Source organism: Leiobunum rupestre, chromosome 3, assembly GCF_980474605.1.
Source record: "Leiobunum rupestre chromosome 3, qqLeiRupe1.1.hap1, whole genome shotgun sequence".
NCBI classification, from domain to species: domain Eukaryota; kingdom Metazoa; phylum Arthropoda; class Arachnida; order Opiliones; family Sclerosomatidae; genus Leiobunum; species Leiobunum rupestre.
The window spans coordinates 10331915-10404003 of NC_143386.1; the positions used below are offsets into that span (position 1 = coordinate 10331915).

The 72089-nt window shown below is 39.7% G+C and overlaps 3 protein-coding genes across 4 annotated transcripts; 1 reads left to right on the forward strand and 2 right to left on the reverse strand.

Annotated features, from left to right (window-relative positions):
• Positions 1-24299: 24299 nt before the first annotated feature.
• On the reverse strand, positions 24300-28675 carry LOC149949449 (organic cation transporter protein-like). Of its 2 annotated transcripts, none has more exons than XM_090169226.1 (5): positions 28491-28675; positions 28325-28425; positions 27150-27364; positions 26631-26812; positions 24300-24828 (listed from the first exon to the last, which is right to left on the reverse strand). In XM_090169226.1, the coding sequence occupies exons 1-5, from the start codon at positions 28494-28496 to the stop codon at positions 24667-24669; spliced, it is 666 nt and encodes a 221-aa protein (XP_090025352.1). In that variant the 5' UTR covers positions 28497-28675; the 3' UTR covers positions 24300-24666. The 2 variants fall into 2 exon arrangements, 1 of the variants encoding a protein (XP_090025352.1); XR_016479939.1 differs by having other exon boundaries at positions 24796-24828; positions 25229-26812.
• A 121-nt stretch (positions 28676-28796) lies between these two features.
• LOC149949450 (steroid transmembrane transporter SLC22A24-like) lies at positions 28797-46879 on the reverse strand. Its single transcript, XM_090169227.1, has 7 exons — positions 46807-46879; positions 40714-40793; positions 39235-39542; positions 37476-37579; positions 31280-31434; positions 29517-29688; positions 28797-29185 (listed from the first exon to the last, which is right to left on the reverse strand). Exons 2-7 carry the CDS (start codon positions 40748-40750, stop codon positions 29011-29013), a joined length of 951 nt encoding a protein of 316 aa, XP_090025353.1. The 5' UTR covers positions 40751-40793; positions 46807-46879; the 3' UTR covers positions 28797-29010.
• A 7014-nt stretch (positions 46880-53893) lies between these two features.
• LOC149949451 (uncharacterized) lies at positions 53894-55390 on the forward strand. Its single transcript, XM_090169228.1, has 3 exons — positions 53894-54187; positions 54639-54707; positions 55234-55390. The coding sequence occupies exons 1-3, from the start codon at positions 53915-53917 to the stop codon at positions 55288-55290; spliced, it is 399 nt and encodes a 132-aa protein (XP_090025354.1). The 5' UTR covers positions 53894-53914; the 3' UTR covers positions 55291-55390.
• The last annotated feature ends 16699 nt before the right edge of the window (positions 55391-72089 follow it).

Here is a 72089-nt window from a genome sequence, read left to right on the forward strand (position 1 = left end):
GGAATCATAAGAGAGGGTTGTTGAATTCGTTTAGCGTGTCTGTCTTCCGGCGTTCACTCGCGCTTCGTGAGGGGGCGATAGAGAAAGGGAGAATGCGACTCTCAATCTTTTCATCTGCGGGAATCATAAGAGAGGGTTGTTGAGTTCGTTTGGCGTGTCTGTCTTCCGGCGTTCACTCGCGCTTCATGGGAGGGCAGTAGAGAAAGGGAGAACGCGACTCTCAATCTTTTCATCTGCGGGAATCATAAGAGAGGGTTGTTGAATTCGTTTGGCGTGTCTGTCTTCCGGCGTTCACTCGCGCTTCGTGAGGGGGCGATAGAGAAAGGGAGAACGCCACTCTCAATCTTTTCATCTGCGGGAATCATAAGAGAGGGTTGTTGAATTCGTTTGGCGTGTCTGTCTTCCGGCGTTCACTCGCGCTTCGTGAGGGGGCGATAAAGAAAGGGAGAACGCGACTCTCAATCTTTTCATCTGCGGGAATCATAAGAGAGGGTTGTTGAATTCGTTTAGCGTGTCTGTCTTCCGGCGTTCACTCGCGCTTCGTGAGGGGGCGATAGAGAAAGGGAGAATGCGACTCTCAATCTTTTCATCTGCGGGAATCATAAGAGAGGGTTGTTGAGTTCGTTTGGCGTGTCTGTCTTCCGGCGTTCACTCGCGCTTCGTGAGGGGGCGATAAAGAAAGGGAGAACGCGACTCTCAATCTTTTCATCTGCGGGAGTCATAAGAGAGGGTTGTTGAGTTCGTTTGGCGTGTCTGTCTTCCGGCGTTCACTCGCGCTTCGTGAGGGGGCGATAAAGAAAGGGAGAACGCGACTCTCAATCTTTTCATCTGCGGGAATCATAAGAGAGGGTTGTTGAATTCGTTTAGCGTGTCTGTCTTCCGGCGTTCACTCGCGCTTCGTGAGGGGGCGATAAAGAAAGGGAGAACGCGACTCTCAATCTTTTCATCTGCGGGAGTCATAAGAGAGGGTTGTTGAGTTCGTTTGGCGTGTCTGTCTTCCGGCGTTCACTCGCGCTTCGTGAAGGGGCGATAGAGAAAGGGAGAACGCGACTCTCAATCTTTTCATCTGCGGGAATCATAAGAGAGGGTTGTTGAGTTCGTTTGGCGTGTCTGTCTTCCGGCGTTCACTCGCGCTTCGTGAGGGGGCGATAGAGAAAGGGAGAACGCGACTCTCAATCTTTTCATCTGCGGGAGTCATAAGAGAGGGTTGTTGAGTTCGTTTGGCGTGTCTGTCTTCCGGCGTTCACTCGCGCTTCGTGAAGGGGCGATAGAGAAAGGGAGAACGCGACTCTCAATCTTTTCATCTGCGGGAGTCATAAGAGAGGGTTGTTGAGTTCGTTTGGCGTGTCTGTCTTCCGGCGTTCACTCGCGCTTCGTGAAGGGGCGATAGAGAAAGGGAGAACGCGACTCTCAATCTTTTCATCTGCGGGAGTCATAAGAGAGGGTTGTTGAATTCGTTTGGCGTGTCTGTCTTCCGGCGTTCACTCGCGCTTCGTGAGGGGGCGATAGAGAAAGGGAGAACGCGACTCTCAATCTTTTCATCTGCGGGAGTCATAAGAGAGGGTTGTTGAGTTCGTTTGGCGTGTCTGTCTTCCGGCGTTCACTCGCGCTTCGTGAAGGGGCGATAGAGAAAGGGAGAACGCGACTCTCAATCTTTTCATCTGCGGGAGTCATAAGAGAGGGTTGTTGAGTTCGTTTGGCGTGTCTGTCTTCCGGCGTTCACTCGCGCTTCGTGAGGGGGCGATAAAGAAAGGGAGAACGCGACTCTCAATCTTTTCATCTGCGGGAGTCATAAGAGAGGGTTGTTGAGTTCGTTTGGCGTGTCTGTCTTCCGGCGTTCACTCGCGCTTCGTGAGGGGGCGATAAAGAAAGGGAGAACGCGACTCTCAATCTTTTCATCTGCGGGAGTCATAAGAGAGGGTTGTTGAGTTCGTTTGGCGTGTCTGTCTTCCGGCGTTTACTCGCGCTTCGTGAGGGGGCGATAAAGAAAGGGAGAACGCGACTCTCAATCTTTTCATCTGCGGGAGTCATAAGAGAGGGTTGTTGAGTTCGTTTGGCGTGTCTGTCTTCCGGCGTTCACTCGCGCTTCGTGAAGGGGCGATAGAGAAAGGGAGAACGCGACTCTCAATCTTTTCATCTGCGGGAATCATAAGAGAGGGTTGTTGAGTTCGTTTGGCGTGTCTGTCTTCCGGCGTTCACTCGCGCTTCGTGAGGGGGCGATAGAGAAAGGGAGAACGCGACTCTCAATCTTTTCATCTGCGGGAGTCATAAGAGAGGGTTGTTGAGTTCGTTTGGCGTGTCTGTCTTCCGGCGTTCACTCGCACTTCGTGAAGGGGCGATAGAGAAAGGGAGAACGCGACTCTCAATCTTTTCATCTGCGGGAGTCATAAGAGAGGGTTGTTGAATTCGTTTGGCGTGTCTGTCTTCCGGCGTTCACTCGCGCTTCGTGAGGGGGCGATAGAGAAAGGGAGAACGCGACTCTCAATCTTTTCATCTGCGGGAGTCATAAGAGAGGGTTGTTGAGTTCGTTTGGCGTGTCTGTCTTCCGGCGTTCACTCGCGCTTCGTGAAGGGGCGATAGAGAAAGGGAGAACGCGACTCTCAATCTTTTCATCTGCGGGAGTCATAAGAGAGGGTTGTTGAGTTCGTTTGGCGTGTCTGTCTTCCGGCGTTCACTCGCGCTTCGTGAGGGGGCGATAGAGAAAGGGAGAACGCGACTCTCAATCTTTTCATCTGCGGGAGTCATAAGAGAGGGTTGTTGAGTTCGTTTGGCGTGTCTGTCTTCCGGCGTTCACTCGCGCTTCGTGAAGGGGCGATAGAGAAAGGGAGAACGCGACTCTCAATCTTTTCATCTGCGGGAGTCATAAGAGAGGGTTGTTGAATTCGTTTGGCGTGTCTGTCTTCCGGCGTTCACTCGCGCTTCGTGAGGGGGCGATAGAGAAAGGGAGAACGCGACTCTCAATCTTTTCATCTGCGGGAGTCATAAGAGAGGGTTGTTGAGTTCGTTTGGCGTGTCTGTCTTCCGGCGTTCACTCGCGCTTCGTGAAGGGGCGATAGAGAAAGGGAGAACGCGACTCTCAATCTTTTCATCTGCGGGAGTCATAAGAGAGGGTTGTTGAGTTCGTTTGGCGTGTCTGTCTTCCGGCGTTCACTCGCGCTTCGTGAGGGGGCGATAAAGAAAGGGAGAACGCGACTCTCAATCTTTTCATCTGCGGGAGTCATAAGAGAGGGTTGTTGAGTTCGTTTGGCGTGTCTGTCTTCCGGCGTTCACTCGCGCTTCGTGAGGGGGCGATAAAGAAAGGGAGAACGCGACTCTCAATCTTTTCATCTGCGGGAGTCATAAGAGAGGGTTGTTGAGTTCGTTTGGCGTGTCTGTCTTCCGGCGTTCACTCGCGCTTCGTGAGGGGGCGATAAAGAAAGGGAGAACGCGACTCTCAATCTTTTCATCTGCGGGAATCATAAGAGAGGGTTGTTGAATTCGTTTAGCGTGTCTGTCTTCCGGCGTTCACTCGCGCTTCGTGAGGGGGCGATAGAGAAAGGGAGAATGCGACTCTCAATCTTTTCATCTGCGGGAATCATAAGAGAGGGTTGTTGAATTCGTTTGGCGTGTCTGTCTTCCGGCGTTCACTCGCGCTTCGTGAGGGGGCGATAGAGAAAGGGAGAACGCCACTCTCAATCTTTTCATCTGCGGGAATCATAAGAGAGGGTTGTTGAATTCGTTTGGCGTGTCTGTCTTCCGGCGTTCACTCGCGCTTCGTGAGGGGGCGATAAAGAAAGGGAGAACGCGACTCTCAATCTTTTCATCTGCGGGAATCATAAGAGAGGGTTGTTGAATTCATTTAGCGTGTCTGTCTTCCGGCGTTCACTCGCGCTTCGTGAGGGGGCGATAGAGAAAGGGAGAATGCGACTCTCAATCTTTTCATCTGCGGGAATCATAAGAGAGGGTTGTTGAGTTCGTTTGGCGTGTCTGTCTTCCGGCGTTCACTCGCGCTTCGTGAGGGGGCGATAAAGAAAGGGAGAACGCGACTCTCAATCTTTTCATCTGCGGGAGTCATAAGAGAGGGTTGTTGAGTTCGTTTGGCGTGTCTGTCTTCCGGCGTTCACTCGCGCTTCGTGAGGGGGCGATAAAGAAAGGGAGAACGCGACTCTCAATCTTTTCATCTGCGGGAATCATAAGAGAGGGTTGTTGAATTCGTTTAGCGTGTCTGTCTTCCGGCGTTCACTCGCGCTTCGTGAGGGGGCGATAGAGAAAGGGAGAATGCGACTCTCAATCTTTTCATCTGCGGGAATCATAAGAGAGGGTTGTTGAGTTCGTTTGGCGTGTCTGTCTTCCGGCGTTCACTCGCGCTTCGTGAGGGGGCGATAGAGAAAGGGAGAATGCGACTCTCAATCTTTTCATCTGCGGGAATCATAAGAGAGGGTTGTTGAGTTCGTTTGGCGTGTCTGTCTTCCGGCGTTCACTCGCGCTTCATGGGAGGGCAGTAGAGAAAGGGAGAACGCGACTCTCAATCTTTTCATCTGCGGGAATCATAAGAGAGGGTTGTTGAATTCGTTTGGCGTGTCTGTCTTCCGGCGTTCACTCGCGCTTCGTGAGGGGGCGATAGAGAAAGGGAGAACGCCACTCTCAATCTTTTCATCTGCGGGAATCATAAGAGAGGGTTGTTGAATTCGTTTGGCGTGTCTGTCTTCCGGCGTTCACTCGCGCTTCGTGAGGGGGCGATAAAGAAAGGGAGAACGCGACTCTCAATCTTTTCATCTGCGGGAATCATAAGAGAGGGTTGTTGAATTCGTTTAGCGTGTCTGTCTTCCGGCGTTCACTCGCGCTTCGTGAGGGGGCGATAAAGAAAGGGAGAACGCGACTCTCAATCTTTTCATCTGCGGGAGTCATAAGAGAGGGTTGTTGAGTTCGTTTGGCGTGTCTGTCTTCCGGCGTTCACTCGCGCTTCGTGAGGGGGCGATAAAGAAAGGGAGAACGCGACTCTCAATCTTTTCATCTGCGGGAGTCATAAGAGAGGGTTGTTGAGTTCGTTTGGCGTGTCTGTCTTCCGGCGTTCACTCGCGCTTCGTGAGGGGGCGATAAAGAAAGGGAGAACGCGACTCTCAATCTTTTCATCTGCGGGAATCATAAGAGAGGGTTGTTGAATTCGTTTAGCGTGTCTGTCTTCCGGCGTTCACTCGCGCTTCGTGAGGGGGCGATAGAGAAAGGGAGAATGCGACTCTCAATCTTTTCATCTGCGGGAATCATAAGAGAGGGTTGTTGAGTTCGTTTGGCGTGTCTGTCTTCCGGCGTTCACTCGCGCTTCATGGGAGGGCAGTAGAGAAAGGGAGAACGCGACTCTCAATCTTTTCATCTGCGGGAATCATAAGAGAGGGTTGTTGAATTCGTTTGGCGTGTCTGTCTTCCGGCGTTCACTCGCGCTTCGTGAGGGGGCGATAGAGAAAGGGAGAACGCCACTCTCAATCTTTTCATCTGCGGGAATCATAAGAGAGGGTTGTTGAATTCGTTTGGCGTGTCTGTCTTCCGGCGTTCACTCGCGCTTCGTGAGGGGGCGATAAAGAAAGGGAGAACGCGACTCTCAATCTTTTCATCTGCAGGAATCATAAGAGAGGGTTGTTGAATTCGTTTATCGTGTCTGTCTTCCGGCGTTCACTCGCGCTTCGTGAGGGGGCGATAGAGAAAGGGAGAATGCGACTCTCAATCTTTTCATCTGCGGGAATCATAAGAGAGGGTTGTTGAGTTCGTTTGGCGTGTCTGTCTTCCGGCGTTCACTCGCGCTTCGTGAGGGGGCGATAAAGAAAGGGAGAACGCGACTCTCAATCTTTTCATCTGCGGGAGTCATAAGAGAGGGTTGTTGAGTTCGTTTGGCGTGTCTGTCTTCCGGCGTTCACTCGCGCTTCGTGAGGGGGCGATAAAGAAAGGGAGAACGCGACTCTCAATCTTTTCATCTGCGGGAATCATAAGAGAGGGTTGTTGAATTCGTTTAGCGTGTCTGTCTTCCGGCGTTCACTCGCGCTTCGTGAGGGGGCGATAGAGAAAGGGAGAATGCGACTCTCAATCTTTTCATCTGCGGGAATCATAAGAGAGGGTTGTTGAGTTCGTTTGGCGTGTCTGTCTTCCGGCGTTCACTCGCGCTTCATGGGAGGGCAGTAGAGAAAGGGAGAACGCGACTCTCAATCTTTTCATCTGCGGGAATCATAAGAGAGGGTTGTTGAATTCGTTTGGCGTGTCTGTCTTCCGGCGTTCACTCGCGCTTCGTGAGGGGGCGATAGAGAAAGGGAGAACGCCACTCTCAATCTTTTCATCTGCGGGAATCATAAGAGAGGGTTGTTGAATTCGTTTGGCGTGTCTGTCTTCCGGCGTTCACTCGCGCTTCGTGAGGGGGCGATAAAGAAAGGGAGAACGCGACTCTCAATCTTTTCATCTGCGGGAATCATAAGAGAGGGTTGTTGAATTCGTTTAGCGTGTCTGTCTTCCGGCGTTCACTCGCGCTTCGTGAGGGGGCGATAGAGAAAGGGAGAACGCCACTCTCAATCTTTTCATCTGCGGGAATCATAAGAGAGGGTTGTTGAATTCGTTTGGCGTGTCTGTCTTCCGGCGTTCACTCGCGCTTCGTGAGGGGGCGATAGAGAAAGGGAGAACGCCACTCTCAATCTTTTCATCTGCGGGAATCATAAGAGAGGGTTGTTGAATTCGTTTGGCGTGTCTGTCTTCCGGCGTTCACTCGCGCTTCGTGAGGGGGCGATAGAGAAAGGGAGAACGCCACTCTCAATCTTTTCATCTGCGGGAATCATAAGAGAGGGTTGTTGAATTCGTTTGGCGTGTCTGTCTTCCGGCGTTCACTCGCGCTTCGTGAGGGGGCGATAGAGAAAGGGAGAACGCGACTCTCAATCTTTTCATCTGCGGGAATCATAAGAGAGGGTTGTTGAATTCGTTTGGCGTGTCTGTCTTCCGGCGTTCACTCGCGCTTCGTGAAGGGGCGATAGAGAAAGGGAGAACGCGACTCTCAATCTTTTCATCTGCGGGAGTCATAAGAGAGGGTTGTTGAGTTTGTTTGGCGTGTCTGTCTTCCGGCGTTCACTCGCGCTTCGTGAGGGGGCGATAAAGAAAGGGAGAACGCGACTCTCAATCTTTTCATCTGCGGGAATCATAAGAGAGGGTTGTTGAATTCGTTTGGCGTGTCTGTCTTCCGGCGTTCACTCGCGCTTCGTGAGGGGGCGATAGAGAAAGGGAGAACGCCACTCTCAATCTTTTCATCTGCGGGAATCATAAGAGAGGGTTGTTGAATTCGTTTGGCGTGTCTGTCTTCCGGCGTTCACTCGCGCTTCGTGAGGGGGCGATAAAGAAAGGGAGAACGCGACTCTCAATCTTTTCATCTGCGGGAATCATAAGAGAGGGTTGTTGAATTCGTTTAGCGTGTCTGTCTTCCGGCGTTCACTCGCGCTTCGTGAGGGGGCGATAGAGAAAGGGAGAATGCGACTCTCAATCTTTTCATCTGCGGGAATCATAAGAGAGGGTTGTTGAGTTCGTTTGGCGTGTCTGTCTTCCGGCGTTCACTCGCGCTTCATGGGAGGGCAGTAGAGAAAGGGAGAACGCCACTCTCAATCTTTTCATCTGCGGGAATCATAAGAGAGGGTTGTTGAATTCGTTTGGCGTGTCTGTCTTCCGGCGTTCACTCGCGCTTCGTGAGGGGGCGATAGAGAAAGGGAGAACGCCACTCTCAATCTTTTCATCTGCGGGAATCATAAGAGAGGGTTGTTGAATTCGTTTGGCGTGTCTGTCTTCCGGCGTTCACTCGCGCTTCGTGAGGGGGCGATAGAGAAAGGGAGAACGCGACTCTCAATCTTTTCATCTGCGGGAATCATAAGAGAGGGTTGTTGAATTCGTTTGGCGTGTCTGTCTTCCGGCGTTCACTCGCGCTTCGTGAAGGGGCGATAGAGAAAGGGAGAACGCGACTCTCAATCTTTTCATCTGCGGGAGTCATAAGAGAGGGTTGTTGAGTTTGTTTGGCGTGTCTGTCTTCCGGCGTTCACTCGCGCTTCGTGAGGGGGCGATAAAGAAAGGGAGAACGCGACTCTCAATCTTTTCATCTGCGGGAATCATAAGAGAGGGTTGTTGAATTCGTTTGGCGTGTCTGTCTTCCGGCGTTCACTCGCGCTTCGTGAGGGGGCGATAGAGAAAGGGAGAACGCCACTCTCAATCTTTTCATCTGCGGGAATCATAAGAGAGGGTTGTTGAATTCGTTTGGCGTGTCTGTCTTCCGGCGTTCACTCGCGCTTCGTGAGATGGCGATAAAGAAAGGGAGAACGCGACTCTCAATCTTTTCATCTGCGGGAGTCATAAGAGAGGGTTGTTGAGTTCGTTTGGCGTGTCTGTCTTCCGGCGTTCACTCGCGCTTCGTGAGGGGGCGATAGAGAAAGGGAGAACGCCACTCTCAATCTTTTCATCTGCGGGAATCATAAGAGAGGGTTGTTGAATTCGTTTGGCGTGTCTGTCTTCCGGCGTTCACTCGCGCTTCGTGAGGGGGCGATAGAGAAAGGGAGAATGCGACTCTCAATCTTTTAATCTGCGGGAATCATAAGAGAGGGTTGTTGAGTTCGTTTGGCGTGTCTGTCTTCCGGCGTTCACTCGCGCTTCGTGAGGGGGCGATAGAGAAAGGGAGAACGCGACTCTCAATCTTTTCATCTGCGGGAATCATAAGAGAGGGTTGTTGAATTCGTTTGGCGTGTCTGTCTTCCGGCGTTCACTCGCGCTTCGTGAGGGGGCGATAAAGAAAGGGAGAACGCGACTCTCAATCTTTTCATCTGCGGGAATCATAAGAGAGGGTTGTTGAGTTCGTTTGGCGTGTCTGTCTTCCGGCGTTCACTCGCGCTTCGTGAGGGGGCGATAGAGAAAGGGAGAACGCCACTCTCAATCTTTTCATCTGCGGGATTCATAAGAGAGGGTTGTTGAGTTCGTTTGGCGTGTCTGTCTTCCGGCGTTCACTCGCGCTTCGTGAGGGGGCGATAGAGAAAGGGAGAACGCGACTCTCAATCTTTTCATCTGCGGGAATCATAAGAGAGGGTTGTTGAGTTCGTTTGGCGTGTCTGTCTTCCGGCGTTCACTCGCGCTTCGTGGGAGGGCAGTAGAGAAAGGGAGAACGCGACTCTCAAGCTTTTCATCTGCGGGAATCATAAGAGAGGGTTGTTGAATTCGTTTGGCGTGTCTGTCTTCCGGCGTTCACTCGCGCTTCGTGAGATGGCGATAAAGAAAGGGAGAACGCGACTCTCAATCTTTTCATCTGCGGGAGTCATAAGAGAGGGTTGTTGAGTTCGTTTGGCGTGTCTGTCTTCCGGCGTTCACTCGCGCTTCGTGAGGGGGCGATAGAGAAAGGGAGAACGCCACTCTCAATCTTTTCATCTGCGGGAATCATAAGAGAGGGTTGTTGAATTCGTTTGGCGTGTCTGTCTTCCGGCGTTCACTCGCGCTTCGTGAGGGGGCGATAGAGAAAGGGAGAACGCGACTCTCAATCTTTTCATCTGCAGGAATCATAAGAGAGGGTTGTTGAGTTCGTTTGGCGTGTCTGTCTTCCGGCGTTCACTCGCGCTTCGTGAGGGGGCGATAGAGAAAGGGAGAATGCGACTCTCAATCTTTTCATCTGCGGGAATCATAAGAGAGGGTTGTTGAGTTCGTTTGGCGTGTCTGTCTTCCGGCGTTCACTCGCGCTTCGTGGGAGGGCAGTAGAGAAAGGGAGAACGCGACTCTCAATCTTTTCATCTGCGGGAATCATAAGAGAGGGTTGTTGAATTCGTTTGGCGTGTCTGTCTTCCGGCGTTCACTCGCGCTTCGTGAGGGGGCGATAGAGAAAGGGAGAATGCGACTCTCAATCTTTTCATCTGCGGGAATCATAAGAGAGGGTTGTTGAGTTCGTTTGGCGTGTCTGTCTTCCGGCGTTCACTCGCGCTTCGTGAGGGGGCGATAGAGAAAGGGAGAACGCGACTCTCAATCTTTTCATCTGCGGGATTCATAAGAGAGGCTGGTTGAGTTTGTTTTGCTTGTCTGTCTGCGACCTTTCATTTGCACTTTGAAAAAATAATGCAGGGTGACCACAGTTCCTATATTCCCTATTTTTTCTTATAATATAACGTCTTTAATTTTTTCTCCTATAATTTCATTAAATTTCCTATAATAGCCTATATTTTAACTCAAACGTCTGAAGAAATTAAAATAGTTGATATTTTACCCTAGAAGTCTTCCTATTGTCCTAGTTTTTAAAGATGCTGAATTTCCAACATTGTTTGCCGATAGTTTTCGACTATTTCTATCGCTTATCAACTTTATTTTGAAGATTTTACCCCTTTAAACAATTTTGACAACCGTTTTCTGTTATTGTATAATTAATTTCCTCCTATTTCTTCCTTTTTTTCCTAATTTTCTTCCTATATTTTCCTTTTCCCCCTGAATTTTCTTCCTATATATTTTCCTATATCTCACTGATAAATTTCCTATAATTCCTTTAAAGGAATTAGAAATATTCCTGGTATTTCGCACCTTTCCCCCAGACTTTCTGGGGTTTTGTTTTTCACAATTTCACAAAGCATTTTGGCCACGAAATAAGTAAATTTATTTGTTTGCGTTAACCATTGGAGCCTCAGGTTTTTCAGTATTATTCCTTTGGTTTGATAATTTAAGCGCGTGGTATGTTTAGATATTACGTATTTCATTGATAATAGTGGTATTTCCCTAATAATAGCGCTCTTAATCAAATAGAGTGTTTTTTTGAACCGTTGGGAATTTAAGTGTTATGACGTCTTTATTGTCGAGTAGCTTTCTTCAGAAAAACGTTGCGAATAACTTTCTATTTGTCTCAGTATTTATGTAATTTGGCCGCTTGGATAATTTTGAGCTTTAAATATATTTCGGGCATTATTGTTCTTTAAGAAAATGTTTTCCGAGTTCAATAAAACTGGGGGAACAGGATGAAGTAATAAGGTCGCTTTTAGCGGCTTTGATACGCGTTTTCTTTTCAGCGTTGGTAACTTTTTGTTTAGCTATAACATTTTACTCTCTTTTTCGCTCGCTTTTACGCGTACCTTTACAGGACAAATTCAATGGGTCTGACATTCATACAAATCCCGTACACTCTAGAGGAAAATGATTTTAGTTATCTTGAAATCCACTACATAATCCTGAAATCTGGGCGAAAGTTAGTTCCATGTGCATACGAACCCGACCGGTTGCCGACTGAAAAATAACCGGGAGTTTGCGGACGGAAGAATTAAACAAAATTTAATTGGGCTGTACGCGACTACTAAAATCTAGATAAAAAACATGACGACGCTAAATTTAAACAATAACACTAGATTTATTCGAGAGGAACTACTACGATATTTCGCGCTAACGGGTAGTAGTTAAAACTGGAGCATTAACCAAAAGGGACCATTACGGTATGAATAACGTTCTTGAACTAGTGGAAAAGAATTTATCAACTCTTTCGAGATTACAAAATCCGAAGATGGGCCACTAATTCCATCTACGTCATGGAAATTTCAAGGAGTTGCTTGGAATCTTGCAACCTGCGTTCAGGATATGGGTCCTGTAACGATATTATTGGATAAATAATTAATATGTATAATAATGTAAATAGTAAATTATAGGCCTATATCATATAGTTTCAAAACATCTGGGAAAGAATATAATTTGTGAAGGTCACTTTTTTCCGCTCTTGGTCAGCGGGTTTTTACCCGAGAATATCCCCTCATTTCTTAACAAAAGAAAGAACGCCAAGGGTTATGAGTTATCGTCCGGGATTTCACTGCTTTTGCCGGCGCACTAATTTAACACATTCGCGACTGTGTTGCGTAGACTTCTGGTCGTTGGAGTAATTCTTGGGATCGAAGTCGAAGACGAGTTTCTTATAGGATGTCCAAACTTTAACTGACTTTTTGCGTCCTTCGATTCTTTCGCTTTTCCCCTTCACTATTGCACCACCACACGACACACTCTTATCCGTTGCTTTCTAGAACTTTCCATATCTACGTCACTACCGTCCCAGGGAAATCCGCGAAATTTAATATAATGGACGGAACCAACTTTCCCGATACATTTCAAAATAGTCACACACAAAAATGTTAATACCTTGGCGTCCTTTCTTTTGTTAAGAAATGAGGGGATATTTTCGGGTAAAAACCCGCTGACCAAGAGCGGAAACAAGTGACCTCCACAAATTATATTCTTTCCCAGATGTTTTGAAACTATATGATATAGGCCTATAATTTACTATTTACATTATTATACATATTAATTATTTATCCCAGTAATATCTTTACAGTCCCCCATCATCCGTACATTTGGGAAACTAAGAAGGGTGTGAAAGGGGCCATTGAACGCAGGCGCTTTTCCTTAAATACCTTTCTAATGAGATAAAAAAAAATGGAAAATACTCAATTCAAGATATTAAATAGAACTTAGAAGAATACGTAACAAATTTATAAGTAAACTCAAAACATTACAAAATAAAATAAACAATACAACAAAATGAAGTACAATAAGAAATTAATTAGATTCAAAATATTATGAATATTTTACATTCCAAAACCCGCCTTAAAAACTAGAAATCAGCACGAAAATCGTGCTCTGAAATCTCAAATCATTTTCTGATTTCTGAAATCATTATGAGGTTTAAAATCCCGTTCAAATGTTTCTGAAACCCGTCTTACTTAAAACTCATTTTCGTTAAAATATAGACCTATAATGAGTGAACTTTCAAAGAAAGGGGATAATTCGTAAATTGTCTTCCCCCTTTCCGTAAGACGTTTGGTGAAAAGGCTCGGCCAATGAAAGTTGTACACAATACTGCGGTTAAAGGCTGGCTGCGTTCTCCTTGTGTTTGTCACTCCTAGCTGCTGTAACGCTTTTCTACTACTACTATAGACCTATAGGTGCCTAGCGTTGACATATACTACCACTATGCTACTAGATTAAAATGGTTCGTAAGGACGCTAATGAATTATTAAATAAGGACAAGTTGTTTTGCCATACCCAGATTCTGATTTAATGATCAACTTCTAAAATTACTATTGACAAACATTTCGAATCGAACTACTAAATAAAAACCAAACAATACCACTAACAAATAAAATACTACTAGATTAATTTACATGACCCCCAAAATAACTACATGCAGCATGCACTCGACCAATGCCCGACTACTAAAAATTCGCGGTTTACTATATACACTAATTGCGCCATATAAAAAGTACTCATCACTATTCTTGATTATCGTTGGTCTCGAGACTTGAAAATAAAATGAAAAAGGTAAATGCGAGGAGAGAGTTCGTAGAGTTGAAGAGACGAGTTGAAGGCTTGAGACGTTGGAGATAAGGTGAGGCTACTACTATCGTCTACGATGTCGTGGTGGTGATCGGCAGAGGAAAACCATGGTCCGGCGATAACTGATCAATTGGCTGGAGACATTCATAGATTGCGACCAGCGCGAAAAACTATGTTCCTTTTATTAAGGTCATCCGGAGCGGGGTGTTTAAAATCATCCTTTCCTTTCGGTCCGGAGATACGGGTCCTCTTCTTCATTTCTTCTTCTTGTCTTCCAGTTTTGTTGATAGGCCACGTGACTTTTGGGGTCCATCCTGGTTTTTTCGTTACCCAATCGAATTACTATGACGGGCTGTCACGTGGAGGGACACTATGATTTGACCAATCACCAAATTTCAACGTAGGGCTTTATTTCAAGCGCACATGTGTTTCACATGTGTTTCACTTTCTTGAGATCACAAGACGCGCACACATTCGGTGACAATTACACCAAACAATAATATCGAGGCGCACTACTATAATTGTAAGCATTGGTCGAGAAAATCTGGCAAAGGTTCGAGTTCAATAATAAATACACGTGGCATGCACACTATACGCTATTCACCGTCTAAAACTATAAATCAGTGGCTGGGTTGACAGGAGGGCAATTTCGGCCATCTATAGAGATTCCTTTTAGCAGAGTAGTAACAATGGAAACACGTTGGATCCCTCTTTTGGCCTTTCGCTAACTACTTCCCATTCCTACAAACTATTTAACGCGACCATATGGGGATGCCGAAGGACGTAAATAATTGTTTCCCTAACAAAATCTAAAAGAGGGGTAGCGTATCGAAAAATATTCGTTACACTGCCAGTTATTAAAAATAGACCAGGAGGTAAACGAAATTATATTATCGCCTTAGCGAACTTGGATGAAGAATTGAAGATGGAAAACATTCAGTTGAGATCGGAGTGCCCATTATATTATCGATGGAAGTTCTTGACGCAGCTGCTCTGTTAGTGGTTGATCTTGAACTAGAAGGTTCCCATGGGGAATTCATTAAAGTTAGCCCAGTAATGGCCTGCTCATATTGAAATGGTTGTATAAGAAAATTACTCGATTGCAATTTAGTGTTAGAGAATCGAAACTCTCAATGGTTCCCTTTCCCCTTGGCCTCACAATTCGCTTTTTTAATTGTCGACTTGTGCGTAAGCTGTGTAACGTTAAGACATCCAATTTTTGATATATTTCTGTTTTTAATATGGGGTTACACCTTTTTCATCTGTCAGAAATGTTTCTTATTCCTACTTTAAGTGATAAAAACTAAGAAAATCAAATGAAAAAAGATACAATCTTTCACGGTAATATTAACATGAATTTTGTTAAATATGGCTAACCACTGTCAGATGGTCTGTACACCGATTACGCATACTCAACACTGATAAAGGTACAGTCTCTAAAGATAACGCGTAATCTCGTTAGTGCAGTCAAAGGTATGGGCTTGTACACCGACTAGCCCCTCGTCTCGAACTTAAAAAGGTGATCTTGACATTCAAATTGGCGATTTTAAAAATTGTAAATTTGTGCACCACTGTTCTATGAATGATCGTTAGTTCACTTAATAGGAGACTTTTACCATGTCAGCTGAAGTACCGAAGTAAACGGTGGTTCTCGTCTTTCTAAAAAGCCTTTTTGTTATATACGTTTAACGAAAATTCTAATTGTAACTATTAATTATATTTGGTCATTAACTCAATACGAGCCAAAAGGAACATTCGGGTGGCGGAGTAGTTAGCATTTTCGCCTAGCAGAAAATAGTCGGGTTCAATCCCAGCTTCTGGCACTAGCTAAAATAATCTCGAAACTACTCTTGCGTAGATTTTGCAAGTTCTCTTTCCACAGGTTAGAGAGGTTTACTCCATAGCTCTTCCGATGTCTTCGGTTTCCCCCTTCCATAAAAACTGATATAGGTTAACGGTAAAAGTGAATGTAGGGAGCTGTTGACTCGCGTGGCACGAAGGGCTTGTTACCACCCTCCTTCGCATTGTAAACCAGCCACCTGATTTAAAAGGCATTATAAGTCGCTAGATGACTTGGCCTAGATGATTATTCATTTAATTTATTTATTTTGTAAATTGTATTTACAGATTGAATTTCCAAAATGACGATCTTTCCGAGTTTGGTTCTGATGATTTATTTCTTAACGTCATTTATTGAAGTAGAATCGGATCCTTCTTGCGGTAAATACAAATCTGACCAAAAACCTTATGGTTAAAATTCGCAAAGTGCTGATCACTAAAACCAAAATTGTTTTTATATTTCCGCGTTTAAACGTTGTGAATGAAATAAAACTAGACTTTAAAATTCGTTAAAATCTTCTGCCGTGCAAGGTCTAACATATTTGATAGCAGTTGACTGATGTGTGGGCACAATCTTATTCCATAACGTTTACCGACAGAGACATATAGACCTTTCCATAATTCTGATTTTACAAAGTTAACGCGTGGAAATATTAAGACCTTGCCTATAATTTGATCTCACGACGTTTATGGGTTGAAACGTGAATACTTTTTTGGTGGGGGGACCTCACATTTTGGTTTTAGTGCGGAGGACCTTGCAAATTTTAACCATTAATGTTTGGTCAGATTTCATATCTTTTGGTATTTCTTAAATATTTGCTAAGTATCGGCCATTAATATTATGGTCCAAAGCTATTTTTTATCTTGTTATCTAATTTCCGATTAGCTTATGAAAGTATGGAAACTGAATTGGCACGTATAGGAATCGTGCGTAGATGAATTTGCACATTCTTTTGTAAAGGTTTTCAATTTGAAAATATCGTTGTTACTATGAACAGGAATCCATAACGCTACTTGGAATGAATATCTCCCCATATCCCCTATGGTATTTTGTGGCGGAACATTCTGGGTGGGGCCAAAAACGCTTATACCGCCTTAAACGACGTAAAATTCGGTGACGTGAAATGCGTTGCGGCATATAAACTCCGCCTGTTATGTTCCGTCACAACGGCGGGGAATCAAATCCGTTATTCATTCCAAGTAGCGTTATGGATTCCTGCTATGAACGACCGTTTTTGCAGAAGAATATCACTAAGTCACTTAGAAACACAAATCGTAGGTTGTGAAACTAACCCCCAAATTTTAAACTGCGTGTAAATACGCATAAGAATAGTATTCGAGGTGTTAATAAGAAACATCTAATAAATACGTATAACTTTTGGCCTTATGTTATCAAGCAATAAAATATATTTTTTTAATTTAATTTTCTAGCAATGTTTTTAAAAATGGAGACGACGCGAACATCTGAGGGGTAGTAACGTTTATAATAAATTCTGCCGAACCAATAGCTACCTCTGTGACACTTTTCAGTTATTTATTATAACTATTTGCTGTTATAAATTTGAATTTTCTAACGTCAAAAGCATTGTGGGGGCAAATATTTTGTATTTTGGCCACTAGGAGCGCTGTTGATTGAATTATTAGGTCAAATGTTTGTAGAAACCCCTATTCCTAGTGCCTTAGGCAAAATTCTAACGTGCTGAGTGGAGTGCCTTTTAAAGTATTTTTCAAAACTATACAAACTTAACCAAAATTATTATAGGATTGGCAATTATGGCACTTTTTCAAAATTTCAGTTGTCAAAACCAATTTTACCACTACCCAAAATGTGTATACTAGAGTTTAAATTTGTATTAAATAAGTGAATTGCAAAAAACTATTACCAGTCAATTTCATACTTTTTACAGAAAACTTTTTTTCTTGCGAAAGAGACACCATGGATGTAGAGGTAAAACCTTTCGTATACAATTTAATGCATTTTTAACCATTTTATTCATTCCTAAACTGTGTTCGTTAACTTATCATATTTTTATATTGAACATTAAGCTATTTTTTTTTCACTTATAAAACTTTAAGAGAAAATACTGTATACAATTATTGGGGAATACAACCAGTAAATTGTGATACTTCAAAAAACAAATACCAAAAGCACCGCCTTAGACACGAGTCATCTAACGACTTTTAATTCTTTTAAATCAGGTGGCCGGGTTACAATGCCCCACAAGCCAACAGCTTCTTACCATCATTTTTGGTTGTCCTCACCAAACTATGGGCACCCGCAGGTAGGAGCCAACGACGTCAATGACCTCATTTGATAGTTTTCTGCCCTCGAGACTATGTATGAAGATTGCCCCTAGATATCATATGAAGATTACCAATCAAGATTATCTATAAAGATTGCTCTCTCTATTTTATGTATAAAGATTGCACCAAAGACTATGTTAGAAATTGCCCTCCTCTAGATTTCCCCCTAGACTATACAGGGTGTCCATTTTTAATCGAAAAAGTGATTTTTATCAATAACCGTTCTAGTTAGAATTTTGAATTTTTTTTGTGTGAATTGTCAGTACCGGGGGCCATTGTTGTACATAATGTTTATCAATTTTAAAATAATATTTTAAAATTTTGAAAAAATAGATTTTGATGTATTGGAGCTCGTCAAATTTTGTCAATGAGAAAAATGTAGAGCGATGTCGAAAACGTAAGAATAACGCGTGGTCGTTAAAAACACAATCATTTTTCACGAAATTACACGCGTTTGAAAATTGAATTAACGGGTAAACAAAATAATTGGAAAAATCAAAAACTAGAATCTTTTGGATGCAGTGGAAGTCGTAAGACAATATTATTTTTAGGATGAACTAAATATTATTTTTATTTATTTAATAAAGATTCTAAATTTCTAACTCTCGTTTAAATGCTATATTACCATAGAACATTTTCGTTCAGTAAATAGTCGGGGAACCTTAAAGATATTGTTTTTGGACTTTCGGTTATTTTTCATTAAATTTAATTTAAATAAATAAAAGTTCAGTCTAACAATAATATTGTCTTACGACTTCCACGGCATCCAAAAGATTCTAGTTTTTGATTTTTCCAATTATTTTGTTAACCCGTTAAGTCAATTTTCAAACGCGTGTAATTTCGTGAAAAATGATTGTGTTTTCAACGACCAAACGTTATTGTTATGTTTTCGACGTCGCTCTACATTTTTCTCATTGACAAAATTTGACGAGCTCCAATACATCAAAATTTATTTTTTCAAAATTTTAAAATATTATTTTAAAATCGATAAAGATTATGTACAACAATGACCCCCGGTACTGACAATTCACACAAAAAAATTAAAAATTCTAACTACAACGGTTATTGATAAAAATCACTTTTTCGAATAAAAATGGACACCCTGTATATGAAGATGGCCAGCCCAGACTATGTATGAAGATTGCCGTCCCTACTTCATGTATGAAGATTACCCCCCTTTAGTATGTATGAAGCTTGGCCCCCTAGATAAGGTATAAATTTTCCCCCTTAGACTTTTTATGAAGATTGCCCCCTTAGACGTTTCATGGTGATTGCCTCCTAAACTTTGTTTGAAGTTTGCCCGACTAGACTTTGCATGAAGATTGCCCTCCCTAGGATATGTAAGATTTCCCTCCCTAGTTTTTGTATGAAGATTGGGCCCATGGACTATGTTTGAAATTTCCCACCCCCCCCCTAGACTATGTTTGAAGCTTGCTTCCACTAGACTATGTATGAAGATTACCCCCTAGATTAGGTATAAAGATTGCTCCCTTAGACGTTTTATGAAGATCACCCCCTAGAATTTGTTTGTAGCTTGCCTCCCTTAGACTTTGTATGAAGATTGCTCCCTTAGACGTTTTATGAAGAACACCCCCTAGAATTTGTTTGTAGCTTGCCTCCCTTAGACTTTGTATGAAGATTGCTCCCTTAGACAATTTATGGAGATTGCCCCCTAGACTTTGTTTGAAGATTGCCCCCGCAGACTATGTATGAAGATTGCCTTCCCTAGTTTATGTACGAATATTGGCCCCCTAGATTATGTATAAAGAAGGCCTCCCTAGACTTTGTTTGAAGCTTGCCCTCATCTAGTTTATGTATGAATATTGGTCCCCTAGACTATGTATAACGATGGCCCCCCTAGACTTTGTTTGAAGCTTGCCCTCATCTAGACTCAGAGTTGGGCACCGCTCATCTCATTGTGAGCGGATTTGTTATTATGAGCGAAAATGAGCGGTAAAATATCTTTTTAAAAGAGCGCAAAACAAAAATGAGAGGAGCGAAAATTTTACCGCTCAAAAAAGAGCGGAAAAATAAGAGCGAAAATGTTACCGCTCAAAAAAGAGCGGAAAAATAAGAGCGAAAATGTTACCGCTCAAAAAAGAGCGGAAAAATAAGAGCGAAAATTTTACCGCTCAAAAAGAGCGAAAAGAGAGGAGCGAAAATTTTACCGTTCAAAAAAGAGCGGAAAGAGAGGAGCGAAAATTTTACCGCTCAATAAGACGTGAGCGTGAGCGGCTCTTTGACGAAAATGCCCAACACTGTCTAGACTATGTATGAATATGGCCTTCCCACTCGTTTGAAAAGTGTTTGCGTGCACCAATGTCCCAGTCTCCCCTCATATCTTCAACCCGTGGGCGAGTGAATGGGGAATTAATATTTTGAAATTATATAAAGACCGGAATATCAAGATATATGGAAAATATATTTTTGGAAATTTTCTATAATACATTTTTATTTACATCGTGAGTGTTGGTGACCCTCAGACCACCTATGAAAGAAATGTGCTACGGCAGTGATGCCTCGTTTAGTTGGAATTGTGCAATATTGCAACTCAACAACGTAAAAATATTGTTAGGTTATAGCGGGAAATGATGTGTATTTAGCTAAAACCGACGTCGTTTTAATTATTTTAATATTATTTCAACAACATAGGGACATAAATTGATCAATACTATCTTTTTCACCAAAACTTTGCTTATAATGTGTTTTCTTACCGTGTCCGAAAAACCTATTGCCTCCTATAGGCTATTGCTATTTTGATAACCTCATATCTTTATGAAAAATCTACAACCTTCTCATTGGTGGTTTTCGTCTTTTACCTAGCGGTTAAAAAAAAATTGAAAAACATAAAACTTTTTTTAGAAATAAGAATTTTCCCTACGTCATACGTATACCATGAAAATTCTAAAACTGATATAGTATTATAGTTTTTGAGAAAAAAGCTCGTATCGATCTATTTGAAAGGCCCTGTATACTCTAAAAACTTGATTTAATAATTTCTTGTTCAGAACTTGGACGCCATGATAAACTGCTTTGAGCGTTACCAACTCAAGGGAACTGTCACAAAAGAGAATTACGTGGAAGCGCAATGCGGGGTGGATCAAGTTGGTGATTTCATATTTTCATACTATTTCTCTGTTTTTGCACTCTAAGAAAATTTGTTTTTTGAAAAACATTTAGTTATTGGAATGTCTATTCGACGTCAAACCGTCGAATCCAAAGAATAATGTACGTTAATTTCCAGTGATGAATTTCACTCTACTACATCTATTTTTTATTTAAAAGGAATATCATCATTTTATGGAAAATCTTTATGTAAGTGACAATTATTTATAAAAATAAGTTTTAATTTTTCATTGTCGTGTCCAAAACATTGTCCCCGACTAACTCGTATCTCTCGCTATTATTGATTGGCTTCTCATATATTGCCTTCGAATCGAGGGGCCTAAATAGGAGATCTTTAAAAAGTGGCGACTTAGACCTTGAAAATGGCAATCTTGACCTTCAAAACTTTAATCGCGAAAATTTTCTAAAATATTTTATATTAAAAAATAACCCCTGTAAACAAGGCAATATTAAGCTTGCACATTGTGATTTCGACCTTCAAAACGGTGACCTTTTAAATTAAAAATTTAGGCAACCGTTTTCTAGAAAGTTTATTAGGTGATCCTAGAAAGTTTTTTATGTCTTGGGATGACTTGTTTATGCGTCCCCGTGCACGCAAATATCGTACATAAAGGGGTTTGTAAATGTAGGGATTGCATTAGGCTGATGGTTAGTAGATTTCAAACAGTGTGTCAGAATTTATAGCCTAGTGTACCTAGCAACAGGGGCCATACCATCGGAGGCCTATCATCATAGTGCTCTACGCCTGCATCCCCAAGCCCGGACAGGTGACAAATCCAGCATGGGTAGTGCCTACTACTTATGGTCGCACCTTTAATGCAAGCCACTCAACCCAGCAGAAGGTGCAGCAATGGGTGGACCAATTCCCACAAAAACTAAAAGAAAGGCAACCCAAACAGCAAAAATATTCATATTTGAAACATTTTGAAACTGAGGAAGACAATATGAGAAACCGTATCGAAGCAGTCTGTGATAGACTTCAAGCCGCTAATAGACGGTCATTTCTTTGTGAAATTCAAAGAGAAAATGACTTAGTTCCTATATACTGAAAGTGTTCTTTATCCAGTTATTGTTGAAAATGAAAACGAAACTAATTTCGCTCTCCGGGAAGATCAGTCAAGCGCTAATATTAAATTGCCTTTGAGTAGGATTAATATAGATCCTCAAATTATTTGAAAATTACATTGTCCACCGCTGTTAGACTAGAATTTGATACGAGAGACCAATAAAATTGTTCACTTTGGAATAGTGAAAGGTTTTAAAGGGTTACTGCTTCTAAATTTGGGCCAATATGCAAACGTCGCAAGGATAATAATGAATCCTTCCACAAAACCATTTTCAAATTATTAAAAATTAACAGATTTATCAAAATGAAAAACTTGTTGCAGAAAAATTCAAAGCTATGCGTCCAGACACTGAAACCTTTTCCACTGGTCTTTGCATTAATCCAACACTGCCCATGTTAGGTGCTTCCCCAGATCGTCTAGTTTACCAGAAGGAGGTTGGTTTTAGATTGTTACAAATTAAGACCTTAGCCAAGAAAATGATGTTCGTATAAGTGAAGCAATAAAAGCGAAAGAACCAACCAGCAAATTTTTGGTGAAAGATGAAAACACCTTACAGGTGTATGCCATTGTTGTTTCTCGGATAATTTAGTAAAGTCTGAGATTTTACTCTCAATCTCTTGAATCTATTCATAGAGTTGAGTCTTTAGGAAATGCACTAAATGTCGCATTATGATTTTTAACTGCTACAGATTTGCAGCCTGGTATATACAGCATCGTCACCCACCCATTTTTTCTTATATAAACTTATTTGCAACTGACAGTTATGCACAGAAACTTTACTATTTAACTACACTCTTTCGAGGAATTCTCTTGATTCAAATGCAGAAGAGTCTTGAAGCAACTATAATTGTATACCCTAAGATATACTCAAAAGTATAAAGCCAAGGGTTAGTCTAAAAAGTTTAAAAATGGTTTATTTTTGTTTTAAAACTTGAAAGTCTTAAACATATGCAAATAACAAATGTAAAAGTAAAGCATACCTAAAGATGGTTTTTGTACTAGTTTTCTACTACCAAAACTAACATACTTAAGTCTAATACCGACTCCACATAAACAACACGTCAAACAAACAGCAGCCATTTTTTAGTTTCAGTGAACTCTTATCAGTAAAAAAAACGAATAGTTCCGCGCTGTGCCAGCAGATGGCAGCAGCGCCGACTTTAAAAAGGGACCTTTACCCAAACCCCTTTCGAACTTTCTAGAACCACTTATTCCGAGTTTATTAAGTTGGAAAAGATCCCCTGTAGACGAACCGATGTAGACGTGCTATGAAGTAAAACACTTTTTATCGCAGCCAAAAACGCTGAAGATTCCGGTGTAATTATATAACTATATTATTATATAACTATCCATAATATAATAATTCCTCCTTCACCCAAAAATTAACTATAATTCCGGTTACCATTAATAAGCAAACAGCGATTCTCATGAATTAACGTGAAACAAAGTTTACAAATACAGTAAATACTCAAAATCATCGATGTTCATTGCCCAACTGCCGAAAAAAAAACCATTTTGCACTGCTAATCTGAAATGTTGGATTTTCCCAAGGTTTAACATGAAAAGTCAGTTAAATCTTCTACGATTTGCCTAAATTATTTTACTAAAAATTAAAAATCATTTTGAAAGATCCTAAATTATACCATTTAAGTACAATCAAAGCTCCAATCTTTAATAAGTATCTTGTAGTATTTGAACGTCTCATAACTTTGTAACCGAGGATGAAAAATTTATTCACGCAGAACTGCTTCTCGGAAAAGCAAAAACAACACTCTGAGGCGGATAATCCAGATGATATGGTGTGGGCGCGCCGAAGACGATCCTTCGACGATGCTCAAATTATCTACGCGGATTAATTGACATTACTAAGATAATGTAAATTTACTTGAAGTCTAAACAATAAACAGATCTATAAATGTAAGCATTTTGAAATTTTTATTTTGATACGAAATTCAATGGGCTTCAAATTAAGTTTTTAGTTAGTTTAATTTAAGTTTATTTCGATCTTATGAAATATGGACTTTTTTAAATATTTTTTGGCACAGAAATTACGTACATAATACATAAGCCAATGTTTAAAATGTTCTTCTATAGGTATTACAAATTCTATAATTAACATTTAGGGATAATAATTATGTTGAGATGATCATGATTTAGTTTTCTACATACCCGAAAGGGGAAGGAATACCGTCACCGGCGTAGACTTCAATCGTTAGTTTTAGAAAATCAAAGAGATACTAGTCTGATTTCATTTTTTAGGGGCAAAGAGCTTACTGCTAGAATTGGATTGAGATCAACGCCAAAAATCATCTCAACATAGTCATACAGAATTATTCTGAATTTAACAGTTTGGGGATTTGTTCGACTTTCGAGCTTGGCTTAGAGTAAAAAACAATGAGTATATACATGTTAATTAATATTTACCATCTCCAAATCGATAGCGTTTCCCAATTCATTGTAGAAATCTTTTTTTAACTTCTAAGTTATGGTCTCTCTTTCCTGTCATTGTTTAAATTTTTATACTCTTATGGTATCTTGGGTTTAAAATAAATAATTTAAACCACGGTATTATTGCTAAAGTAAAAACATTTTTTTTACTTAGGCAATAATATCGTGGTTTTAATTATTTACTTTAATCTACTAGCGTAAGGCGTTTCATTATGGTATCTTGAGTAACTTCTACCCTTATCAAGATAATAATATTTATCGATATTTAAAGACGAAATTAGTGTATTACATTATACATGAAAAAATTAGTTGGTATTATCTATATCGACTCATTTGAATGTTTTTCCCATCTACTGATGGTCAACAGAGATTACAACATAACATGCCAGGTGGACTTTAACCTCTGTTATATTTCCCATATGAAAATATGGTCAATCGCTACGGAACTTGTTAACACGTTATTTACAAAGATCAAATCAGCAGAAAGGGAATGTAATATCAGTAGCGATTGTTGTTTCGTCAAGATAACGGCAAAATGTTATATATTTTTCCTCCATATTCGATGTTGTTGTATCTACAAATGACTATTTTCCAACGTTTGCTCTTTTTGAATATCTTGCAAAGTTTCTGGTAATTTTTGGTGTTTAGTCTCTGGCAAGAAGAAGATGAGCACTCCGCTAATGATCGAGAGGAATCCAAATATTCCAAAGGACACGGACAAACTAGTGTATTCGCTCTGTAAATCAACAGCTATGTTAATTATTAATTTAAGCCAAGTATGACCTACGAAGAAACTTTCGCCGCTAGGGGAGGGGGGAGTGTCGAATTAGAAATCCTTTAAGCAGACGAAGTGTGTTTTAAGTTTTGAAATCACGTGTCGTAAGTCAAACAAAGAAATAAATAATTGGTTATCACGACTATCAATGGAATGTATACTTGTGCTCAAGACTATCCACGAATCAGGTGCTGTCTGCTTAGATAACTTTTAGCTCGGTCATGCCACTAACGGTGAGTTTTTTGCCCCATTATCAAGGGCACGAACCGATGTGCTAGGTATTCAATCAAATAACTTCATATGTGTTTCGTCAAGAAAGCTTTATAATAATAATAATAATAATAATCAACTATGTTAATACCCAAGGCGCCACCTTAAGCTTAAGTCATCAAGCGACTTTATTTGTAGAAGGATTAAAAGTGGCTAGGTTCTCCTGTATTCACAGCACGACGAAAAGAGGGTTCAGTTTTCTCCCATCCAAAGCATTCTGTGTCAAAATGGCGCTTTCGTGACTTTTGGACTCCTTGATATTGAATTAGTTGATATTTTGCTATGACTCAATTATGCAGTATTAAAAGTAAATATAAATGGTAAATAGGATTTACTCTTTATGCTAAAATAGAACGGAAAACTGCGGCAAAAATGTCTGATAAAGCTAGGAGCAACAAACACAAGGATAACTCAGCTAGCCTTGAAACACACTAAGGCAGTGTACAACTTACATTGGACGAACCTTTACCCAGAACGTTTTACCGAAAGGGGAAGACAATTTCCGAATTTTTCCCTTCCGACGTTCTAACCAATGAAAAATGTACAAAAAAAATTTGCGACTTTTGACCGGTTGCGTTATCCTTGTATGGGGTGCTGTGTTTGTTGCTCCTAGGTTAAAGGGAATATAACCTCAGGTATTTGGCGTGTAACACCAACGTTTGCAGCTTTGACCACCCTTGCCTTTGGCTTTAGAAATTTTGGGCGCCACTGTACAGGAAAATTTGGAAAATTGAATTGGTCTTCCATAAAGATTGCTTTGCAGGTTATATTCCCTTTAAGGTTTCCCAGGTCTAATAAAGAGCTAACAAGTGTCAGATTTGGGTAAATGCCTGTTGTAAATACGTTTTTGATACTCTCTACAAAGAGTCTACATTACCCTGACCCGACACCCTCTACTGAAAACTACTTTACCCTTAATTTAACGATATGTAACGCTAATAGCGTAGTTCAAATATAGTCATAATGCTCAAAGCTAATTCCTTTTTTTTCTGATTAACTAATACGATATTTCAAACTCCAAAGTCCCAAGTACTTTGTTTTGTGCGTGATTGAGCAGAAATGAAAAACTTTCCTTTTCCTGCCCTTCTACAAATACATATTCCTTATTGGTTTCGTCAAAGAATTGTTAGTACAGAGAATATAAAGCCCCAGGAATGGAAGGTGTAGCTCCGTCTAGTGGAACTTTTGCGCCTCTCGTTTTTAAAGAGAGCCCGGGTTGCGTTAACCGTTTCCGGTTACTCTGATTTGCTTTGCCGGAAGTTTCTAGTTCGGCCAAAACACGCGGCCAAAAATATCAATCCTTCCATTCCTGGGGCTTTATATTCTTTGGTTAGTACGACTCTCTAAACCTCGAAACAAAATTACATTTTCACATTTCAAGTTATAGTTAGGAAAATTGAAATTAAAAGAAGCTTAGCTTTTCAGTGAAATAGTTATTATAGAACGATAAATTTGTGCAGCTGTATTATTATACACATTCTCTGAATACGTACAATTTGAAGAAAAAACGGGCCGATAATTGCGCCCAGACTGGCAAAGAATCCTGCCAATCCAACAGCGATTGATCGACAAGAAGTTGGAAATAATTCAGGGGTGTATGCGAATAAGTAATTTATGCTGCTGTTCACGCAAAATTTCCCCAGTACTGTTGCTAGAATTTGAATTTCATCCAAACCTACAGTAAATACATCACATTATTACCAATAAAATATGGCATCGGTCAAAAAGGAAAAAAGGTAAGAAATAGTGACTGTGATTTCCGTACATGTATGTTCGGTAATATCAGAAGTATATAATATAACTTTTACGAGAGAAGTATATCCATTTATGACATAAAATGTACGAATATTTTTCAAAGATTTTAGTAAGTCACCATTTTTTTCTTGAAGGGAGATTAATATTCTGTTAAAGTTATATTATACTCTTTTGGTTATAGTAAATAACGCAACACGTATGTGGTAAGGAGAAAATTAAACGAATCCTTCAAAAAAATTAAGTTTTGTGGCACCCGCCTTCAGGAATGGCGATCGTACATAAGTAGACGATTCCAGTTGCAAAAAGCGACGAACAAAGCAGGAACTTCCGACCAAAATATCTTTCGGTCAGCATGCAGAATGCCATACTGGGAAGCTCAATCACCGCTAAGAAGAACACGTTCAGAAATGGATTTCCCCCGAGAACGTTAGCAGTCAGAGCCACTCCGAGGTAGATTAGACCGGTCACAAACCTGAAATTTAATCGTTAGTCCTCATGGTTTGATAAGAGTAAGCCTCAGAAATGAATGAACTACAAATGACGTTTAACTTATAATGATTTATGTACTAAATTCAAAGTTATGCAAAGTTAGATTAGTAATAAGACGTTCATTGTTTTTGAGGGAGATGAATGATATTTGAAATTAGTTCAGGCCCGTATTTGGGGGGGGGAGGCGCCAGGGAATGTTCAGCGCTCCCAACCCACCGGCGAATCTGAACTTAATTCCCAAGGCTAAGATCCTCAAGGTGAAATACGTGGTGTACGTTGGAAAAGTACATTGTCTTCCACCCGTCTGAGAAAATCGCTGGTAGAAACGTTAGTTTCCTTATCGCTAAAGACTTACTCGCCACCGACGAATCTGAACTTCATTCTCAAGGCTAAGAACCTCAGGGTAAAATACCCAGTGTCCGTTAGAAAAGAACGTTGTCTTCCACCCGATCGATTGCTAAACTACCAACTAGTATCATATAACATCGGTTACCAGTATTTTTAATTAAAAAAAAACAAGTCGAAATTCATAATTGAAAAAAATAACAAATTAAAGCCAATGTCGGTACATTTACTAATTTCAGGAGTGGGTGTTAAAAATTACGATTTTTAGTATCAAGGCATTGACGCCCCCGAGTTTGGCGGCTGGTTACGGGCCTGAATCAGTTTTATATATGCATACACTAAGGAAGGCTATCGTGTCCTTGATGATATTTGATGTGGCTAAAATTGAAGATTTTCGCTCGTGACGTTCTTATGTAGATTCGGCTCCTTCTTCGACATAAGGCCTTGTCTCGATTTAATCATTCAAATCTCGATGTAATCATTTTAGTTATTATTAAATGTTATTCTATCTTTGAAGCTGTCTGACGTAACATGTTTTTTAAGTAAAACCTCAGAATGAAAGTCAGAGAGAACGTGCTAGCGGATGTAAGGCACTTACCAGGCATTAAATATAATGCAAGACCTTCTTGCCATCTCTTTCCCGCGGAATGTATCAAATGCACTAAAAATAAAATCTGTATCATCACTTTGGGCCTGAATCTGAAAATATAAATCATCAGCTGACAATTACATTCATAGAAGTAGTTCAAATCAATTGATCTCACTTTCATTTCTTGGCCTAAAAGTTCTAGGTCCGCTTTGATTTGATCTGCATCAATTGGTAGCCGGTTAAACTGTCTTATTCGTTTTATTGTTTTAAAACATTTTTCTTTTTTCTGATTTACTAAAAGCCACCTGGGAGATTCCGGTATAATCCTGTCAACTCAAACATTTCCTGGGTTTTATTTTCTGTTAAATGTTTCTATATTAATACAGACTTTGTTTGGCTTCAAAATATGGGAGCCATCATTTTTAACAAGCCGTGATCAGTAACACCATATGTTACGTAATTAATCATAAAAGTGCCTCTGTTTAATATTTCCAAATACAAAATTTCAATGAGACCTACATGACGTAGTTTCACACGGAATATACAATAGGTGAACCCAAAAACGAATATATATATATTTATTCTTTGCGCTATTGAAAAGGTTACCACGGAAACGAAATCACGTGATCGCGATGCACGAGGTAAAGTTAGAAATGAACGAAGAATTCTACTCGTTTTCAAAATCTGCTTTGACACTAACTTCCGTTTCCCATCTGTAAAGTTGACGGCTCGTTTTTCGTCACGTCATATCCCATGAACCAGGTTTCGTTATCCAAAATGCTATTATGAGTGATCAGGTTACATATGGTAACACTGATATCATGGTTATATGTTAATAGGTAGTACAGTATCTTGCTCCTAGTTTCAGCCCTAAAAATATAATATCTTTCTTTTTATACGTGATTAGGTTATTTCTGTGTATACAATGGTCGGTTTTAAATCATCTATATCATTAAACACATTTCTTAAGCCTTGAAAATAGCCTTGGCACATATTTGAAATCTTTTTCAAACTCAAAAGTATTAAAGAAATCTAGAAGAAGCCTCTTCGATGACCATATTAACTTGATATAGATTTTCCAATCCCTGATAGGTGATGGAGAGTGACCGATATAATGAGAGCAAATGGCGGCAATGTCGGATTATGTCGCCGACCAACTTTTGACGCGAAATAAAGTCTATGTCTCACTTATATTTCTTACCAGGAAAATGTGGCAACAAAGCTGAAGAGACAAGCAATGAATATATGGAAATAGTGTTCATCTCGAATATACCAGTACAGGCCTGGCAGAAGAGTGTAGCCTATAGAGTAACCTGCCGTGCCTGCAACCATGCTAAAGAAGCCCCTGCTATTCTCGCCACACGTTTCCACCACTAAAAATAAAATTAACTATTAGACTTCTTATCAGATAAAGTTATTAAATTTAATTTATTAGTTATTTAAAAAATTAAATTATTTGATTAATTATTTAAAAATTAAATTATTTGATTAATTATTTAAAAATTAAATTAATTGATTAATATTTAAAAAAATAAATTAATTGATTATTTATTTTTAAATTATTAAATTAATTGATTATGTATTTTTAAATTATTAAACTATCAAAATGTCAAATAATCAAATCATTAAATTATTATATAAATTATTTAACTATTAATAATTAATAAATTAATAACTAATTAATTAATTTTAAATTATTAATAAATTTAATAACTACTAATTAAATAATTATTTTGAATTATTAATAAACGTATTAATTATTAATTAATTATTAATTATTAATTATTAATTAATTATTAATTATTAATTAATTATTAATTAATTATTAATTATTAATTATTAATTATTAATTAATTATTAAATAATTAATTATTAATTATTAATTATTAATTATTAATTAATTATTAATTATTAATTATTAATTATTAATTAATTATTAATTAAAATTATTAATAAATGACTTGTATTAATTACTAATTAATTAATTATTTAAATAATCAATTTATTAAATATTATTAGATTAAAAAACTAATTTAAGAGACCCGTTTCAATTCAATATGAAACTAATAACTAGCATAAAAATAACTAGGATAAAAGTTTTAATTCCACAGATTTGTATTTTATTTAGACTATGCTGTATCTTTATTGTATTTTTCTTTAAGCCTTCTAAGAACATGTTATATGTTCACTCAAATGTTTAATATAAAACCAAAAAATTACAACCCTGTATAATTATAAAAAGTACTCAACTTCTATGTTATTATACAGGAAATAAACACTTTTTGAGTTGAATTGAATTATTAAATTAATTAAGGTATTGATTAATTAATTAATTTACTGATTAATTAATTAATTTACTGATTAATTAATTAGGGTATTGATTAATTATTTAGTTATTTAAGGTATTGATTAATTAATTAAGGTATTAATGAATTAATTAAGGTATTGATGAATTATTTAAGGTATTGATGAATTAAATAAGGTATTGATTAATCAATTAGGGTATTGATTAATTAATTAAGGTATGGATTTATTAATAAAATTAATGTAGGCCCTATTAATTTATTTATTTTATTTGGTTTAGTTTGGACTGATTTGGTTTTGTTTAAAAATTAAAATTTATTTTATGGACGTTTGCGCCGGAGAAATACGGATATGAAATCATGCATGGCTTAAAGAGTGTATTTTTTGTTATTTAATTAATAAATTAATTAAGGAATTAATTTATTAATTTAATAATTAATTTTATTTATTTAATTAAACTTCACTTAATTATATATTTTTTAAATTTAATATTAATTATTAATAGTTTGATATTTAATTTTTATTTTTATTTTTATTTTTATAATTTGAAACTGGGGTTTTAACAAAATATGACTTTATATAAAACCTAGCTTTATAATTAAATTATTATTACCTAATTTAAATTAGTAAATTAGATGTAATTCAATAGATTGCTCGTACTTATAACCATAATAAGGTCTTTGACAGTTTCTCCAGTGAATCCGTAGAGGAATTCCGCCATTATATACAGTCTGATATCGGTGACGAAAACGAACGTGAAAACTCCAACTGCTCCGGGAACCAGACTTAGAAGGGATACAGTACGTCTTCCATACCTGAAGTATACGTGAAATATTAATTAATAGGGAGCAAAATCAGAAGTTAATGAACGTTTATATGTTATAAAAAAGGGGACAGTTGTACAAGTACCGCATTGTAAATTTATAAATTAACACTTCAAAAAGCCATAATTTCCACTTATAACATCAAAAATGTATTTATTTATGGTTCGAGACAATGACCTAATTCACTTCGCTGTCTGCCAGTATTACATGCTCAATTAATTTTGCACGGTATCTCAACAAGGTACAAATAAATAACTTTATTCTTTATAACATCATAAGTTTATATTATATTAGCTCCATATAAGTTAGAATCGTACATAGGTCAGGGGCGTAGGAACGTTCTAGAAGTTGGAGGGGGCAAAGGGAAACCAAAAGGGGTCTGGAGAATGGTTTTGAATTTTTAATCGAGTGTAGCTTATCCGAATGCTGGTGTACTTTTTACTATAATGTAAATTGGCGGGAAAAGACTGAAATTTAATCACAGTTTAGTTTCTATAAGCTTTTATATGCTTTTAAAATGACAATTTGAGACTTGTGAAGATTTCTACTGACTAAAAAGTTGGAGGGGGCAGTAACATTAGTTGCCCCTCCCTGCAAAATTCTAGGGAGGGGCATCGCCCCCCCCTGCCCCCCCTGGTTCCTACGCCCCTGACATAGGCTGTGCGTTAACAGCGATTTCTCCCAAGTTGTCGAAGTCGCCATCTGATGACGAAAATTCGAAATACGAGCTTGTCTGTAAAATCCGGTTTCGTTTCAACGACGGGATCGAAGCTCATTAAGCCTAACGCTAGCTGTCGGGATGAGATACGCTTTGAACTACGAATATTTTACGGCAATACCTGTCTATATGGGGGTCGATGCAAGTGTAAAAGGATTATCACGCGCGAATGACAGAGTTCATTGAGCGATTGAGCAAGAGATCTTTAAGCTTCTCACTATGGTGCAGATGTTCCGGAGAATTGGGCGGCTACCATGGCCTCATAGTGACCGATAGCAGCCCAGTCACGAGTATCGCGACGATGCCAAAACACCAAGGGAAACGACATTATTTGAATTTATTTCCGATTTAATAACTTCAAACCATCAAGAAGACCAAGACATCATAGGTGGCGTCAAGCTAATAATATTCACAAGCATGTTACGAGATTCTGCGAGAAACTTTTAACCAAGGAATGTTCATACGCCAAAAGGGCGGCGAACGAGGGATTAGTAAGGTGTCAAAGAATTGACAAAGTACAGCGTCATGGCAGCGAAAAAACGACGGTATATGACGGACACTTTGAAGGTGAAACAAAGAACGCACGCAAAGACGGTCTCGACGAGCGGATAAGTGTTTTCCATGGGTTTTGCACGTGAGATGAAACGCGAAGTGGGGGTTTTAATGCGTTTACTAGATGAAAGTGCGAAGCTGGAGAATTTAAATTATCACATAAATCGTCACCGTATTCGTGACAATTTTAGCGATCAATAGTATCTAAACAACATGTAAAATCGCCAGTAACTAAAATGTTGTCGGATAGGTCAACATGCTTTAGAGTATTTGTAATATAGTTTAGCGTGTCGATGACAATATTTTCACTCGACCACGAAATATAAGTCGAAGGGATGAAGAGCGGGGTTAATGGCCACCGACCCACCTGATCTAAGTGGTTTGAGGGAGGCATTGTGGTAGAAAACGTATGACCAAATAAAAAATCCAGCGAAAGAAGGTTGTACAAACGTTTTTTTGAAAACAGATTATATCGGGCTTAAACCTGGAAACAAAATCACGAGCGCGTATCGAGGTCACACCCTGTCTCGTACCACGAAAAATCAATGACATAATGTTAAAAACCATTAAAAATGATAAAAACATAGTTACGTTAAGCGTAAAAAACTGAGTAAATGAGCTTGAAAAAAGGACGAATTATTTTCCGACGAGCTTTCCGCTTCGGAAATATTTACTGTGGACATGTCACGTATAGCGTTCGAGAGGTGATAGTACTTGTTTCGTTCATTGCGTCAAGGTGTGTAAGACCCGACAGCAGCAATGGTGGGGTCAGTATGACCGATGACTAGGACTTGGCGCATATCGTACGAGCGACTGAAGCGGGTGCACCTAGAGGGCGTTGTACGTATTTCATGGCTTCCTGGTGGGAGAAAGGTGGTTTAAAAGGAATTTTCGGGTCTGGCCATTCTTCATTCTGGGGGTTATTGCTGTACTTTGTAGTTGAGTTTTGGTGGTTTAACTTCTGGTGGGCTCATAGCCGGTTTTCGTTTTGACGCGGTTTCAGGGATCGATTTTGATTTTCTTTTGTTTCAAACAACTTTGACAATAGGTTCTTTATCAAAGTCCATTTCTGTATCATCGAAGTCGTTGCCTGACTCCGAAACCAGATGGGTGGAGACAGGCGTTACCAGAGCTCTCGGTGGATGAGTCATCAGCTGGTGTTGTTTCGATTACCGATGTAGATTTAAATGGTTCAGTTTCGTTGTGGCGTGGTACGGCGTTAACGGTAGAAGAAAGTGTCCACTTCGAAGAAGGTATCACCGCAGTGATCTCTGTTTCGGATAGGGTAATCTTTGAAGAAGAGGTGAACGAGTTGACAGTTTTAGTCTCAGAGAGAGTGGTTGAGATTAAAGTAGTTGTTGATGAAGTTGAGATGACTAGTGTGGTTATAACGCGCTAGCAGTTGCGGATGACATCCGGTTTCCCCGCAAGACACGCAACGAACCGGGTTATTAACAGAAATGATAAACATTTCTTGATTGACAAAAACGAATAAATACCCTGGGAGAGCACGATATGTGTCATCGGATTCGAAGAGAACGGACTCTTCTTGACGAGCACATTTGAATTCAGCGCGAGATACCAAGGCGAAAAGGGTGTGCACTCCCCCGTGGACAACACCATAGCGGGACATCATAGAGATTATCAACTGGTCATCAATTATCGGTGTAACATTTGAGAGGAGTACCTTTTTCGGCGAGGTGCCGAGAGGCAGACATTCCAATAGCGTATTACGAAAGTTAGCGCCCAAGAAACATAGGATAAATATATTTAAATAAAATCATTAGCACGGTAAATATCGGTAATATTTTTCGAAGGCACAATCAGCGCGATCACTACCAAATAATCTTCGATTGTGGCGTTACGATGAGTAATTAGGGTTTGTTTTTTGAGTAGAGCGATGGAAAGAGTAGGTAGTTGGTCCGTTGAAAATTGACAAGATTCCGATGTTGAATCGACAGTTTTAATAGTGGTATCAGCCATTTCAGCTCACGATATGGTAGCCGACGCTGAAACAGCGGACGATTCTTGGGAAATAATAACACTGCCTTCACTGGCTTGTGAGTGTAGTGAGCGGAGCTGTAGCAGAGTTGGCGGTTGTGAAATTAAACCTCGCGTTTAACCCAGACGAGGTAGAAGAGAGAAAAAATCGGTCGCTACTGACCAGCGTTGCCAATTCCTGAAACTCAAATTACCGTAACACAGCCAAAAAAATATCGAGTGCCTGAAAAATGGCGTTATATTTAATTTGTGTGTGAAATAGTGACGTTAAACTTGTGAAATCCAATTTTTAATAACACTTAAAGTTCGACCGAATAAAAACTTATGTTTAAAAATAGCAGTTTTAACCTAGCTCAGGTATTTTTAAATAAATATTGTGAGCCTGAGACGAGACCGATAAGTTGTCACGTTAAAACCAAGCCCGAGCTGAGGTATTGTGGAACGCATACTGTAACAAATTACGTCGAGCTCGAACTTCAACCTATTTCATTATACACATTACTCGGAGCTCAAACATTAACGTACTAAGAGCTCAACTTTGAGCCGGACATAATACTTGAGCCCGATCACGAGACTGATTTTGGTAGTCTTCATATCGGAGGTGAGCCCGAGCTCCACTCCCGATTAAGATTGAGCCCAAGCCCGAGACCAATTTGAATACTGTTTTCGTATCTGAGGATGAACTATATCTCCTTCCAATTCGCGATATTGATTAGCCCTAAGCCCACGTTCGAAATTTATTTTGTCAAAAAAAGTGTTAGAAGTCTGGATTTCCGGGCTTAGGGATGCCTGACCGCCTCAGACTGCCTTCCAGGTGTGCCAGTGATGCTGGAATGGAGCTCAAAAACACTAATTGGGCTAATTGATAAATCAATTGTGCGACTAAAAATCGGGTTGAGCAACTTGAGCAACTCTAAGAGTCCAGAGCGTCGTAAGGGTTTAATTATATCATATTGAACAGAGCTAAAATAGAGTGATCCCAAGCTTGAGCTTGTCTGAATATTTTGAAACATCGGTTTTGAATTTAAGCCATTAATAGTTTTAAAACAAAGTGAGACCGAGCTCGAGGCCACCATTTTATTTGTAAGTAACTATAGTGAGCCTGAGCTCGAGGTCACATGTCGATTGGTAAATATAGTGAGTGTGAGCCCGAGACTGCCCTTATATTTATAACTACAGTGAGTCCGAGCATGAGACGATTTGTAGGATTAAAATCTACTGAGCTCGAGACCTCACATCGGCGGGGAATTATAGATTGCGAGCTCGAGCCCAAGACCCGGCCAATAATTGGTGATATCAAGGTGAACCTGAGACCATCCGTAAGCTCATATATGAATTCAGTGAGGTGAGTTTGAGCCCAACTCTTGGCGTTGACCTATGGTTTTAACTGGTTTTCCGCCAATTAAAAAAATTATCGTACAGTATCGTACGCGTGAGCTGAATTTTATCGAAAAATGCATACTATATAGAACGCCTTTGAAAATATCGTATGTCCCAAAAATTATTTCGAAATTATCGACGTGTACGATAATTATCGTAAGTCTGGCAACGCTACTGCCAACAGCGCCTATTGCGGCGGAAAACCACATGCTAGATCTGGATAACCGTGGTTAGCGTTAAGGGAATGAGTATTAAAAGCCCCCGACGGATTTTGAAGAGGAGAGAATCCTGGAGGAGTATAGCTTGTTGTTGTTTCTAGCGATGGAAAAATGGCGCCATAAGTAGAGATATGAGGACCACCGAAACAACGCGGGCTGGATGTAATAATACCAGGAACAAAAGGGGGACCCAGGTGCGGCGCGGTAACGAAGGGGTTGCCGTTTGACATACCGTAACGGCGTCACTGAAACGCCAAGGCCCAAAAAAGGGGCGAAACGGGCAATTAAAAACGTTAAATAAAGTTATTTAATGAGTGAATTAAGCTAAATAAAGTACAGTACTTGAACGATAGAGTGCTTACACATGCGAAAATCGTTAAAATAATTGCGGTACTTGATATAATATGGTAATATTGTAAAATCATTAGAATGATGAACTTGAGGTGGCGCCACCAGCCGTAGCGGCAAGCTCCCGCTCTCCCACTCTATCATCACTCTTACTAAGCAGAACATCTTGTAAAATAAGCTCCACAATCAATACGGTGTTGGTCCATTTGATCGACAAATATGTGTTCGACAGTCGATCACTATACGTTGCAATTAATCGAAATTCCATTTGATCGAATTCCCTTTCTCATTTGTTTCATTAGATCGAATTCAAAAGTATTTACAATACCAGTTTAGTATCTTTAATTTTACCTAATGCCAAAATGAAATGCAGTAAGAATAATGGGAATCGATCAAATAGACTCAAAAGGATTTGATTTTGATGGGGTTTTCATCTCACCGTGGTCTCGAGGAAAAGCACCAAATTTAATTGTCTGTAAATGTCGGATATTGGTCGGGTTAGGTTAGGTTAGGTTCAGTACGGTACGGTACGCACGGTTTTTGAGAATCGATCAAATAGACTCAAATTTAAAATACTACTTCAAGTAAATAATAGGTATATATTTAATGTACAATAGAACCACAACAGTGCTGATAAAAAAATTAAGAAACTCAGTTGATAAAGCGGAGAACAAAAAAAGCACGTCATTAGAGAAACGAATGGACGAAGATAGCCGTTTCCGCTATTACTTATGATAAAATTTATTTTCGTGCTTTTTAAAATGTGTAAAAGCCTATCGTCAAAATATCGAGGTCATTCCTGAGACGTAACTCACCTATACGAAAGATAGGAGACAAAAATGCCGGCGCAGAGATCACCAATTTGCTGCGAGGAGCTGGCGAGGGAGATGTACCAAGAACGTTGACAAACCAGGTTGAACTGAAATTAATATCACTTTAAGTCACGGCAATGGAAGAAGTTTGATAGATATGAATTACGTTAATGTAATTGTCGAGGTGTGCTAGTCAACTACAAGCGTTAAACATGTTTTGCCTGTTAATGAGTTGGTAATCTAAACAATCATAACGTGAAACCCATAGTTCGTTTAGGATGATTTTGCTGAAATTCTGATTCTGAAGCCCCCGAGGAAATGTGTCGTATTTCTTCGCTGGCCTGATATCGCGACTCTTTGGATCAGATACTCTGTAACACGTGGTTGTCCAGCCGATATCGTCCCGAACCATTGGGCCCGAAAAATCAAAAGGTTTCAATGGCTACGGCTTTAAACGGATAACAACTTTTGAGATCAAGAACGGACGGAACTCCAAAAGTTACCAAAGCGCGCTTTAAAATGACTGCACCGTGGAAGGTATAGCCAGCCAGAGCTTTTCTCTTAGCCTAAGACATGAGTACCGTTAGAATCGACATGACTTCTGCGGGTACAAGTGCTTGATAAACAGATATGGACGCCCAAGGTTTAAAGGGAATATAATACTAGCAAGGGTTTACACACTCGTGGCGCGACAGTCAAGAAGGCTGTAGAAAATTCAAAATTCCTGCTGCGAGTTTTACAGAAGTATCGCCAACAGCAGGATTTTCTGCGGCGTCTTAAACACAGGGCCTTCTTATCCATAAGGCAGACTATTCAAAGTGCCTAGGGCCTACGAGAAGTTTTGAAAATTTAGGGTCTACGATTCCATACAATAAGGTCTACAAAGGTCCAAAAGACGATAAATGAGATTTTGGCCTAAAACCTACTGAAGGGTTAAAACGACCCTGTCTCGACAGTCGCGATACGCCTGAGTATCGACGGATGCTTAACATTCCCTGCTCGGGTTAGGCTTGCCATTAAGAGGGTACCCAGGTACGCTGACGGAAGCATTTTCAACCAAGATAAATCCGATATCTGGGGAAGACAAGGTCACATCTAGAAAAATTTCCCAATGGCGGAAGGAATCGCAAACCACTTGGTCCGGAAACTAGCGACTAATGGCAAATACAGGAAGAGGGAGATTGAAGGCGTGCTGGATTCATAGACTACCTGTAAGGTTTCGGTGTTGTATCTTTAAACGTTTTAAATTGGGCACACGAATTTAAAAATAGTGCACGAAGAGCAGGCGTAAGCACGCAAACTTGAAAAAGATTTTTGGGGTTTTGAAAATAAATATTTGAACTTAACGGCTGTGTGTATTTTATATCTAAAACTAGTTAAGCCTAATATCAAGAAACATTACACCACCCTTGTAAATGGGAAATGACAACTGTTCCCAGGCAGACTCATCCATTTATGTGTTGGAGACTTCTGGCAACGCCGAGCTCAGCGAATGATCAACTGATCGGAGGCCGTGATGGGCAGACAATACCCTCAAAGCATCTGTTTTACTAACTAAGAAAGAGGAAATTGCTTCGTTCGTGAGAGCCACAAGATATTATTTTGATACCAGGATTCACTAAATTGAACAAAGAGCTAACATTCCTTGCAAACATTAATACAAAAAACCCTAGGCTTAGCTCAAAACTAGACCGTCATCTTGTGGACTAGCCACCTGTTAACAACTTTTACGTACTCACTTAAAAATTGATTTTTTATTTACTTTTTCTGTTAATGTGGATCCTTTCGGATAATATGTGTCGTTTGCTGAATAGGTCCATTTATGGCATTCCTTCGTTTGTTTGACAGGAGTAAATGTCGCGTTGATGGTCAGTGAGCATTGATCCGTCAAGTTTTTGAAATATGGGTCAGCGCAGTGATACAGGAGCTCTGGTGTCATAAAGGTGATATCGTATGTGGCCATTGAAGTGAGCATTCCGAAAAAGCAAATCCAAATTGTGAATAACACCTGGTATGTTCCGAATGTGCCGATTATTTCGCTGACGTCATATGGCTTTGGTTTGACTCCAACTATAAACATTATCATTTTAAGATTTATGCAAATATGAGACGCTTAGTACTAATAATCAGCTAGACCAAGAACGTATATATGTATAAGAACGTTGAACAAAAGGCATCGCTTGTGCCATGATTTAATCGGTTCACAATAACTCCGCCCTAAAATCCGCGTGCAGCGCGCGCTTGAACTAGAAACGGTTTTAACCTTTAGCGCGCGCCGCACGCGGTTTTTTCGGCGGAGTTATTCGGTAACGGATTGCATCATGGCACCAGGCGCCTATTTGATCGTTCAACGTTCTTATACATATATACGTTCTTGGCTAGACTAATACTCAAGGCACTACCTTAGGCCCAATTCAGTTAGTGACTGTTATAGCCTGTATTCCATGTGACTGGGTTTCGTAAAAGGGTGGTGGAAAGCCTTTCATGCCATGCTATAGCCAACGGCTCCCTACATTTACTATTAGCGCTACGGCTTTTGACATTTTGGGCTCTAAAGTAACGCCAAAATTTATCTGCAAAGAACGTATTGCAGGTTGTATTCTCTTTAAATGTTAGTGTCTCAATTTGGAATCGGTTATCGTAAATAAGGTTATAAATATTCGCCTTTGAGTAAACCTGTGATTTGGGAAAGTCAAAAGTTGACCATGTTAATGGAAATGTATACTGAGGAGAAAACGCGTTTTGACGATGACCGTCAAAAACTAAACCGCAAGAGCCATGTTAAGCGCATGCCAAACTATTACTCTTTTGTATTAGGCGACTATTACAATCTAGTGGTTAAATAAATTTGCCACTTTGACAGCCAAAAATTCCGATAGAATGGGACACCCGCGAGGGGAGAAATCTAGTTTTATATTAATCTGTAATGGTGGTTTCTATAATGAAAAAAGTAAAAAATATAATATGTAGCGCGCGATTGTTCACTTGTAAAATAAAACGACTGTGATGTAAGAGCCACAATTAAATGCAAACGATGAATCCCACTGACTTTGCTCGTGAGGTACAATGTAAGCCCCCACATATTTCGCAGCTATTGAATATATTGAAGGAGAAAAGTAAAGCATTCCCAAAAATCACCTCATTTCAAAATTAAAAGTTGAGTACGACTGGATTTAAATGATTAAACTGAGACACTTTGACATTGACTATAAAATAAGTTTATATGTTCTAAAATAAATACTTTCGTTATTTGAGTTTCGTTGTGAGTTCGACTCCATAAAATCTGTTCTCCTTTTCCAAAACCTGTTACATGCAGTGGCACTAGACGGGATAAGTTAACATAAAATACAATGTTATTAAGAAATGCTGGGATATTTACAATCATTGTCATTTAAACTTAAATTTTAATTTTAATCCAATATAACACAGGTTAAGCGAGCACCAGAAAACGTGTAGGGGGAAATTGTAGGACGTGCAGGCTGTACACACAAAGGTACGTCTACACGCGCTACAAGTTCACACCTAGACGTTTTCGGTTGCTGTCTTAATCTCTCTATTCACTCATATCTGCCAACACACATATTTATGGTTTGTCAACGAAACTCACATGTCTGCTTCCATTTTTAACAGAAGCTAAGAGTAAATGACGCTTGTTAAATAGTAACAACAGTTAGCAGAAAATTACTTAACAAAAGTGACATAATTACCGAAAATATGCAAGTTCTTTTTCTTAACAATGCTTAAGATATACTGAATGCTGCTATCGAGATAGACCACATAGAAGGCTAGGCTAGGATGGATGATGCACCTTTGCACCCTTTTCCCAGTGTGTTCTTTCGGGTATTGTATTCAAACGTATATAGATGGCGGTAGCGTTTCCGTCGATTTGCAAAAAATCAATAAGCCTACTCGACTTCTCCAGTGCTTGGCTAGTTCTCGAAGCTCTCACTAGGCTACTCTATTCCTACTTTTGAACTTCTTTCCCTCCCCAATCAATACCCTCGCAAATCTTACTTCGCTTAGAATATGCAATTAAAAAATGATTACATTGACCCTTTTAATAAATATTTCACTTTTGCTTTAGGTAGGAAAAACTCTAGTCTACAAAACAGATATTGTTAAAACTGAAAAAAAATTCTACAGTCGAAATTTTAATGCATTTAAAATTCGATATGATTTGATGTAGTAACGTCATGGCTAAACAACTAACTCCTGTCGAACCAGGATCGTTTCAAGCAAATGACCTACATGTACAGTTCTTTACTTATGGGTAGAATTATAAAATTCATTATAGTAGTTCAGTGCTAGATCCTGGGTACCACATTTACTGGAGTTAGAGAACAAAACTCTGAAACGTAGAAATTTTAATTTATTCAAGAACAGACCAAAAACTGGTTTTATGTCGCATTTTTCCTGAGTTGAGGTTTTGTTTACAATCTTTACATAAATCACGGTTTAAAATAGTGTTAGGAATTATTTTCAACGTCTTGAGTATTTATTTCCTTCTCGCCAAATATTTATAACTAACGACAACTAGTTTTTAAAATAAAAGCATTAAAACGAACTTCTACTGGCGTCGTTCTAAATGTTTGTTTCCCTGACAAAAGATATTTTATAATAGGTTCATTATATTATATGTTGTACAATACTGCAAATCTCTTTTATAAAGAAAATATTTGGTCTCTCTCTATTTGGGTTTTGTTATTTTTTCTCATTAAATAGTTTAGTTTTTGCTCAAAGACAGTTTTGTTGGAATCATAACTTCTTAATAGGTATACAGTGAAAGTCGAACAAAGGGTTCATTTCAAGAGAACTTCTTCCACGCAACCTTTTTTACCTGTTATTACGTTGAGATTACCGGTTCGCAAATAGCTTAAACAAATATTAAAGTTGACCATTCGAGGCCTGTAGATTAGCCAAGGTGCAACTAGAGCCGGGCGCCGCTGTTATTTTGTGCTTGCGAATGTACAGCCCCGGCTTATTTACACAGGTTAGGATTCAAAAGCGATATGTGAGGGACCGTTACGAACTTCCAGCCCGCGGCCCAGGGGAATTATGGCGTTCGACGAGCCATCTATCGTTGAATTATTGAAACTATTTTTAGATAGTTTTTTTGGATTTTTATGGAACATGAAGTCGTGACTCGAGAATTAGCGGAAGTTTATTTTAGTTTCTGAAGATAATTGAACTAAGAGTGTAGAGGTAAATTACTAAGTTATATCTTCATATTGTGTATTAAATAAACCAGTTTTTGAAAAGTTTGTTTAATAAATAAACCAGTTTTTGAAAAGTTTGTTTATTAAATAAACCAGTTTTTGAAAAATTTGTTTATTAAATAAACCAGTTTTTGAAAAATTTGTTTATTAAATAAACCGGTTTTTGAAAAATTTATTTATTAAATAAACCAATTTTTGATAAATTTGTTTATTAAATAAACTGGTTTTTGAAAAATTTGTTTATTAAATAAACCAGTTTTTGAAAAATGTGTTTATTAAATAAACCAGTTTTTGAAAAATTTGTTTATTAAAGAAACCGGTTTTTGAAAAATTTGTTTATTAAATAAACCAATTTTTGAAATTTTTTTTTATTAAATAAACCGGTTTTTGAAAAATTTGTTTATTAAATAAACCAGTTTTTGAAAAATTAGGCGGATGCATGTGGCTTAGGCTTTAACCATATATTTCTTAATTTAGCCTAGGCTTAGCCATTTCTCATGTTTAGTAAACACGAGGTTAAGCCGTGCCGTGGTTCCTATTGGTAAACATTTTTCGCGCTTTAAGAGTAGAGGCCCGTTAGTTAGCGCCACACCTGCATTCTAATTTTAATTATTGATAGTTAAAACAGCAATTTTTGCATTAGTTATAATTAAATTATACGTACATTTAAAATAATAATAATAATTAGTACATACTTAACCATCAATGTGGCGCTTGGGAAGCTATAATTCCAATGGGGATTAAGGCCAACAGAACGTAACGGTCCCCATTATTTAGTACGTACAAAAGTAAACCGAGTTCTAACCTGTGTAAATAAGCCGTGGTACAACCTTGTTATGATCCGTTGGGGATCACAACGTTTAATGATTACGGGCCTATATTTCGTGTCTTTGACCTTTCTTCTTTCATACTCTCGGAGGGGTTTAATATGTCTTTAGCAACCAATAACAGTATTAAAAATATCTCATTTATTGAGCTAGTTTGTCTTTTCCTTCCGCTGGGAATTCCGTTATTCCCGACATAACAACTCTGCTCCTTCAAAATTGCTATAACTGTTTTTCGATTTACGGTTAGTATTTTTGAATTGATTTCCTGTAACAATGCACAAAAACCTTGGGAATTGCATTGATAGGGCAGTAGCTAAAACTATCATTTTAAAAGCATATAAAGCTTATAGAACCTCAACTGTGTTTAAATTTCAGTCTTTTCCCGCCAATTTACATAGTAGTAAAAAGTACACATGCATTTGGAGAAGCTACACTCTTTTAAAAATTCCAAACCATTCTCCAGGCCCCTTTTCGTTTCTCTTTGCCCCCTCCAACTTCCAAAACGTTCCTACGCCCCTACCCATTTTAAAGTTTGTGAAAATCTCAAAATGGAAGAGACTCTAATTAAGAGCCAATCTGGATGTATTGAACGATACAGTGCAGTGGCGCACCCAGGATTTTTTCTGGGGGGCGGGCGATGAGTCCCAAAACATTTTTAGGTAGAGTTTGTAATGGTAAGCAGAAAACGTTTTATGCTTATTTTTTATTCTTCCTGGGGGGGGGGGGGGCGGAACCCCCTTGGTTTGCCACTGAAACGATATATTGAGCCCACTACAATTGCTAGCGACGCTGTTCATTAGGAGGGTAAAGAAGTCGGAAATTCCGTCTCCGAAATAATTCATGGTAAGAATAAACAAGGATCTGAAGAGAAGCGATTTCTGAAATAAATCCTGGTAGTGAAATAACTGATTTATCGAATTTGCGTCAATCGAGCACCGAAAACTTAGCTTATGACGATGATACTATAATTCTTGAAATTAATCGGGAGATTGCAAAAACAAATCCGTTGAATTTAATTGGCATATCCCAATCAAATGAAGATAAAAATACTGTTTCTATCGACATTTATTTAAAAATATGACTTTACTAAACGAAGACAGTGAGGAATTAACCTGGACGAGGACTGTCAACCAATTCACGAGGGGCTAACCACTCTTAGAAAGTCTGTACACCGTATTACGGTTAGATTAGCACTGCCAAAGGCAGGGACTTCAAAGATTACGCGTAATCCCATAAGTACAGTCAAAGGTACGGCTCTGTACACCGACTACGCGGAGTGATCAGCCCCTCGCCAATTCATTCCAAAATCTCATTCCCGAAAAACAATATTGTTGGAAAACAATGGGGATTTAACTCAAGTTGTTATGAAAAGTACAAAATGATTGAATACTCGGTAGAGAAAGGTATTGTTTTTGGTTTTACTTGCCAGCATTTTGCTAGTAGCATTGGTTTATCTAGCCGGCATTTTGCTGGTAGCATTGGTTTTACTTGCCGGCATTTTGCTAGTAGTGTTAGAAGCAGTTTTGTAACTGGGTTTTCTGATTGGAAGAATATGTCCAAGAAATTTGAAGATCACTTTTGTTCAACCAAATCAACCCATATATTATCATTCCTAAAATATTTAAATTATGGAAAGTCCAAAAATCAAGGATCGGTAGCCACTCTGGTAAACAAGCAGCATAAATTAGATGTAATTAGAAATCGCAATTTGTTAGCTTCACACTCTGAAATAGTGTTGCTTTGCGCTACGCGGTCATAGATCGAACTCTATCGATGAAAACGGGGGAAATTTTATAGAAATTCTGGAATTGCTAAAAAGAAAATGTCCTGAATTAAAAGAGAAATGCGACAACATGCCAAACAACGCGAAATACATTCACAGTACATTTAAAAACGAGCTTATAAACATAAGTGGTCACTTAATTCGAAAAAAGGTTGTCCATGAAATAATTGAAAAAAGGTTGTCCATGAAATAATTGAAAAAAGGTTGTCCATGAAATAATTGAAAAAAGGTTGTCCATGAAATAATTGAAAAACATTTGTCCATGAAATAATTGAAAAAAGGTTGTCCGTGAAATAATTGATGGATGTGGAATTTATGCAGCTAAGTGTGTTATGTACATTTCCAAAGAGGGCGACGTTTGATAAAGATCTTTTGGTTTTACCGATCTCCTCAAGTTTGATGCCGAAGCCACTGGTTAAGCTATAATAAAATTGCTTGTTGAAAGTGGGCTGCCAATTTAAAAATGTGTTGGTCAAACTTATGATGGTGTGAACGTCATGAGTGGACACGGGTGGGGTGAGGGCAATAACCGAAGAAGCCACTTGTGGGTTCTCCCCTTACACGCATTGCTCTCAGATTAAATCTGGTTTTAGTTCACTGCTCTTCCATAATACCAGTACTGAGAGATATGTTAGCCTTACTTCAAGCTATTTACAATTTCTAAAGTAACTCGGCTGTTAGAAGCCAATATTTTGAAAACTCTCAAAAAGAACTCGGGTACGAGGTAATTTTCAAGATGTAAAAAAGCAGCGAAACTAGATGGTCAAGCAAAAAAATCTACCAATTATGTTAGGTCGAGGTTTGACGCCATTTATTTACCACAAGAAAATATTGTTGATAATGGCAAAGCAGATGAGGCCGCAGAGTGTCGGAGGTATTTAGCCCAATTGAGAAATTTACTTTGGTTATGTGGGTAGTGTTAGACGAAGTTGTACAGATAACAAATTCTCTGTCAGAATATTACCAAGTAAAGTCCGAACATAGTTTTCACAGAGACTGTTAATATTTGTGAAAACACTATCCAAAGTATAGAAGAAATGAGAAACTACCAATCATTTTACAAAATTTGGGACGACGTTTCGGTTATGGCTGACATGGCCTTTACAGTTGCAGACCGAAACAGCGTCCCAATTGCTTCTAAAAACGAAAACACATTCCTAACAAAAGGTTAAATAACAGCGTTGTTTGTGGCACTACTGGAAGAGGGGGAAGGCAAACTGTTTTTGCAAGGATGATTTAGATCAACGTTATATATATTACCTCTTGTATACATTAAAAAAAAACACGATTGGATAAAGTTGAAACTTAAGCCTAATTCACCTACTCAAATAAAACGTCCCTCGAATCCCAGATCTGTTTGGATCTCTATTTATTCTACTTCATTGTTTGTAGTTCGGTTTTCTCCCACTAATTGTTAAAATATAGCATCAACTGGTAGAAGTTTTGAGTTCGTCAGAAATGACAAAACGAATTTTAGCACAAAACATAAAAATAAATAAGTCTATTACCGATAATTTAGAAAACTGATGAATCTTGATGGTGAGTGCTGCTTTTCTGACGTTTGATTGAGACAAACAGCTGTGATTGTGAGAACAATGACTTAGAGTATGTCACAATCCAGCTGCATCGTAGATATGGTAGCTGTAGAGCCAATTTGCTGTTTTCCGCCGATAAGTATTTATCCGTGAGCCAGACAGATAATTTCGAACCCCGAAGTAGATGTACGCCAATATCAGTAAGATACAAAATCGTTCGTGTTGGTGCTCTTGCGGGTAATTTAGAAAGGTTTTCAGAATTAATTTATTTTACAAAATTAATAAAGGTCTCGTAGCAATTGCAACTCGAAACCCGAACAACCTAAATTATTAAATAGTAAATAAATTTATATCAGATTATATGAAATAGTAGTTTGATCGAAGTAAAATATCCGTTAATTCAACCGGAAAAGAGCTACTACTTGTTTAATATTCAACATATTAGAAAAATAAAAAAGATTTGAATAAATAATTGATTAACTTCTTTTTTATCTAAACAAAACTCCAAAAACCTTTGCAACCGTGCTAATACAAATTCTCTAGATATTAAAATATTAAAATAACTTTCGAAATATTAGCGAATATTTTCAGTTGATGATTTTGAGAGACCTTTCAGTAGAGTGCGATGCGAAGCGAATACAACAAAGGTCAGCCAGCTTTCGTTGAAGTTTATTCTCTTCAATTTACCACTGGCTGCTACAGGATAGTTGTTTCTAAATGTAAGTGTGCTCTAGTTACATGTACTTCTAAAGAGAAAAGATTGTGGGAACATAATGAAGCAAGAATGTATTTATTTATTTATACTATAGGAAGAATGACGATGTTGAGACATATTTCGTAGTACCAGGCTCAAAAAAAGTTAGTCTGTCTTACCGCCAAGGACCTTTCAAATAAAAACATAAAATGGGTTTGGTTTCTGCTTTTGGGGTAAAAAACATAAATTTGCAGCGTTTTATCGGTCGAAAAAAGCTCATCAAACTGTTTTGGTGTATAGCATTTTTTATTTGCGCACGGATCACCCGCCCCCTTCACACCCCCGTAGATACGCCACTGGAGGGCTTTCTCGTAGCAAAAAAAAGGTGGGTCCCAACAAGGACGGACTGGGTAGGTAAAGGCTGTCTGAGCGAGCACTGAGAGCGGCTGATTAGAGCGCCAGTGGTGGAGCACTTGCTGCGGAATTGTGGAAAATTTAAATAATATAAAATTTAATAAGACTTTTGGTTTATAATTAAGAAAGGTCTGACGGCAGAGCCCCGTGCTTGGAAAATTAAATTATTTAAACAGGGATCGTACTGGGTGAGATTTTAGTGGAGGTTCAGGTAGGGGAGTGAAAGAACCCAAATCACCGGGTCGGTCAAGGTGGGGTTTATTGAAATTTGTTTAAGAAAATAAATTTAATGAATGGTAGTTAAGTTAAGGGTACTTTAAAACCAAATTATATAATAGAAACAATACCAAAATTCCGAAATATTTCTTTACCTCATTCAGTTGTTCTAGTCTCCAGCTGCTGGTAAGCTATCACTTTTTCAATTTTGCAAAACCTATAGGTCTTTGGTTGTAATATTGAAATATCATTTTGTCCGTGTTGAGTTGTACCCCTTAAGTAACGTAAAACTCGCTTTCCAGCTTTCCAGTGCTCTTCGTTGTAGTTGGTATTGAACTGACTCAAGGTGCTCACTGCGTACGAGATATCGGGACGAGTGGAAACGGCCAAGTACACCAAGGAGCCGACAAGGCTTTGGTACGGAAAACTTTCCATGCTCTCTTCAGACGGAGATTCAGGTTTTATCAATTTCTCGTTGGCGTTCAGGGGGGTAGATATTGGTTTTGAGTCTTTCATTGAAAAACGTTGAAGTACCGCCTCCGTATACTTTGATTGCGACATGCGGATAATTGATTTAACGAGCACTTTCCGGAATTCGATGCCTAGGCAATGGTGAATGGCACCCAGGTCCTTCATTTCAAATTTATGTTTCAGTTCGGATATCGTCTCCTCCATCCATCGGGCATTGTGGCAAGCAATGATTAAGTCGTCGACGTGAATGGCGATGAGCATTATGTCTTCGCCTTTCTTCGAAATGTAAACGCAGGGGTCAGCTTTTAAGGGCCGCATTCCTACCTCACGGAGACGTTTGGCCAGTGGTTTGTACCACTGTCTTCCAGCCTGTTACAACCCGTACAAGGCCTTCTTGATGCGACATACTTTATTGGATCCTTGTAAGTCGGAGAGCCATTTGCGAGAAGTTTTGACGACTTCCTCGCTTTCTTTGTTCGCTTTAACGATCTCTCGGAGGACATCTGCGAGGCCATCTGGTACATCCATATAAATTTCTTCATCAATTTCGCCATTTAGATATGCAGTTACGACGTCCATTTGATGAACCATCAAGTCAAGCTCCACGGCCAATGCCATTAAGAGTCTGATTGAACTGGATCTGAGGACTGGGGCAAATGTTTCTTGGAAATCCACTCCAGTCTGCTGGGCAAATCCTTTTGCGACAAGTTGAACTTTTCGTCGCTCAACTTGGCCGTTTCCGTCATATTTTGTTCGAAAAACCAGGCGGTTGCCAATGGCGTTGCGGTTTTCCGGCTACGTAACAATTTCCCGTGTCTTGCACTTTATTTGGGACACGAATTCACTTATGGTCGCCTCCTTCCAGTCCATTGCATTTCGGAAGCCATCGCCTCCTTCATGTTCGCTGGGTCTGGGATACCAATCAGGCTTGCGGACTCTTTTTGAATTTCAGATAGAGTACTGCTGTTTGGGATCATATTGTACTGCTTTTTTGGTCTTCCGGGCTCTCCAGTACGTATTAATTTAGGCCATCCAGGTCCTTTCTTCAATTCCGTTGAATCGACGCTTTGCACTCCAACTTCAGTTGGTTCGACGTTCGTCGTCTCAGTGGGTGAATTAATTTCAACATCGACTGTTTCAGATTTCGTGGAGTCATGACGTTCTTTAACTTCGTACTCAGCGTACATATCCGGGCTAATGAAATCTTCGTAGTTGTCGTTTTGATCAAATTTTGCCAAGAATTTGGCATTTCGACTTCTTACTATTTTCCTTTCAATGGGCAGCCAAAAACGGTACGCTTTCGATTCCGCGGAGTAGCCGATGAAGACCGCCTCTTTGCTTCTCGAATCAAACTTTCCCTTCGTATCTTTTTCATCCAGAATCAGTGCTTTTACGCCAAAAGTTCACTTAGGGTGGGTTTCCTTCCCGTCCATCTTGTAAAGGGTAAATCGCCATCGAGAAGGACATCTGTTTCTGGTGTTATTAGCAGTGGCGATAGCTTCACTCCAGAATGATGGTGGCAACTTAGAATGAATTAGCATGCATCTCGCCATCTCCACTAACGTGCGATTCTTCCTCTCCGAAATTCCGTTCTGTTGGGAATGGTAAGTCTCCTCGCAATTCCACTTTCTTTTAGGAAATGGTCGAAATTGTTGTTGCAGTATTCCGTTCCGTTGTCGGATTGCAAAGCCTTGATTTTTCTTCCCGTTTGGCACTCGACTCGGTTTTTTAAGTTCTGAAAGCGACCAAGACTTCGTCTTTCGTTTTTAAAAACGAAACTTCACTCCACCTTGAATTGTCGTCGGTGAAGATGACGAAATATTTTGAACCACCTATTGAAGAGACCCGCATTGGTCCGCATACGTCTGTGTATTAATTCCAGGAGCTCAGATGTCTGATTTTCTTCAGATTTTGGAAACTGTTTTCGAGATTGTTTTCCCATGACGCAGATCACGCTGGTCGATAGGATTTCCTCGTTCGCCAGCTTGAAACCGTGAGCCTTATTCTTCCGGGCCATGTCTTTCAGGCTTCTTTCATGGACGTGACCCAATCTGTAGTGCCAGTCGTCCAAGTTTGGGGTTATTTTGACTTGAGCGGCGTTGACTGCTTCCGTATCCTTCTTCAAGAAAAATGGATCTCCTATCCGATCAGCGATGGCGATTGCTTCCCCATCTGTTTTCAGGATGATGGCCTTCGACTTTTGAAAAAGTACTTCGTAACCTCTATCCGTGACCTTGGATATAGACATCAAGTTCGTTCTCAGGTCCGGAACAAGAAGGGTTTTTTTCAATTTCAGTATTCTTCCCGTTTCGCCGTTTGTCGCTTCGATTTTGACAGTACCTATGCCTTTAATCTTCGTCGAGTCATTATTGGCTAAATTTAGCGTTTTGTCGACCTCTTCGATACTTTCGAACTTATCTCCATTCGACGTCATATGCGAAGTTGCTCCGCTGTCCAAACACCAGACGTCTTGTTCGTTTCGATCGGTGTAAAAAGCGAACTCTTCGGGGCTTCGGCATTCGGTGACTACGTTAGCTTTTTCTTCGGCTTTTCCAGCTTTATCTGGAAGATTATTCTTGCAATCCGTAGCTTTTTGACCAGGTTTTCCGCACCGGTGACACTTGTACTTGAAAGCGCCTTTCTCAAAACCTCAGTATTCAGCTTGTACGGTTTCTTGCGTGGTTTTTTCTTAAAGGCGACCATGGCGTTTTGAATCATGTCCTTCTCTTAGACTTCCTCGCGTCCGCTTCCTCAATGATTTTGATTTTTAAAGCGTCTGGTTCAGGTAGAGTGTCCCGTGACTCGATAGCGCATCTGAAGTTTTCGAAACTGTCCGGCAGGCTGTATAGAAGCATGATGGCCAGCAGGTCATCTTTGATTTTCAGCTCCATTTCCTCCAGCCGGTCGACTGAATCGAAGAACTGCTTCACGTGCTCGTGTACATCTTCGCCTTCCACCATTTTGTTGAGCGTGAGTCTCTTCAGCAATGTCGCTTTACGGGCAGGTCCTCGTGACTGGTAGATCGATTCGAGTTTTAACCATACGTCTCGGGATGTGGCACAGTTTTTGATCTGCTTCAGTTCCGATGGGCTGATTGCAAGTACTAGATCGGATTTTCTCGAGGCGCTTTCGTATCACCGTCCCAATGGAACCTTAGACATTCCAAGTGTTTACCTCTATAGTTTCATGATTAAAGTTTTTACCTCGACCTTGACACAGTGCGTGAAAAAAAATTTAGGTTTGGCGGTTAATGCGCCATCTACTGAATGGTTTCAGAATTAATTTTTCTTTTTTAAATCTACTTGTTGACGTGGTTTTGGTTTCAGACCAGCTTTACCAACCGTACGATAACTATCGTATTTGTACGATATTTAACATTAAAATTTTAAAATTTATTATTATTATTATTTATTGCAGAAATCTGGAACAAAAAATATAATAATAATAATAATAATAATAATAATAATAATAATAAATTTTAAAATTTTAATGTTAAATGTGTAGAGAAGGAAATAAATATATATATGTATACCTTTGTGGGCAAAATTTCACCAATGATTTTGTGTTAAAAATTGGAGGAGCTGTGGAATATGATTTGAAAGACTGAATGATTTTTTAATACTATTTCAATGAATTTGACATATTAATCAACAATATAAATAATATACGTCCCTTTAAGGCTGCACCTATATACGTTTATGAAAGAGATAATCAGGTAAGCTAATAATATAATAACCATGACTAGGCTTAATGACGAGTTTTCGTCGAATGAGGGCAGCGAGGCGCGAGAGTTTTTCTCGTGAGTTTTGCCGCTTTAAGACACGCCCATTTCTACGAGCTTCATCGCAGCCGTAAAAATCTGCCTTAGACATTCCAAGTGTATACCTATATAGTTTCCTGCTATAATTTATTATTTCTAAGAAAATACAAAACACACACTAAAAATCTAAAAAAATACAATACTACTCTAAAATATATTTTAAAGAATAATATCAACGCAAAAACAATTAATTTTAAAACCCCGAGTAGAGGGCGCATTAATCGTTAATTTTCGAAATTGTACTGCACCGTGTCGAAATCGAGGTCAAAATCTATTTAACCCATCAATATTCAACTGGAATACCCTAGGTAACCTCCGGCGACGCATAAGGCGGAGCCAATTTACAGTGACGTAGTCAACGTAGTGGAATTAGGACGACGAAGCGTTAGTTCCGAAAATGGCGCGTTATGGCTAGGTTTCCTTTAGGCAGAATTTAATAATTGAGCACTCACTTCGACTCGGAAACGATTGGGTATGCCCACGGTAGGCCAAGTAGGCTTTTTGTTAAACCATCCGAAAACAGAAGGAGAAAATAATTCGAACTTAGAACGAGAAAATAATTGAACATATAGAATGAGAAAATAATTGAACATATAGAATGAGAAAATAATTGAACATATAGAATGAGAAAATAATTGAACATTTAGAATGAGAAAATAATTGAACATATAGAATTAGAAAATAATTGAACATTTACATTGACTCGGAAACGAGTGAGTATGCCCATGGTATCTTTTATCCAAGTTCGCGCTTACCTTGGCTAGTTGGTAGGCCAAGTAGGCTGGTAGGCCTTTTAGTATATCCTGGAATATCCCTGTGCGTCATTTAAACGATGGTAGAATTTTCACGTGTTCCAATTTATGTCGTGCCTTTTTCGAGGATAAAAATCTGGTGACATAACTATTGATATCGAAAAAAATTAAAATAATAAGTGGTATTTTATTCCCGTAGCTCAATAAATATTGGGGAAAAGGACCAAAAAAGTAAAAAATTATGTTTTTTTTGCGAAACTTTATCGATACACTCGCGCTTTAAGTTACAGACGACAATAACTTAAAGGGAGTATGAACTAAATAAAATCGTCTACTTTTTAACATAATAAGTGACAATCATCCCAAGCTTCTGGTAAAACTGGTGGAATAAATATGAAAGTCGTTGATCAACCATAAACAAGGAAGTTCATAGTTTCTTTAAAAACGAAATTGTCCATTTTCAAAGTCTATTTTCTTTTCTTCATCGCCCATTTCTCAGACCCACGGTTGAATTTATCGTTTTTTATAATAGTAGAAAATATGAATGCGTTTAAAAAGTCCATAATGTGACACATAATTTGGGTTTAAAAAATGAATGAGGATTGTACGGTTAAAAATGTATCATTTGTATAAAATTAAGAGTGTTTACAGCGTGTGATCTAAATTCAGTGATAGTACTTTTGACAGTGTAGTTCAATAATCTCCATAAAGTACATGATGGCCCCCAGAAAACAGTCCGGGAAAGGCGTGGAGATGGAACCAAGAAGGCAGTCCGGGAAAGGCCTCCGCAGGAAGCTTTCTAGTGAACAGAAGCTTCACAAAATCATGAATCACGACTCAGGGAAGGGTAACCACTCTTCGTACTTGAAGAGATGTATTCGCTACTTTCGCGGCCTCATCATTGGAAAGAAAGCCATTGCGAACGTCCCGGGACCACTACAGACTCCTGCTAGAGATGACACATTGCAGATTACCGTTAATTGGATGGTAAGTTAGATTTAAGGCCCTATAAACCTCGCTGATATTTTAACACTATATATAGACCTGCCTACGATATTCACACTACGCCATGAGTGAATTTGGTGCTGTATTTAACCTAAAGGTAGATTTTACTAGATACCAAGTTCTAAACTTTCTTATTGAAATCTGACGCTTAAATCGACAGAGTAATGCTCACTTGGTTTATGAAAGGTACTTGAAATTTGAGGTAAATCGCATTTTTCACTAGTATTTATTGCCTTCAAAGGAACCTGCAGCTGGCCAGTCTGCCAACCAGATATAGTCTATTAGCTCTTTTCAGTAGTTGTAGTACAGCTTTTCGTCTATGTCGACGCGTTTTTAGCATCTTAGCTAGTTGTTAACAGTGGTAATCCGTAAATTTCTTATGATTTTGGTAATTCTGCAAAGTTGTTGACTAATATGAAATCTACGATTACAGCCCACTGGCTTCAGTACTCCGATGAGGAAGGCAAGGCTTGCTCGTCGATTGAGTCCCACTGGATCACTGGTAATATTTGTTTCTTTGGAATAGTAACTGACGTTTCAGTTATTTCTAATACGCCTCGTAGATTTTATTACGATCACTTGGGGCATTGTTGAAATGTTAGCTCCTACCAACCGGAATAAAACATAGGTTAACCATAGCTACCAGTACATTTTTCGGAAAAGCATGTAGTATAGACCGATAAATGCCACTCTTTTTCCTTCCTCTCCATACGCGCATGTGCGGGTCAATTAAATAGTCGCGTGTTTTTAATTGTAGCCAGTGTTCAAAACAAAAACGCGTTTACAAGTATGCCCTAGCTCTCTGTATTCGTAATTCTATTTAAATCACTGAAAAGCTTTTTGTAAGCGTCTATAGCGTGCGATATTTTTTGCGAAAATGTACGGTAATTCAACTACACCCAAAAAACGTTTTATTGTGAGCCATTCAAAAATGCGTTACCGATCGGATTTGATAAGATTGTTTTGGAGGGGTCCTTAATAAATTTATATAGCGTCTTACTTATATTTACTTTTGTCGGTTTTTGTAGAATGATACGAAGTTTTCAGTTGTTGCTGGAGCACCAAAATGCCTAATCCTAGATTGAGCTAAATCATTTTGTTTTTAAAAAATTTCCTTTTTAAAGGCCATTGAGTTCTTTCCCAAATGTGTAAAATGTAACATTAGACATGGTCAAATTTTATAAATAAATAAATGCTTAATTTTAATATATTTATTTCCTAATTTATTTGCAATGTGACTTCCGATCATAAGTAACAAAATGCAACTATTAGTAGAATCAGTAAACCATATTACCACGAACTTTTAATTAAATGAATAAATTCTGATATAATTGGTCATTATGCTCCATAAATTCCACAATAATGACGTGGGTTACTCTAGTTAGAAACATTCAACATCTCAAGCAAGGTTAATCAATATCTAAAGAAAATGAATTAAATCTGAAATTTACCGATTTTACTTTTGCGAGAGACTAATTATAAAAACGCGCTGCCTTGTACAGTGTCAATTTTATAAACCGCTAGATGGCGATAATGTTATTGAAACTGACAAATTGATGAAATACTTAAAAATTATAATAACGTAATAAAACCAACGTTTGTTACGTTTTGATACGATTCGTTCGAAAATTCATTTCTGTAATTTCAACTTATTGCTCTTTGGAAAAGGAAATAAAAATTGGTAATTACTATTTAAGAAAACCTTAATATCGCACGGTTATTTATTTCATCGTTGGAAATCTCCTCACTTAATATTGTATAATTACTAGAGGTAGTTTTTAAATTGCTTAAAATATTAATTGTAACCAAAAGTAAATTTATCTCGGCGATTAAAATGCGACCTGCATCGTCACAGGCTCGATGCAGTTTCTAATAGCGATGAATTTCCCGAATGTGTTCACCGCCACCATTTTCTCCATGTAGCAACTGATTGTATAACTTGGTAACTTTTTCCCAAAAAGTGTGTCAAAGGGAGTGTTTTATGAAATTAATGTTAATCGCGAAGTAAAGTTGGGACGGTATACATTGGGGAAAGGAATGCAGTTCAATAATATAAATGGTGCCGCCTGGTGAAAGCTTCGAGAACTAAGGGAGCGCTGAAGAAGGCCAACAGGCTTATTGGTTTTCTGGTCACTTATTAATTTAATTTCCCAATTCAATGGTTTTAGAAACTCGCTATATGATGTATTTCACCCGGCATAATTGGTTTTCTGAACTTCTTTTGGAAAAACCAATGGCAGCCCGTAAAGGTAGATGTTCGTGCGAATAGCACTATCGGGAAATACGTTTTTCTCGAAGATGTGTATTATATACTTCTGGTTTACATCAAATGTTTAATTTTAACTTTTCAAATCAAATCTAACTATGCAAGTAATACACTTTTAGAGATACGCAACTAAAATCTCCAGTGGCGGCGTAAGGAGGGTAGCTAGGGCTGCTATTTGCCTGTCAAAAAGTTCGCTAGGGTGGCGGGCCATAGCTAGGCAGTGGTGGGCGAGGAGGCTGCCCCGCCGATGAAAAAAACATTGCCGCCCCAGGAATCCAGCCATGTTAAGCTGCCTCTGAAAATCTCACAATACCAAATTTTCATAAATTGGTATTGGAGAAAGCCGAGCGGCCTGCCTGCTTTGCGAAGGAAGAAGCTCGCTCGCCTATTCTTTCGAACTATCGCTCTTCACCCGACAATTGACCATTGCAATTCCACCGCCTTAGCGTTAGAGTCATGCCTAGTAGTTACAGTATAGGCTTTTCATTTACTAACTCATGTCACTAGTCACAACTGACCCCAATGTTCTCGTCGAGTCACCTTCCGCGCTTTCCGGAGAATCCCTAGTTAGTCTTTTGGCTACTTTAAAAGTATCCAGCGCGTCGTTCGGCGTATCCCAAAATCTGTCCAGCACCTGGTGGCCTCTGACCTCATCTGTACGGTTGTCCGCGAAAATTCGGTCGTTTCTTGGAACGTCTTTTTTTTTGTTTTTCGGCGTCATGCTTGCAGGCTCCCGTCTCGGTCGAACGGAAACCGGCATCCCTTGCTTCGCGCAATAAAGCAAACGTTACTCGATTTCTCGTCGATTTCGCTCTCCCTACGGCCTCGCACCCATCAACATCCGCTACGCGAAAGTCGTCTTCTCGTGACATCGGGAAGATCGTTGAAGCCAAGATCTCCAACTGTGACATTTCGAGCGTTGTACGTATTGTTTGCTCAAACGGCACTTTCGCTCCCAATGACGCCACCACCCTTGCCACTCTAAGAAGTAAGCATCCATCTGGGTTCGGCCATGACGTTTTCTCCTTCGAGACTGGCATTTTTTTGTACTCCAGGCTGCATTTATCCATTTCCGAATCGGATGTTCGCATAGGTCAACCGTCAACGCCAAAAGCTGGGCTCGCGCTCACCTCACTAAATTCGTATATAAGCTTACGGATGGTCTCGGGCTCACCTTGGTCTTACCAATTATTGGCCATATCTTGGGCGCGAGCTCGCAATCTAAATTTCCCCGCCGATGTGACGTTTCGAGCTCAGTAGATTTAAAACCTACAAACCGTCTCGGGCTCAGACTCACTGTAGTTATAATTATATGGGCAGTCTCGGGCTTGCGCCCACTATACTTATAAATTGACGGGTGGTCTCGGGTTCGGGCTAAGGCTGGCAAAAATTTCAATTCGACATGTGATCAAATAGTCCAATCAGTGTTTTCAAGCTCCATTCCGGCATCACTGGCACACCTTGTAGACAGTCGGAGGCGGTCAGGTAGCCCTGAGCCCGGGAATCCAGACGGCGCTAGGCCACGCAAGCTTCTAACGCAATTTTTGCCAAAATGAATTTCGAACGTGGGCTTCGGGTTAAACAATATCGTGAATTGGAAGGAGATCGAGCTCATATTCAGTTACGAAAACAGTATTCATATTGGTCTCGGGCTCGCGTTCAATCGTAATTGTGAGTTGAGCTCGGGCTCACCTCAGATATGAAAACTAGCAAAATCAGTCTAGAGGTTTTGCTCAAGTATTATGTCGAGCTCAAGGTTGAGCTCTTAGTACGTTGGGTTCAAGCTCTAGCTCAAAGTAATTTGTATTTTAACAGGGGCTCAAGCTCGGGCTCACTATGCGTTCCACAATACCTCAGCTCGGGCTCAGTTTTAACGTGAAAACTTATCGGTTTCGTCTCAGGCTCACAATATTTATTTAAAATACTTGAGTTCGGTCTGAAATTGAGCTCGGGGTCACAGCTTGAGCCCAAACCCGTTAACCTATGGATGTCTGTCCCGTCATATTATATTTTCTGGCCGGTTCCGCTGGTGGACTCGACTCTCTGTGCCACTACTTGGGCCTGCTCCTCATCCTATTCAGCTAGGCTTTGGAACTCGTGGAGGGGCTGAAGCCGCGGTTACGCTGCCCGTCGTTTTGTTAATCATCCTCATGAGGTTCCGACAGTCTTGATTAAAGTCGACTTCCGCAACGCGTTCAACATGGTTAGTCGAGATTGCCTCCTCGACTGCGTCTTATCTTATCCTGTTATACCCGTTTCTGTGGCGGTGTTACAAGTATTATCCTCATCTCGCCCACGGAGCATCTCTCATATCGTTCGAGTGAGGCGTACTGCAGGGCGACCCCATGGGCTCAGCTCTTTTCTGCCTCATCCTAAGGGTGGGCTCGCGGATGAGTTCGCACCTAAATATTTGGTATCTGAACGATTCCTCGCTAGGCGATGTCCCTGATGTCGTTCTTCGGGATCTTTTCCATAATAAGCCTAATATTATGATTAAAAAATCTCGGGTTTGAGACCTTCTACGAGTAAACAGAATTCCTCCAATTCAGTTCCTTCTACTTTAGGAATAAAACTACACCTTGGATTTGCTCATGCTACGGAGGACATTCGCTCAAAATTTCTGGATTTTGGGGAGCGAAAAAGGTCAGTTTCCGACCCAAAATTAGTACACTTGGCCTCGAAATTTGTTTCGGCAATGACAATTCACTCAATTTTATTACTATCGACTTTTCGTGCAACGAACACTTAAATTAAATTAATTAATATTTTGTTCTTTCAAAGGTTATTTATTTCTCGAGTTTTTAATGGATTTTTATAAGATTTGTGAAAAGTTTTGAGCGAGACGGCAAAAAAAAACTGCTGTAGTAAATAAGATAATTGTTTACTGATTTAAATGGACGAGGCTTTACTCCTACCCCTAGTATTCTTTGCAAAGTTACCATCCAATTTTCATTTTCTATCCCATGTATAATCCTCCCTAAGTTAAGACTGATGTAAATTTTACCCCTATTAAACCCCCCTGTAAGTTTACCATAACGAACCTCTGCGTTGGACCAGACTCCCATTCGTGAATTTCTGGTGAATTTTAGATATAACTTATTTTCTAAAATAAATATTTAAAGATATCGGCGAAGAACACGATGCTTTAGACATAAAAGTTAAAAACAACGAGGAGGACAATGAAGAATAAAATACAGGCTGGTATAATTTATGAGTGAGTATACTTTTTCATTATGGCAAAATATCCCAGAAGGATTCAAACCTACGATTTCAGTTACTCCTTGGAAACCTCCAAGAAGAAAATAAAAAACATCTAGATGATGAATTTGAATTTTTTTTGCAAAAACAAAAGCACGGATATGATGGAGAGGTAAGAAGAACCTTTTAAAAGCTTTTTAAGATTTAAACAAGAAAAATTCAAAAAGGAAAAATAGTGGAACTGAAGAGGATAGTTGAAATTAATAGATATGTTAACCGGGTTATTGAGTGGTCAAAGCCACAAAAATAGATGTAGAAAATTTAAGTAGGAACGCCGATTTTAATTCAAAATCCATTTCTTCCGCAACATTTCTTTTTAATCTTTCCCCACAATCCAGAATTTCATCAAAAGGAAGGTTGATGACCTCAATTCACCAACCAGTACAAAATTTGTTTCCAGAAAAAGAAACCGACCAGCCGCCGTTCTCGCAACGGACACAGTTTCTAACTGAATCCGGTCAAGCGGTCATAGACAAAAACACTCACCCCCAGCATCAAAAGAAAACCCCTCGAAAGAATTCATAGAATTCAGCAAACGTTTCTCTGATTTCAAAGATCGCTTCCTAAAGACCAACGAATTTACCAACATCGAAAAGTTCACTGTTAACAATAACTGCAGAAAGAAGAGTTCGAGGATCCACGCCTACATCAAGCTTGATGACGACGCCAAGAGGACCACCACCTTTACCAAGCCTAGTGGGTTCACTGACGCCATTGACGACGCCAAGAGGACCACCACCTTTACCAAGCCTAGTGGGTTCACTGACGACATTGACGACGCCAAGAGGACCACCACCTTTACCAAGCCTAGTGGGTTCACTGACGCCATTGACGACGCCAAGAGGACCACCACCTTTACCAAGCCTAGTGGGTTCACTGACGCCATTGACGACGCCAAGAGGACCACCACCTTTACCAAGCCTAATGGGTTCACTGACGCCATTGGGGACGCCAAGAGGACCACCACCTTTACCAAGCCTAGTGGGTTCACTGACGCCATTGACGACGCCAAGAGGACCACAACCTTCACCAAGCCAAAAGGGTCAACTGACGCCATTTACGTCGCCAAGAGAACCACCACCTTAACCAAGTCAAGAGGGTCAACTGACGCCATTGACGACGCCAACATGACCACCACCTTTACCAAGCCTAGTGCAGGCGGCTGCTCGGTCCCCTCCTCTAAGCACGGCCCTAGCTAAAAAGTTCCCAGTTTATTCCCCCACCAAATCTACTAAACGTCAACAGTGCAATTTATTAATAGTTGATCATATAAGACTTACGATCTACTAAACTTGAACAGTGTAATTTATTAATAACTCAATCTATGGAACGCCGAACCGGACAAAATCGAATTTCGTTTTGCGCGTTTCGATTTTCTCTTTTGCGCGTCGAATTTATTTGAGCGTTTCGATTTTCCCTTTTGGGCGTCGAGTTTCGTTTGCGCGCTTCGATTTTCTCTTTAGCGCTTCGAGTCTGTTTCGCACGCTTCGAGTGTATTTCGCGCGCTTCGAGTCTGTTTCCCGCGCTTCGAGTGTATTTCGCGCGATTCGAGTCTGTTTCGCGTGATTCGAGTGTATTTCCCGCGCTTCGAGTCTATTTCGCGCGCTTCAAGTGTATTTCGTGCGCTTCGAGTGTATTTCGCGCGCTTCGAGTGTATTTCGCGCACTTCGAGTCTGTTTCGCGCGCTTCGAGTCTGTATCGCGCGCCTCGAGTGTATTTCGCGCGCTTCGAGTCTGTTTCCCGCGCTTCGAGTGTATTTCGCGCGCTTCGAGTGTATTTCGCGCGCTTCGAGTGTTTTTCCCGCGCTTCGAGTGTATTTCCCGCGCTTCGAGTGTATTTCCCGCGCTTCGAGTGTATTTCGCGCGCTTCGAGTCTGTTTCGCGCTTCGAGTTACTTTATTTTTAATCCTTTCACATAGCAGAATTAAGGTAAAAAACTATTCGTCCCACCTAGAGGTCGGCATTATCTGACCTTTACCCACTTTTTTTTTATTATCTATACAGATTTTTTTTTATTTTTAGTTAATTTAACCGTATTATAATTTTTCTGGGGCAATAGATAAAATTCGTATAAGGTTTGGGCAGAGACATGTACTTTACTTGGGGCCAAAACTTTATAACAAAACTGATCAAGATATTTAAAAATGTGAAACTTTAGCATTATTTGTGAAGCTACCAACTTGACCGTCTCAGATTTTAATTCACCATTTTAGTTATGATTTTAAAAAATCTTAAACGTGGCCGTTCAAATTCACTTTTGGAGAGAAAATATCCTCCTTTCCAAAAACTAGTGGTGGGGGGGGGGGGGGATCATCCTTTCCGAAAACTAGGGGGGGGGCTACACTCGAAAGAGAAAAAAATTGCTTTCATATTACTCCCCACGCCTATATCCCTAAGCGATGCATTCGGCGCCGACCCTACCGGAGAGGGGGGCTTGGAATTTTTCTCTCTAATATTTTTGATTTGCGCTATTTTACTTTTGTAGAAGGCTCCCGTGTTTTTTTGGGACAATGGGAAAACGGGGCTCAAGGACGAGCGTATATTTATTTGTTCGTTTTTTACAAGATTAGATGGCGAAGTATAAAAATATATGATTAAAAACTGATCATGATTAACTAGTTTATGTCTTAATTTATTGATACCCTATGTAACAAACCTATCAGTAGTGTATCTTTCCATTTTGGTCACATGAGCAAAAATGCTCCTGCGTGACCGGGAATATTAATTATCACATAAAAATATGATTATACAAATATATTGGTTAAAGGTACAATTCTTATCGAAGCGAAATTAACAAAGGAGGATCGTCTTAAACTATGAAATTTGAATGATATACAAATCATGAATTCCTATATAAATTAACCATGTGGCTATTAGTTTCACAAATAATGCTAAAGTTTCACATTTTTAAATATCTTGATCAGTTTTGTTATAAAGTTATGGCCCCAAATAAAGTACATGTCTCTGTCCAAACCTTATACGCATTTTCTCTATTGCTACATTACAATTTCCAATATTTATAATGTTTTATCTTACGTTAGATGGAGGGATAGTATTACGGATTTTAATCATGATTAAGTGATTAAATCTTGATTAAATCAATATTAAAATATTTTCTTGATTAAATTAGGATTAAAATTTCAATATTGATTAAATAGGATCAAAAATTTAATCACGATTAAGTAAGTATTAACTCGATTTAATACATTTAATCGAATTTAATCCGATTAATTATGCGCTCAAAAGAGGAGTGAACTGCCCCTCGGGAATAAAGCTATTTCATAACATTATCTATAATTATTTACCACTTTCCCCAGAAAAATTATAATACCGTTAAATTAACTAAAAATAAAAAAATTTCTATATAGATAACCAAAAAAAAGTGGGCAAAGGTCAAATAATGCCGACCTCTAGGTGGGACGAATAGTTTTTTACCTTAATTCTGCTATGTGAAAGGATTAAAAATAAAGTAACTCGAAGCGCGAAACAGACTCGAAGCGCGCGAAACAGACTCGAAGCGCGCGAAACAGACTCGAAGCGCGCGAAACAGACTCGAAGCGCGCGAAATACACTCGAATCGCGCGAACAAGACTCGAAGCGCGGGAACAGACTCGAAGCGCCTGAAATAGACTCGAAGCGCGAAAGAGAAAATCGAAGCGCGCAAACGAAACTCGACGCGCAAAAGAGAAAATCGAAGCGCGCAAACGAAACTCGACGCGCAAAAGAGAAAATCGAAGCGCGCAAACGAAACTCGACGCGCAAAAGAGAAAATCGAAACGCGCAAACGAAACTCGACGCCCAAAAGAGAAAATCGAAACGCGCAAATAAATTCGACGCGCAAAAGAGAAAATCGAAGCGCGCAAACGAAACTCGACGCCCAAAAGAGAAAATCGAAACGCGCAAATAAATTCGACGCGCAAAAGAGAAAATCGAAGCGCGCAAACGAAACTCGACGCCCAAAAGAGAAAATCGAAACGCGCAAATAAATTCGACGCGCAAAAGAGAAAATCGAAGCGCGCAAACGAAACTCGACGCCCAAAAGAGAAAATCGAAACGCGCAAATAAATTCGACGCGCAAAAGAGAAAATCGAAGCGCGCAAACGAAACTCGACGCCCAAAAGAGAAAATCGAAACGCGCAAATAAATTCGACGCGCAAAAGAGAAAATCGAAGCGCGCAAACGAAACTCGACGCCCAAAAGAGAAAATCGAAACGCGCAAATAAATTCGACGCGCAAAAGAGAAAATCGAAGCGCGCAAACGAAACTCGACGCCCAAAAGAGAAAATCGAAACGCGCAAATAAATTCGACGCGCAAAAGAGAAAATCGAAGCGCGCAAACGAAACTCGACGCCCAAAAGAGAAAATCGAAACGCGCAAATAAATTCGACGCGCAAAAGAGAAAATCGAAGCGCGCAAACGAAACTCGACGCCCAAAAGAGAAAATCGAAACGCGCAAATAAATTCGACGCGCAAAAGAGAAAATCGAAGCGCGCAAACGAAACTCGACGCGCAAAAGAGAAAATCGAAGCGCGCAAACGAAACTCGACGCGCAAAAGAGAAAATCGAAACGCGCAAACGAAACTCGACGCCCAAAAGAGAAAATCGAAACGCGCAAATAAATTCGACGCGCAAAAGAGAAAATCGAAGCGCGCAAACGAAACTCGACGCCCAAAAGAGAAAATCGAAACGCGCAAATAAATTCGACGCGCAAAAGAGAAAATCGAAGCGCGCAAACGAAACTCGACGCCCAAAAGAGAAAATCGAAACGCGCAAATAAATTCGACGCGCAAAAGAGAAAATCGAAGCGCGCAAACGAAACTCGACGCCCAAAAGAGAAAATCGAAACGCGCAAATAAATTCGACGCGCAAAAGAGAAAATCGAAGCGCGCAAACGAAACTCGACGCCCAAAAGAGAAAATCGAAACGCGCAAATAAATTCGACGCGCAAAAGAGAAAATCGAAGCGCGCAAACGAAACTCGACGCCCAAAAGAGAAAATCGAAACGCGCAAATAAATTCGACGCGCAAAAGAGAAAATCGAAGCGCGCAAACGAAACTCGACGCCCAAAAGAGAAAATCGAAACGCGCAAATAAATTCGACGCGCAAAAGAGAAAATCGAAGCGCGCAAACGAAACTCGACGCCCAAAAGAGAAAATCGAAACGCGCAAATAAATTCGACGCGCAAAAGAGAAAATCGAAGCGCGCAAACGAAACTCGACGCCCAAAAGAGAAAATCGAAACGCGCAAATAAATTCGACGCGCAAAAGAGAAAATCGAAGCGCGCAAACGAAACTCGACGCCCAAAAGAGAAAATCGAAACGCGCAAATAAATTCGACGCGCAAAAGAGAAAATCGAAGCGCGCAAACGAAACTCGACGCCCAAAAGAGAAAATCGAAACGCGCAAATAAATTCGACGCGCAAAAGAGAAAATCGAAGCGCGCAAACGAAACTCGACGCCCAAAAGAGAAAATCGAAACGCGCAAATAAATTCGACGCGCAAAAGAGAAAATCGAAGCGCGCAAACGAAACTCGACGCCCAAAAGAGAAAATCGAAACGCGCAAATAAATTCGACGCGCAAAAGAGAAAATCGAAGCGCGCAAACGAAACTCGACGCCCAAAAGAGAAAATCGAAACGCGCAAATAAATTCGACGCGCAAAAGAGAAAATCGAAGCGCGCAAACGAAACTCGACGCCCAAAAGAGAAAATCGAAACGCGCAAATAAATTCGACGCGCAAAAGAGAAAATCGAAGCGCGCAAACGAAACTCGACGCCCAAAAGAGAAAATCGAAACGCGCAAATAAATTCGACGCGCAAAAGAGAAAATCGAAGCGCGCAAACGAAACTCGACGCCCAAAAGAGAAAATCGAAACGCGCAAATAAATTCGACGCGCAAAAGAGAAAATCGAAACGCGCAAACGAAACTCGACGCCCAAAAGAGAAAATCGAAACGCGCAAATAAATTCGACGCGCAAAAGAGAAAATCGAAGCGCGCAAACGAAACTCGACGCCCAAAAGAGAAAATCGAAACGCGCAAATAAATTCGACGCGCAAAAGAGAAAATCGAAGCGCGCAAACGAAACTCGACGCCCAAAAGAGAAAATCGAAACGCGCAAATAAATTCGACGCGCAAAAGAGAAAATCGAAGCGCGCAAACGAAACTCGACGCCCAAAAGAGAAAATCGAAACGCGCAAATAAATTCGACGCGCAAAAGAGAAAATCGAAGCGCGCAAACGAAACTCGACGCCCAAAAGAGAAAATCGAAACGCGCAAATAAATTCGACGCGCAAAAGAGAAAATCGAAGCGCGCAAACGAAACTCGACGCCCAAAAGAGAAAATCGAAACGCGCAAATAAATTCGACGCGCAAAAGAGAAAATCGAAGCGCGCAAACGAAACTCGACGCCCAAAAGAGAAAATCGAAACGCGCAAATAAATTCGACGCGCAAAAGAGAAAATCGAAGCGCGCAAACGAAACTCGACGCCCAAAAGAGAAAATCGAAACGCGCAAATAAATTCGACGCGCAAAAGAGAAAATCGAAGCGCGCAAACGAAACTCGACGCCCAAAAGAGAAAATCGAAACGCGCAAACGAAACTCGACGCCCAAAAGAGAAAATCGAAACGCGCAAATAAATTCGACGCGCAAAAGAGAAAATCGAAGCGCGCAAACGAAACTCGACGCGCAAAAGAGAAAATCGAAACGCGCAAACGAAACTCGACGCCCAAAAGAGAAAATCGAAACGCGCAAATAAATTCGACGCGCAAAAGAGAAAATCGAAGCGCGCAAACGAAACTCGACGCCCAAAAGAGAAAATCGAAACGCGCAAATAAATTCGACGCGCAAAAGAGAAAATCGAAGCGCGCAAACGAAACTCGACGCCCAAAAGAGAAAATCGAAACGCGCAAATAAATTCGACGCGCAAAAGAGAAAATCGAAGCGCGCAAACGAAACTCGACGCCCAAAAGAGAAAATCGAAACGCGCAAATAAATTCGACGCGCAAAAGAGAAAATCGAAGCGCGCAAACGAAACTCGACGCCCAAAAGAGAAAATCGAAACGCGCAAATAAATTCGACGCGCAAAAGAGAAAATCGAAGCGCGCAAACGAAACTCGACGCCCAAAAGAGAAAATCGAAACGCGCAAATAAATTCGACGCGCAAAAGAGAAAATCGAAGCGCGCAAACGAAACTCGACGCCCAAAAGAGAAAATCGAAACGCGCAAATAAATTCGACGCGCAAAAGAGAAAATCGAAGCGCGCAAACGAAACTCGACGCCCAAAAGAGAAAATCGAAACGCGCAAATAAATTCGACGCGCAAAAGAGAAAATCGAAGCGCGCAAACGAAACTCGACGCCCAAAAGAGAAAATCGAAACGCGCAAATAAATTCGACGCGCAAAAGAGAAAATCGAAGCGCGCAAACGAAACTCGACGCCCAAAAGAGAAAATCGAAACGCGCAAATAAATTCGACGCGCAAAAGAGAAAATCGAAGCGCGCAAACGAAACTCGACGCCCAAAAGAGAAAATCGAAACGCGCAAATAAATTCGACGCGCAAAAGAGAAAATCGAAGCGCGCAAACGAAACTCGACGCCCAAAAGAGAAAATCGAAACGCGCAAATAAATTCGACGCGCAAAAGAGAAAATCGAAGCGCGCAAACGAAACTCGACGCCCAAAAGAGAAAATCGAAACGCGCAAAACGAAATTCGATTAAGTATAAGTTAACTATAATCAACTAGGTGAAAAGTTTCCAATATTTCAACAAGCACTTTATAAACAGTAACTTGCAGGTACTGGCTCTCAGAAATATTGAACTTCTTGGTGATTTTCTTGAAGATGTTTTATTTAAGCGCCTATGGGATCTTGCTCTACTAAACCTTAATTATACAGGGTGTTTCAGAGAAGTGTAGTACAAATTTCAGGCGTGTTCTTTAGGTAACAAGGAGTGAAAAAGGCCCTAAGAATTGTTTTCCTAAATTGAACCGTATCCGAGTAATTGGCCTCCAAAACGTCGAAAAACGCAAAAATGTGCAGTTTCTATTATTTCTTGGACCCAATTGTTTCCTTTTACGAAGCATTTGGTTTTTTACCGAAAAAGATAGGAAAACCATCACTAGAATCAAAAGTTCGTTATTAATTGAAAGAAGTATTCACCATGTAGAAATTAACAATAACAAGGTGTTTCATAGTGAATGAAAGAAAGTTACTTATTGAATTTTTTTTTCACGGGAAAAATTAGCCTCGTCAGAAACTAGGAGCGTATTTAACCAACTGACGTCGTTAGTCCGCCCCTGAAACCATTGGCAAAATTTGACCGCTCTTGGATAATCGTCCTCATTTAAATTTTTGTAAATGGAATGGGTGGTACTGGTGTCCTCGAAGGATACGCCAGACAAGTACATGGTTGACTAGCAATTGATGTCCCACTTGCCTCATACTTGTCGTAAGATCATCCTCGAAGATGGTAAGTGCTTGTTCCTCAACGTCTTCTGGAACGTCTCCTTCTGCGGAAGCAGGTCCTGTGGGTGGTATTTTTCCAGTTTCTTTTAAGCGTCCGTCAACAGCCGTGAACGTTTGTCGATTTGGAGGAAAGTGCTCTTGATACAAGCTCTGTGCTTCCACCGCGTTTGTCGATTTGGAGGAAAGTGCTCTTGATACAAGCACTGTGCTTCCACCGCATTTACCTCAGCGAATCCATACATAAGATGCATATCAACATATTCTAGATTCGTGAATTGCAAATTCGATACTCGTACCCATAAAAAAAATATTAGAGTAAGTGTTGTAGACTAAACCTGTAGACTAAAAACAATTGTTTGTGGGTGACTATTTAATGAGACCATTAATTGCACAAGCCAACTACATTCAGTGTACCAGTATTCAGAAAAAAAACCAAAGATACGAGTTAGAAACGTTCCAAAACGCCTTACAAGGTGTTAAATTAGTACTTACTTATGGCATTAGAAGAATAAAAAAAATTCAATAATTCCATTTTTTAAAAGGCGTAGTCACTTCGAAACACCTTGTTATTGTTAACACATATCTCAACACGTAGCTTACTTCTTTCATTTTAATAACGCACTTTTGATACTAGTTTTGTTTTTTATCGAAAAAGATAAGAAACGAATGCTTAGTGAAAGGAAACAATTGGATCCAAGTAATAATCGACGTTTTGGAGGGTGATTTCTGACGGCTAATTAGTCGGATACCGTTCAATTTAAGAAAACGTTTCTTAGGACCTTTTACACTCCTTGTTACCCAAAGAACACGGCTGTAAATCGGTGCCAGACTTCTCTGAAACACCCTGTTTATAAAATATTAAATATTTTGTTAAAAATTACTATAATTTATTTTCAAGTTTAAAATCGAGCCAATCAACGCGAGGTGTACTTTAATGTCCCGATTTTTGGGTCAAAATGTATCTTGTTTTGATTTCAGTGTGTTACAGATAAGTATTTCATACATTTTAGTGCTGGTTCTTTGGGTCCTGATGAGTCAGAAATGTCCTTTCAACGTGGGTCCTAAAATGCTTGGTTTCAGAGTTTTTGGCCCAAAACCACAAAATAGTTTGTGAAGTTCGGTGTTCTGCCTTGAATCCAATTGTTCCCATTTATTATTCATTTGGTTTTTAACGGTAAAGCGATAAACACAATACCAAATGCCAACAGTTCATTACTAAACTAGCAGAAGTGTGCCAAATCCTTTAGTGATTTTATTAATTCCAAGTTCCATTATTTCAAAGAATCGAGTTTAATTGACAATGTTAAACATAGTCAGAAAATTTGATATAAGCAACTTGTATGGGGTGTATTTTTCCCGATGGATAATGGGATAGTGCTTCTTAATTTTGGAACGCACAAAAGAGCGAAATACGAGTGTTAAGGAAACGGAATGGTACTTGTTAGTGCTGAATACGCGAAATGGTACTTGCGAATGCTTACAATTACTTCCATTCCCATAACTGATGTCATAAACAGACTTGAGTATTAAGTGCCATAACTCCTACAAAGGTACTATTAACATTTAGATTAAGTTTTTAAAGAATCGATATAAATGTTAATTACTTTGAATTAAAGTTACAAATGCCAATTTCTGGTTTATTTAAAACATTACAAAAATTGTTCAAAATGGTCACCTCCGGCTCTAATACACTCTTTCAAAGACTGCACCTATGTTGCAGATAGTTTCACAGTCATCAATTATGCGTTGTCGCAGGTCGTCAACATCCCGCACTTCAGTCTTATCAACTATGTTATTAAGACAGCTCTAGAGGAACAAGTCGCGTGGGTTGGAATTGAGAGATAGTCCGGGCCACGCAACAGGTCCACTACGACCTATCCACCTCAAAGGAAAAGTCTCGTCAAGAAGAGCTCGTACGTCGCGGCTAAAATGGGGTGGAGCTCCATCGTGCAGAAACCACATGCGCCTTCTCGTTTTTAACGGCACATTTTCGAGAAGCTTAGCTAAATTATCTTCCAGAAATTTTACGTATGACTTGGCCCTGATTGGATTAGTCCGTGTTATCTCAAGCGTTTGTCAACAGCGGCAAATGTGTGTCGACCTGGTAACGCTCTTTGACGGAACTGTACTCGGTACAATCTTTGTGCTTTTGCACTATTTCCCTGAGCCCACCCGTACATTAGGTGCATTTACGTTTACGCAGAATTAGTAAAATGTGCGAAACAAATCTTAAATTTGGATATAAAATGATGAATTTTCGATACAGTGCTTTATTGGGTTCTTTAAAAAGTAGCCTACCTTTAATGGTAAAGAACAGAGTCTAAAGGGCCTCGCTGACTTTGAAAAAGTCAAATAACGAAATGTAAATTTTCCCCCTGAATTAATGCGTTCATAGGAGATAAAGTTAGATAACGCCTACACAACTAGTGTTAGGTTTCCTTAAGTACAGCTTCGGCCAAAACATTCGCTGTGGTATTGTTAGTACAATTTATTTCTTCTGCCTAGGCTGAATAGTCAGGCTTTACACAAATCAAACGGTATCAGTACCCTTCCGTGTCTTCGACAGTTTCCCTAACACGATTATTTCGCTCTTGTGCACATTCCAAAATTAATAAGCACTATCCCATTATCCATCGGGGAAAATTCTTTGATTTGGCATACACCCCATACAAGTTGCTTATATCAAATTTCCTGACTATGTTTAACATTGTCGATAAAACTCGATTCTTTGAAATAATGAAACTTGGAATTAATAAAATCACTAAATGATTTACCACACTTCGGCTTAGCATTTCAGGACCCATCGTTAAAGGACATTTTTAGGAGCCAAAGAACATGCCCTAAAATTTATGACATACCTGTACTTATCCTTAACAGCCTGTATACTAAATCCACCAAATACAACATGAAATGGCGGTAGGTAACATTCAATGTCAGCCTCCATGTTTTGGATAATGAATTATTATCATTGTCTTAAGTTTATATTTTATACGCTGTAATTATTACTATAATCAATAATAAATTTTATTTTCTTTAAATGATATATTCAAAAGAGTAGTACCTTTAGTAATCAACAAGATGAAGCTTGTAATCCTTTTCACTTTTCCGTTTCTGTTGAAGCTACACCCACGGGCAACCGAACTACGCCACACCCACAGGTAAACTAGGAATACGAGTAGACAGTGTCTAATATCTCGATATAGAACATTTTTTGATGCGTAACTACAAATCTTAATGCCACCTTCGATAAATAATAGTAGTTCCTACCTGGATATATCACTGTATAGTTCCGCGTGCATTTGCTAAGTGTTTGTTACGGGTTCTGCCTTGTAACGTTCTGCCTTCGTGTTACAGGAGTTTCGGAAATTCTCCGCTAACTTTGCCGAAGCGGCGCTGCTGTCGCAAAAACCATTTGCGGGTCAGGTTCTTTTTTCAAGTGATATATCCAGGTAGGAACTACTATTATTAATCCAAGATGGCATAATAGGCTTTGAGCTCCACTGCTCTAATATATATCAACGGTTTTAGGATTTTAATGATTCGAAGCAAAAACTTTCTGCTCTGGTACAACGATTTTTGTATAAGTAAAAGCATGAATATATCTAGCTATGAATATCCAACCCTACGATATAGCCCTTCTATCATGTCGATTTGATTTGGGTGGCAACTTTCGAGACCAGTGACGCGTTTTCAGCCAATCAGGAGACTGAAGGAAATGACGGCATGCTCCTCATTCGGTCGGAGCAGATGTGATTGATCACGTGACTAGATAAGCCCAACCCAAATTTTAGCGGGAGGTTAGAGAGGCTATTGCTATTGTATATTCATAGTAAAAGGCTTCACATATGCAATACGTGTAAAAACATGTATGCACTATATGAATTCCACAATGAAAAAATCAT

Coding starts and splice junctions, on each gene's coding strand:
- LOC149949451 (XM_090169228.1), top strand. CDS start 53,915: ATGATGGCCCCCAGAAAACAGTCCGGGAAAGGCGTGGAGATGGAACCA. Junction 54,188..54,638: donor AGATTACCGTTAATTGGATG/GTAAGTTAGATT, acceptor CTACGATTACAG/CCCACTGGCTTCAGTACTCC. Junction 54,708..55,233: donor TGAGTCCCACTGGATCACTG/GTAATATTTGTT, acceptor CGGTTTTTGTAG/AATGATACGAAGTTTTCAGT.
- LOC149949450 (XM_090169227.1), bottom strand. CDS start 40,750: ATGGAGTCGAACTCACAACGAAACTCAAATAACGAAA. Junction 29,689..31,279: donor AGACCTTATTATGGTTATAA/GTACGAGCAATC, acceptor TTTTATTTTTAG/TGGTGGAAACGTGTGGCGAG. Junction 29,186..29,516: donor TTTGTTGCCACATTTTCCTG/GTAAGAAATATA, acceptor TTATATTTTTAG/GGCTGAAACTAGGAGCAAGA.
- LOC149949449 (XM_090169226.1), bottom strand. Junction 26,813..27,149: donor TACGATCGCCATTCCTGAAG/GCGGGTGCCACA, acceptor TATTTACTGTAG/GTTTGGATGAAATTCAAATT. Junction 24,829..26,630: donor GCCCGTTTTTTCTTCAAATT/GTACGTATTCAG, acceptor GTTGATTTACAG/AGCGAATACACTAGTTTGTC.